Source organism: Hippopotamus amphibius, chromosome 11 (assembly GCF_030028045.1).
Source record: "Hippopotamus amphibius kiboko isolate mHipAmp2 chromosome 11, mHipAmp2.hap2, whole genome shotgun sequence".
Taxonomy (NCBI): Eukaryota; Metazoa; Chordata; class Mammalia; order Artiodactyla; family Hippopotamidae; genus Hippopotamus; species Hippopotamus amphibius.
In genome coordinates, this window is record NC_080196.1 from 59,906,487 (window position 1) to 59,978,575 (window position 72,089).

Consider the following 72,089-nt stretch of genomic DNA (forward strand, 5'->3'; position numbering starts at 1 on the left):
CTTCACCAGCCATGGCTGCAGCCACACTGGAAGCTAGTTTTCTTAGATCAAGGGTAGCTCACCTGAGTGTTCATTTTTTCCCACCAGAAGCATAAAATAATCCTATATATAAAATATATATCTCTTATTAACATGATTTAAATCCTACTCCTTGAAGAGTATTAAACCTGGCATCTTCCTGCTAAGGAGCATTTTGACTCTTATTAAGGCAAATTACACATCAAAGGTCATCAAATTAGACAAATGAACCTGGACCTGTTGGAGCCAGCTGGAATAACATGAGCTAATATCAAATATATTGCCCTTGACCTCCAAATCTCTCCTGAGATAGAAAAGAGTAAGAGGTGGGTCTCAGAATCAACTGCATTGGACTGGCTCAGGGGCAAAGCCCAAGGATACTTTAATGACCAATCAGCGACTCATTATGGTAATAGTCATTAAGTCCCCAGGAGATATCTGACCTGGGGATAGCTCTTGATATCTTCAGGAGATAAATGACCTGAAATAGAGGCAAAAGAAATCTTAAATATCTGAGTTCTTTCACTCCAAACAACTAGCTAGTCTCTTGGGATTGGACTAGACCATGTTAAGTCAAAAAACTCTTGCCTAAATGTAACATAGCTGCCCAATCTGTCTTTCCTCTGAGTCAGTGGTTCTCACCCTTAATTGTAAATTATATTTACTGACTGAAGGGTAGGGGGGATTATCTTGTAAAATATGTTTTCCAGGACTTCAAGCTCAGAAAAGCCAGTTCAGGAGGTATGAGATTGGTTTCAAGAACATGCAATTTAATCAATGCCCCAGGGTTCTCTGAGGTAGACAGTAGATTAGACTATAGACATCTAGAATTCAGCACTGCACTAGTTACAGAAAGAAAAACAAAAGAAAGAGCGTACTAATAGGAAAAAAATAATGGAAAAGAACACTTGTCCCAATGCCAGAGCAAAACCTACCTAATCAGCCTCCTCTCAGGAAGGAGGAAACCCCTGTCAGCTTCACTATTCCAGCTGGAAGTTCTCACCCTTCTCCCACCACCTGTGGTCTTTGAGCCCAAAAGTCTTTGTGAAAAGGAGTCTTGCGCTCCATCTCGTGGCCAAAAGGAAGCCTCCATTACTATTATGTTTACTTTTGCCAAAGGCCAACTGTTAAAAAAATGGAAACATATTTAATGAATCTTTTTTTGCTATTACAAAGAATATATATGAAAGCTTTTGTAGAATTCATTAGAAACAACAAAAAAGAGCTGTCAAAGATTCCTGAACCCTACCTTCCACTGAGATCCCTAACACACACTGGTATCGATTTACCTGAATTCCTTTTCCTATGCCTTTGTTTTATTTCTTCTTTTGAGAAGATTTGTGTTTCCTGTGGTTACACATCTTTGATTTCAAGAAGTACTGATTCTATTCAATTAAAATATAATAAGCAACCTAAATGCCCATCAACAAATGAATGGATACAGAAGATGTGGCATATATATACAATGGAATATTACTCAGCTATAAAAAGGGATGAGATGGAGCTATATGTAATCAGGTGGATAGAACTACAATCTGTCATACAGAGTGAAGTAAGTCAGAAAGAGAAGGACAAATATTGTATGCTAACTCACATATACGGAATCTAAAAATGGTACTGATGAACTCAGTGACAAGAACAAGGACGTAGATACAGAGAATGGACTGGAGAACTCGAGGTATGGGAAGGGGTGGGGGGTGAAGGGGAAACTGAGACTAAGCGAGAGAGTAGCACAGACATATATATACTACCAACTGTAAAATAGTCAGTGGGAAGTTGTTGTATAACAAAGGGAGTCCAACTCGAGGATGGAAGATGCCTTAGAGGACTGGGGTGGGGAGGGTGGGGGGGGACTCGAGGCGGGGGAGTCAAGGAAGGGAGGGAATACAGGGATATGTGTATAAAAACAGATGATTGAACCTGGTGTACCCCGAAAAAAAGATATAGAAGGAGACTAAATGTTTGAGACAAGAAAAGGCAAAGGCACACAAAAAAATAAATAAATAAAAAAAATAAAATATAATAAAATGTCCCTAATTCAATCCAAAGACATCAGTCTCAGATTGAGTAGGACTGAAACTCTGACCTTTGATTTGGCGATTTTTGTTTGTGTGTGTGTTGAGGGGAAGGTAATGATTGTGATTTGGTGATATTTTTGGGGGGTAATGACTGTGATTTGGTGATTTTTTTTTTTTAATGCTTACAGAGGATATGGCAATACCGTGGTATGGAAGTAGTCTGTCCATATTGGGGGAAAAATATTGAAGGGCTTTCTGTGGGATGACTTGCATTTAATAGTTTACTTCAACAAGATAATAACTTGTCTATTGAGTTAATTTTGTATGGTGATAGCAATATACAGGTAATTCATCATACATATGAGATTAGGAGAGCCTAATAGAGATCCATGCAAACGTTTTCATTCAGAGTTCAACCACAGTTTGGTGGTCGATTAGAGAACTAAATAGAAAATTTCACATATTCCCACTTTTACATGAAATTTCAAAGGGTTCAAAGACCTGTCAGAAAGGATATTTTAATTATTTTCTAGCAAGAAATACTAATATAAAATAATCTTTTCTCTAACCATGTCCACACAGAAAGAGACAAACAAGCATAACTGATCTCATCACATGTTTGACCTGGGTTCAATAAAAATGTTCCTATCTTACACTTGAGTCCTCAGTGTAAACATTCCTAGCTTGAAGAAAATAGATACACATTTTTGTCTCTCTTTCTTCACTTGTGCTGCAAGCTGGCCCAATTTATTAGCTTGGTTGCAGTTTATCACCAGGTTTACAAAAAAAAAAAAAAAAACCTTGAACTTTTTCAAATGTGTGCAGATGTTCTATTTTTTTCCCCAAAAATAAGTCCATCTCTTTCTGATAGATCCCTGATAGGCACTGCGTTTTTCACCCTTAAATCAATTTAGCCTTAAGCTCAATTTTCCTCAGTTGAATGCTCATCTTGATAAACTCCTTAGGGCTTGGTCTCTAGAGATTTTGTTAAACCTAATTTTATTAAAACTTAGGATATGAAAACCTTGTTTGCATAATTATCTATATTAAATATTTTTATCTGTTTCTTTGGAGACTTCACTGGTAATCTCTCCATTTTTTTTTTCAGGCTTTACCTTTTTTATAGGATTTAAAACTTGCTTTCAAAACAGGAAAGTCTATAAAAGGAAAATGTGGTATATTTTTTAAATGGAAATTAACCAAACTCTACATCCCATACATTGTGTTGGATAAAAAGCTAGGGTTGTTACTGTTGTCATACTGCGTGAAAGTTAGATTCTTTACTCTTTTTCTATGAAATTGGACTGATTCCTGTCCTATTATATTGCACACAGTTGTTGTGAATAATTTAAAAGGTGGTTGGACTTGAAAATTCTCCATGTATATAAAATATTACTATGTTGCCCTTCTTATACCAAGAAGTCATGCCAGCAGGGATTATTTTAGGGTCTTTTTCCCAGTCAGCTCATCAATAGGCATTTATTTCAAAGCTATCACGTGCCTACCACTGCACCGAGTCCTTTGAGATAATCTCAGCCTTCCCTAACAGTGAGCAAACTGATTTGTGGCTCAGTCCCTCCACCTGACCAACTTGAAACAAAAGATCCAGAAACTGAACTCTCAAGTAGAAGAAATATGAGCCACCTGCTCATCAATATCACTTCAAAGTCAAACTCTTATTCACAGTGTGGGTGTTCTCACTTTTTGGAAAACCAAGCAACTCTTCTACACAATGGAAATTTTAGAAGGTCTTAGAGGAAGGACAAGGAGCCATATGAATGAGTGAAGTCATTTCACATTGCAGAATTTCATCTAAAGGACAGATCCATATGAGGGGTCTGAGGAACTATGCACAGACTCTTCAGTGCTCTTCAGATGATATCAGATATATTCTCCTTCATGAAGGAGAAACAGAAATGAAAATATTGAGATATAAGGATGGTAGTGTTCTTCTCTCTACAAACTTGAGAATGATGCTGCCCCTTGATGTACATTATATTATAAAGTAATCAGAGCAGAAATATTCAAATCACCAAAGCCAGCAATAGTTGATCACAGAGCGATTGAAAATGTTATATCTTTAAAAGAAAAGCTAAGAGTAAAACTGGGTAACCAGAAATAAAAACACAATAAAAGGATAATGAAAGAGGCAATATTTAACAGTGTGGAGGGGAACCAAGTGTCCTATTCTCCTGAATGGTGCTGCCTTTTGTACAAGGATATAAGAATCCGATGTCATTGACTGTAAATTATTGGCAATCTGTCTTTTCTTGTTCTCACCAGACTATGATGACCAAATGAAATAACGTTAGTGGTATCAGGTTTTCAGGGTTCTCCACCATACCTACTAAGAAATCAGAACCTTGAATTCTTGAAAAGTACCACAGGTACTTCTGGAAGCTACCACAGTACTCACGTGCTCACAAACTGCTTCTCAACCACCACTGATTTTGTCTTCAAGTCCACACCACCGCTGCTGCCATTGCTTCCCGGTACTATGTGGCTCACAGAGGGACCACTGCAACTTCCATTATGCTCTCACGTGACCACTGGGTATCACCTTCCTTCTCCAAGCTCTGTGGATATTGCTGAGTAACATAAATTCCAGTGGTCACTGCCACATCTCCTGGACACAACACTTTTTGCCAGGCATAGCATTTTCTTCCTGGGAGCCACTGCCGATTTCCTAGATCCCAGCAGGTTATTGGGACAACACTTTTGTGTTACAGTCACAATTTACAATATGTACTTATGTTTAAGATAATTGTTTAATGAAATATGTATGGATTTTCCTTCAGAGCACATAGCTAATCACCCTTTACAAATTTTTCCAACATTTTTATGAAGGTTCAAATGATACAACCCCACCAGGGTCTGTTATTGCTCAGAATGTTTTCTTAAGCTTTACTTAAGTCTAGACAAGTTCATTTAGAATTCAAGCACTTCTTTTCTACAAAGATACAGTACAATAGTGTAGAAGCAGCACAAATATTGGAGTCAGTCTGCTTTGGGTTCAGATTCTGACTGAACACCTACACCACCTACTGTAGAAACTTGACCAAGGTCAGCCTCATTTTTTTTAACCTGTAAAATTGGCATAACATGTACTTTAAAAGGTCATTTTGAGAATTTAACAAGATAATATCTATTTAGGTATTATTACAGTGCTTGGGTAATTAGAAAAACTAAATCATTTGTAATTCTTCTTATTATTTGCTGCATTTCCCTGCAGCATCCTAAAAAACTTGTTTCTGTGTCAAAGTAGAACTCTCTGGGAGATTCTGATTATGAAGGGAAAAGATAGGACAAAGAAATTTACACTGATGCATTCGTGACCTAATGTGGCACTCTATGCAACAGGAAATAAGAAAGATTGGAGAGAGAAATTTTTTGCTCCCAAAATGAACATTAGTGGTAAAATCTGGAGCACTGATCTGGTCCTTATGGTGAGATTAGCTTTATTAACTCTGCTGAAGAGGTCCAATAGAAGATTTACCTGAGTGAGTTTGGCCTCGCAAATTCCATTATCCCTCCCCCAGCCCATCACACCAGCCAGCATGGAAACTTGCCGTCTTTCTTATAACCTAATTACTATTCACTTTTTATCAGCTAACAAATCGATTTGCACAGCACTTTTTAAAATTCAGGAACTGCTATATGAATTTGTTGGAACAAAGAGGGTCATTACCAAGTCCTATTCTCCATCCTGCTGGTTCTCTCCTGGGTTTTAATTATTCCAGCCACAAGTAGATATTGGATAGGAAGGCAGGTCACTGAGGTCCTGCCAGTTTGAGTCATGTGTGCTTGGTCTTCTTAAACCTGTCAGTCACATGGCCTTCCTTTCCTCTAAGACCCAGCAGTGATAGTCGATAATAGTGAGCAGCTTTGTCTCCTCCTCATCATCCTCAATTAATCACCGCTGAGCTCCCACCAATGCACACTGTCGTCCCTGGAGTTTGGACAAGTTTTAAAAGTTTAGAGTAAGGGAATGAGTGAGGAAATTAGTAAAGAAAACATGATAAGAATGAGATTACTAAATGAGCAAAGTAATTCTGTAGGGCTGCCCAAAGCCCTCCACGTATGCTCTAGACCCAGTTGCAATGGTTTTGTGATCGCCTAGGAAAGGAACTGCAAACTCTGGCCCTGTTTTGTGTCTCAGCAACCAAAGCTGTTAACAGTAGCTAACAGGGAGGGAGTAATTAAGGTGAATTCTGACTATAGAAAACGTCTTAGAAGCATTAGCATTCTTTACCTTCTGATATACTACATAACATATTTACTATGTTCCTTTGTTCAGCTTTATTGAGAAAATTGTAATATATATAAAGTATACAATGTGACGATTTGTATACATTGTGAATGGACTCCCACCACATCTATCACTTTACACATTTCCTTTTTCTTTTTCTTTTCTCTCTTTTTGATAAGAGCATTTAAGTTTTAGCAAATTTAAATTATACAACATGGTTTCAACTGTATCATATATATATTACAGTCACCATGTTATACATCAGACTTTACTCATCTTGTAAGGGAAAGAAGTTTGTACCCTTTTTACCAGCCTCTTCCTATTTCTGTCGCCCACACAATCCCAGGCAACCACTGTCTTGCTCTTGTTTAGACATTTTTGTTGCCAGTTTTAAATTCCACATATCAGTGATACTGTGCAGCAATCACCTTTCTTTGTCTGACTCATTTAACTTGGCATATTGCCTCCAGGGTGTGTCCATATTGTTGCAAATGGCAGGATTTCCTTTTGTAAGGCTGAATAATATTCAATTGTTTGTATATACTGCATTTTCTTTATCCATTCATCTGTCAGTGGAGATACTAAGGTGGTTTTCGTTCCTGGGTTATTGTGAATAATGAAGCAATGAACATGGAGTACAGATATCTCGTTGCGATAGTGATTTCCTTTGTATGTATACCCAGGAGGAGATTACTGGATCATGTGATAGTTCTATTTTTAATTTCTTAAGGAAAATCCATACTGTTTTCCACAGTGACTTACCAGTTTACATTTCCACCAACAGTGTATGAGGGTTTCCTTTTCTCCACATCTTTGCTATCATTTGTTATCTCATCTTTTTGATAATAGACATTCTAACTGGTATGAGGTGATATCTCATTGTGATTTAGATTTGCATTTCCCTGATGATAGTGATATGGGATATCATTTTATGTACCTGTTGGCCATTTGTATGGGGGTGAGTCAAAAATTATCTGCACTCTGGCTATAGATTTTTTTTTAATTCACTTTTAGAAAAGACAAATACATCATTTTTCAACATAATCTCCCTGCTTTTCAATACACGTTGTCCATCTATCAACAAGCTTTTGTATTCCCTCATTAAAAAATGTTTTAGGCTTAGCTGAGAGCCACAAATGCACCACTATCCTCACTTCTTCATGAGAAGTGAATCTTCATCCTCGTAGGGCTGCTTTCAGGGGACCAAACAGTGAAAGTCTGATGGAGCAAGATCAGGACTATAGGGAGGATGCTCTAACACCTCAGAACAAAGTTTTGCAGAGTGTCAACAGTGTGGGCAGCAGTGTGCAGATGTGCACACCCTCAGACCTCAAAAATCGAATCACTGCATGCTGCTTTTCTTTCATGCAAATCACAAGTGGGGGCCATCTTGAATTGAGATGTCCTGCACAGTGCTTCTGTACACAGTTTGCTGTGCCAAAGTGTCAGGAGCAGTCATTTGGCCCCAGGGAACTCTGGTCTGAAGAGTGTAAGATGCGAGGCTTCTGCACCTGGCACCCTATGCGCAAGTGAAACTAGACTCAGCACAAAGGAGAAAAAAAGACTTTGGACTCCTTGGAGAGAAAGCATCAAGTACAGTTCCTCCCATCCTGTTCTTGAACAATGGACATGTTGTTTCAAGGATGCTGATGATATCTTGATACTTCAGTGGCTGGCCAGATATGTAGTTGGATCACACCCTGAGGTTACCTTGTTGGGGCTTTCTGGACAGTTTGGAAGCTGAGATGTATCTTTTCACTGTGTCTGGAGAAACTGTCCAACTGCCAAGCAGACGGGTATCAACTGTGTGAGAATTTTCCAAACTTCTTCAAAGAAAAGAAAATGTGTAGGAGCCTATTCATATAACCAGTCAGTGCCAAGACGACTTGTTATGATTTCAAACCAAGTGTAGATACTCTGTATCCAGATTCTTTTAAAATCTGTTAAAAAAATTATTGGGCAGGAGAAAAAGATGGCGGTGAAGTAGAGGGATGTGGAATGCATCCCTCTCCACAGATGCATTGGGAATGCACCAAAAGATACAATAATTCCCACAGAGAACTAACTGAACACAAGCAGACGACCTCAGACACCAGAAAGAACCACAAGGATCCCGACATAACAGGTAGAGAGGCATCTACAACGGCTCAAAGAGGGTGAAACTGCAGAGCTGTGGCAGACGGGAGGGAGAAACACATAGAGGGTCTGTACCACAGCTCAGCGTTCCCAGACCAAGAGGTCGATTCACAACTGAACAGTGGGTCTGGGAGCGGGAACGTGGGAACCAAAGAGCTGGTTCAGGGTGAGAAAAATTGTTGCCAGAAAGGTGACTGACTGAGAGGACAGGAGGGAAGAGGTCCACGACGAGGAGTGCCTGCCCCTGAGAGCTGCCTGGCCATGATGGCGGCTGGATGCTGCAGGCTCACAGGCAGGGGGAAGGAGCCACAGGCATAGCCTCTATTTCTCTCTTTCAGCACCTGCAGCAGGCAGTGGAGGAACCCCTGTGGGCCACCTAAGGCACTCAGGGATAAAAAGTACCCTCAGACCCTTGGGCAGGGCTAGATTAAAACCCCTTGGAACACCGGCAGCAGGGAGGCTGCAGAGAAAGAAAAAACAAAAAATTCCCAAGAGAGATCCAACTCTGAGACTTTCTGTTTACACCTGAGCCACCAGTGTCCCTCTGCAACAGGCACCTCTAAGCCTGACTGAAACAACAGTGCGCCACTGCTCACTCACTCCCAGGGGAAGGAGCCACTATTGTACGCTCTCCATCCCCACACACCAACACTTACAGACAAACAATAAAGGAAGCTCTACTGGTCACAGAATAATATAAAAATTCCAAGGCGACTAGAAGGACACTTACAGCTGAGACTCTAAGGAAACAGAAATATTAGTATCAATTCTATTGAACTGGTCCATTCTGGGATCAGTTCTGGATTTTTTTTTCCTTTATTAATTACGATCTTAGTCCTAAGGGAGCTACAAGTTTTATAACATAATTTTTTAATGCTATTTTTTATTCTATTTTTATTTTTTTGCCTTTTTATATACTTCGATTTATAGCTAAGTTTTTGGTAGTACGGACAATATATCTCTCATATCTTCCTTTTATCCCTATCTTTTATACATTTCTATTCCTTTCCTTTTATTTGCATATTTCCAATCACACTATGCTCTTCTGCTCCCCTGTCTTCCATCCATTTTTAGTTTATTTTATCTTAACATACTTATAAGCAAACCTATCAATCTGCTCAGAATCCTTGCTCTATCTATTCTCCAGATGACACACCTCCTTGGTATTTAATATTAGGTTTTTGTCTTTATTTTAGTTCTTAGTACAACTGTCTAATTTCATTCTGAGAATCTCCATTCTGTCTGACGGTACTCTAGCTCTTTTCTATATTTGATTCTAGCTTACAAAATCTCCCTGGATTAGTGTTTGTATGTGTAAGGTGTTACTTGTTTGTGTGTTTTTGCTTTTGTTTCTGTTTTGTTCTGATTTGGTTGTCAATATCTGTTAGGTTTCTCTATGAATATCTGATAGCACACTGGGGTTCTTCTGTCAGGTCCTTCCAGAGTCTTATGTCCTAATGGATTCAGTAATTGTGTGTCTTATACATGTATGTGTTTCCTAGGCTTAGTATTTGTTTAACCCAACACTTGGACATTAGTCTGAGGCTTGGACAGTCTTCTATAAACACCTCTATCACCAAGACAAGCAACCCTAAAAGTTTGGACTACCATGAGGAAACAAAGAAACACCATGCAGGCAAAGGAGCAGGAAAAAAACCCCACAAGAACAAATAAATGAAGAGGAAATAGGAAAAATGCCTGAAAAAGAATTCAGAGTAATGATAGTAAAAATGATACAAAATCTCGATAACAAAATAGAGAAAGTACAAGAAACAGTTCATAATACCTCAGAAAAACAAACAGCAATGGTTAACAAAATAACTGAAATTAAAAATACTCTAGATGCTATAACCAGCAGAATGACTGAGACAGAAGAATGAAAAAGTGAGTTGGAAGATAGAATGGGGGAAATAACTGCCACAGAGTAGGGAAAAGAAAAAAGAATTAAAAGAATAGAAGACAGTCTCAGAGACCTCAGTGATAACATTAAGTGTACCAACATTCAAATTATAGGCATCCCAGAAGAAGAAGAACAAAAGAAAGGTCTGAGAAAATATTTGAAGAGATTAAAGTGGAAAACTTCACCAACATGGGAAAGGAAATAATTAAGCAAATGCAGGAAGCACAGAGAGTCCCATACAGAATAAACCCAAGGAGAAATAGTCCAAGGCACATATTAATCAAACTAATGTCAATTAAACACAAAGAAACAATATTAAAAGCAGCAAGAGAAAAGCAATAAATAACATACAAGGGAAAACCCATAAGGATAAGAGCTGACCTTTCTACAGAAACTCTGCAGGCCAGAAGGGAATGACAAGATATACTGAAAGTCCTGAAAGAGAGAAACCTACAACCAAGAATCCTCTACCCAGCAAGAATCTCATTCAGATTTGAGGGAGAAATCAAAAGCTTTCCAGACAAGCAAAAGGTAAGAGAATTCAGCACCACCAAACCAGCCTTACAACAAGTGCTAAAGGAACTTCTCTAAGTAGGACACACAAGAAAAGGAAAACACCTACAAATACAAACCCAAAACAATGAAGAAAATGGTAATTGGAACACACATGTCAATAATCACCTTAAATGTAAATGGATTAAATGCTGCAACCAACAGACACAGACTGGCTGAATGGATACAAAAATAAGACCCTTCTATATGCTGCCTACAAGAAACCCATTTCACACCAAGGGATACATATGGACTGAAAGTAAAGGGATGGAAAAAGATATTCCATGCAAATGGAAGTCAAAAGAAAGCTGTAGTAGCAATACTCATAGCAGACAAATTAGACTTGAAAGTAAAGACTATTAAAAGAGATGAGGAAGGATGCTACATAAAGATCAAGGGATCCATTCAAGAAGAACATATCACAATGGTAAATATCTACGCCCCCAATATAGGAGCACCTCAATACATAAGGCAAATGCTAACAGCCATAAAAGGGGACATCGACAGTAACACAATAATAGTGGGAGACTTGAACACCCCACTTACATCAACGGACAGATCATTCAAACAGAAAATAAATAAAGACACACAAGCTTTAAATGACACATTAGACCATCTCAACTTATTTGATATTTATAGGACATTCCATCCAAAAACGACAGACTACACTTTCTTCTCAAGTGCACACAGAGCATTTTCCAGGATAGATCACATCTTCGGTCACAAATCAAACCTCGGCAAATTCAAGAAAATTGAAAGCATATCAAGCATCTTCTCAGACTACAATGCCATAAGACTAGATATCAATTACAGGAAAAAATTGCAAAAAATACAATCACATGCGGGCTAAATAATTCACTATTAAACAACCAAGGAATCACTAAAGAAATCAAAGAGGAAATCAAAAAATATCTAGAAACAAATGACAATGAAAACACAACAACCCAAAACTGATGAGATGCAACAAAAGCAGTTCTAAGAGGGAAGTTTATAGCAATACAGTCCTACCTTAGGAAACAAGAAAAATATTGAATAAACAACCTAACCTTACACCTAAAACAACTAGAAAAAGAAGAACAAAGAAACCCCAAAGTGAGCAGAAGGAAAGAAATCATAAAGATCAGAGCAGAAATAAATGAAAAAGAAAGGAAGGAAGCCATAGCAAAAATAAATAAAACTAAAAGCTGGTTCTTTGAGAAGATTAACAACATTGATAAACCATTAGCCAGACTCATCAAGAAAAAAAGGGAGAAGATGCAAATCAACACAATTAGAAATGAAAAAGGAGAGGTAACAACAGACACCACAGAAATACAAAAGATCATAAGCGAATACTACAAGCAAGTATATGCCAATAAATTGGATAACCTGGAAGAAATGGATAAATTCTCAGAAAATACAATCTTCCAAGACTGAACCAGAAAGAAATAGAAACTATGAAAAGACCAATCACAAGTATGGAAACTGAGACAGTGATTAAAAATCTCCCAACAAACAAAAGCCCAGGACGAGATGGATTCACAGGTGAATTCTATCAAACATTTAGAGAAGAGCTAACACCTATCCTTCTCAAACTCTTCCAAAATATTGCAGAAGGAGGAACATTCCCAAACTCATTCTATGAGGCCACCATCATGCTGATACCAAAACCAGGCAAAGATGTCACAAAAAAAGAAAACTACAGACCAATATCACTGATGAATATAGATGCAAAAATCCTCAACAAAATACTAGCTAACAGACTCCAGCAGCACATTAAAGAAATCATACACCATGATCAAGTGGGGTTTATCCCTGGGATGCAAGGATTCTTCAATATACGCAAATCTATCAACGTGATACATCATATCAACAAATTGAAGGATAAAAACCATATGATCATCTCAATCGATGCAGAAAAAGCTTTTGACAAAGTTCAACATCCATTTATGATAAAAGATCTCCAGAAAATGGGCATAGGAGGAAATTACCTTAACATAATAAAAGCCATATATGAGAAAAGAAAAGCCAACATCGTTCTCAATGGGGAAAAACTGAAAGAATTCACTCTAAGAACAGGAGCAAGACAAGGATGTCCACTCTCACTATTATTATTCAACATAGTTTTGGAAGTTTAGCCACAGCAATCAGAGAAGAAAAAGAAATCAAAGGAATCCAAATTGGAAAAGAAGAAGTAAAATTGTCACTCTTTGCAGATGACATGATATTATACATAGAAAAGCCTAAAGACTCTACCAGAAAGCTGCTAGCACTCATTGATGAGTTTAGTAAAGTAGCAGGATACAAAATTAGTGCACAGAAATCTCTTGCATTCCTATACATTAACAATGGAAGAGCAGAAAGAGAAATTAAGGAAAATCTCCTATTTTCCATTGCAACGAAAAGAATAAAATACCTAGGAATAAACCTGCCTAAGGAGGCAAAAGATCTGTATGCAGAAAACTTTAAGACACTGATGAGAGAAACCAAAGACGACACAAACAGATGGAGGGACATTCCATGTTCCTGGATTGGAAGAATCAACATCGTGAAAATGACTGTACTACCCAAAGCAATTTACAGATTCAATGCAATCCTCATCAAATTACCAATGGCGTTTTTCACAGAACTAGAGCAAGAAATCTTACGATTTGTATGGAAATGCAAAAGACCCCGAATAGCCAAAGCCATCTTGAGAAGGAAAAATGGAGTTGGTGGTATCAGGCTTCCTGACTATACTATACTACAAGGCCACAGTGATCAAGACAGTATGGTGCTGGCACAAAAATAGAAAGGAAGATCAATGGAATAGAATAGAGAACTCAGAGGTAAGCCCAAACACATATGGGCACCTTATCTTTGACAAAGGAGGCAGGAATATACAATGGAAAAAAGACAGCCTCTTCAATAAGTGGTGCTGGGAAAATTGGACAGCTACATGTAAAAGAATGAAATTAGAACACTTCCTAACACCAGACACAAAAATAAACTCTAAATGGTTTCAAGACCTAAATGTAAGGTCAGACACTATAAAACTCCAAGAGGAAAACATAAGCAGAACACCCTATGACATACATCAAAGCAAGATCCTTTTGGACCCACCTCCTAGAATCATGGAAATCAAATCAAGAATAAACAAATGGGACCTCATGAAATTTAAAAGCTTTTGCACAGCGAAAGAAACCATAAACAAGACTAGAAGGAAACCCTCAGAATGGGAAAAAATAGTTGCTTATGAAACAACAGACAAAGGATTAACCTCCAAAATATACCAGTAGCTCATGCAGCTTAATACCAAAAAAGCAAATAACCCAATCCAGAAATGGGCGGAAGACCTAAATAGACATTTCTCCAAAGAAGACATACAGATGGCCAACAAACATATGAAAAGATGCTCAACATCACTAAACATCAGAGAACTGCAAGTCAAAGCCACAATGAGGTATCACCTCACACCAGTCAGAATGGCCATCATCACAAAATCTGGAAACAACAAATGCTGGAGAGGGTGTGGAGAAAATGTGGGAATGTAAGTTGGTACAGCCATTATGGAAAACGATTTGGAGGTTCCTTAAAAAACTACAAATAGAACTACCATATGATCCAGTAATCCCACTCCTGGACATATACCCAAAGAAAACCATAATCCGAAAAGAAACATGTGCCATAATGTTTATTGCAGCACTATTTGCAATAGCCAGGACATGGAAGCAACCTAAATGCCCATCAACAAATGAATGGATAAAGAAGATGTGGCATATATATACAATGGAATGCTACTCAGCTATAAAAAGGAATGAGATGGAGCTATATATAATGAGGTGGATAGACCTAGTGTCTGTCATACAGAGTGAAGTAAGTCAGAAAGAGAAAGACAAATATTGCATGCTAACTCACATATACGGAATCTAAAAATGGTAGTCATGAACTCAGTGACAAGACAAGAGCAAGGACGCAGATGCAGAGAATGGACTGGAGAACTCAAGGTTTGGGGGGTGGGGGGTGAAGGGGAAGCTGAGACAAAGTGAGAGAGTAGCATAGACATATATATATACTACCATCTGTAAAATAGATAGCCAGTGAGAAGTTGCTGTATAACAAAGGGAGTTCAACTCAAGGATGGATGATGCCTTAGAGGACCGGGACGGCAGGGGGAGAGTCGAGGGAGGGAGGGAATACGGGGATATGTGTATAAAAACAGATGATTGAACTTGGTGTACCCCCAAAAAATAATAAATAAATAAATAAAATAAATAAATTATCTGGAAAAAAAAATCACAAGTGGGGCATCCATTTTTGCTTGCACCACTGTTACAAATGAACTGATGTAACACATTCACACCTGCACTACTGGGGAGATGGTAGCCTTGAACAGAAAGCACTGATAAGACAGTGCAGCCAAGAGAAGTTTTAATATAACCAGTGTGCGGATAATTTTTGAGTCCCTCTTGTATATCTTCTTTGGAAAACGTGGGTTCAAGTCCTTTGTCCATTTTTAATTGGATTATTTGCTTTTTGGTTATAAATTTCTTCAATATGAGTTTCTTGTATAGTTTGATTATTAACCCCTTATCAAATATGTGATAGGCAACTGTTTTTTCTCATTCCATAAACTGTGTTTTTTTGATGGTTTTCTTTGCTGTGCTGAAGCTTTTTTATTGTATTATTAAAATAATTTTTATCGAGATATAATTGATATACAATAAACTGCATATATTTAAAGTGTACAATTTAATATTTTTTCTTATTAGTAATTTATATATGAAGATTTTAATTTGATGTAGGTCTACTTGTTTCTCTTGCTTTTGTTGCCTTTCCTTTTAGTGTCAAATCCAAAACAAAAAACAAACAAAAACAAACAAAAACATTGCCAAGACCAATCCAATGTCAAGAAACTTCTTTCCTATGTTTTCTTCTGGAGATTTATGGTTTCAGGTCTCAGAGTCAAACTTTTATTCCATTTTGAGTTTATCTTTGTGTCTAATGTAAGGTAGGAATAGAATTACTTTGCATACAGATATTCAGTTTTTCTAGCACCATTTATTGAAAACACCATTCTTTCATCATTATATAGTCTTGGTTTCTTTGTCAAAAATTAGTTGAACATATATGCATGGGTTTGTATTTATGCCCATATCCTACTGTTCTGATTACAGCAGCTTTGTAAAAGTTTTGCAGTCAGGAAGTGTGATAGCTCCAGATTTGTTCTTCTTTCCCAGTATTACCTTGACTATCTGGGCTCTTTTGAATTTCCATATATAGATTTTAAGATTGTTTTCTATTTCTGTAAAAAATAACACTGAAATTTTGATAGAGATTACATTGACTCTATAGATCACTTTGTTTTACAAACATTTTGACAATTACTTCTTCCAATCAATAAATACAGAATATCTTTCCATTTCTTTGTGCCTTCAATTTCTTTCATCAGTGCCTTATAGTTTTCAATGCACAGGTCTTCCAATTACCTAGAAGACTACCTAGGACATAGTAAGTGTTTAATAAATATTGGCTTAATAAACACATCTTATTCTTGTAAATAATGGAATGGATCATTTAGACAACTCATCTTTTCTCTATGTCATATCCAGGGTTTGTAATTTGAGTCTTTTATTGAAATGGTTATAAGAATCCCAGTTTTATGTTTGCTCTCAAAGTTTACTCCTAAATTGGGAGTCAAGTCAATTATCCTTTTCAATCCTTGACTAGAGTTAAGGGCTTTCTGAACTCATCTTAATATGTTTGACCCCTCTCTTAATTCTTTGTTTATATTTGTACTTTTTTCCATATCTCCAAATCCCTTTTATTTGCATTTCTTACATTTGGTTCAATATCCTATTGACTGACTGATTCTTTCCTTTGGGCACAGATGTCTAGTTTTCCTCTATATCAGTAGATAATTCTAAAAACAAATGTTTTTATTTGAGCATTAAGCACATTTTTGCATTGTGTATCCTGGGAGCCTATGCTGGGTACCTGATGGGGTGTACTAGGGAAATGTGGATCCTGCATGTTGATCTTTGTAGAAATCCCAAGAAACTCAGTTTGTTTTCTTTTCATTTTTCAAAGTACAGTGACTTCTCTATACCTTGTAGTATGTTTGGTATGAAAAGCATAAGCTTTATGTTAATCTAAGTCAGAGTTCAATTTTGTATAGCATCAATGACATGCTAAACTTTTATCTCCTGAGCTCTAATTCTGGATAGACCAGTGGCTCATTATTTTCCTAAATTTACATTTCTGATTACTTCAAATTAGATGATACTTTTCTACTTTAATGCTATCCCCTGAAACTAATAATTATTTAATGCATTTAATGTAAATCATATTTATTGATGCTCTCAAACCAAAAAGAGATTCATTCTTATCCCCATTCTAAGCTCACACATGCAAATCATAGAGTCAATCTGATTCTTTGTCCTAGCACTTGAGGTTGAATTTCTAAGATTAAATGAGCTTTCACAAACACGACACCACAACTCCGATGAAAAATAGCATTTTTCTTTATATAGTTCATTATTTTAATAATTTATATTTATAGTGAAAAGGTCTATTGGACCTCATTTTGTTTTACTTAGTTAATTTATTTTTACATAAAATATTTAAGTATCACTGTATTGTGGGGAAAGAACTATATTTTAAACATTTTATATTTTAAGAAATTTCAAAGGATATGTAAATTTTTGAAATGCCTTTATTTCTCTAAATAAAACAATAAAACAAGGTGAATGTTTTAAACGCTTAATTTATCAGCTTTCTCCTTTACATAACATTATAACAAGTAATTACATCTATTATGACAAAGGAAGGTCTTTGGTTCAAGGGGATAGATGTGAGTATATAAGTGATTAGAAATGCCTGGGAAATATGTGCTATGCTTGTGTTCTTGCCCTGACACCAATATTTTAATTTTGAGTAAGTGCTATTAGCTATCTGTGTCTTCACTGCGGCTGAATCTCACCATGCAAACCCTCATCAGGAGGTATGCGTGGGCAGAAGCTTTTCCATGTTTTATGTGTAGAGTATCCTAGCACATGAGAGAGAGGTCTCATTTATACTGACTGTGACAACTCTAACAACCTGGAGTGTCTCAGATGTCATCTCCCTAGTTTAACATCTCACTCAGTGTGCAAATGAAATGTAACTTAATGAGTTTGAAGTTTTGAATTAATGGAAGAGGAATGGGAAGTCTCATGGAAGCAAAACATTCATTCGATGTCTAGGTATACAAAGTTGTCTGGTGATGTCTGGAGTTCTCTTTTATCAGGGAAGAGGTGCAAGTGTTCTAAACTACATTTATCTTATGTCCCAATCTCCATGGTATCACACTTTTATTGTTGAACTAGTCCTCTGGTACAAATAAATTATAAATTCAATCTCATTTTCCCTTCCCAAATGTGTGAGGGATCAGACAAAATTTCATTTCTCCCTGAGGATTGTACTGATGTTTTTAGATATGGTGATCTGCTTGGCTTGTTTATTTTATTTTTTAGAAAATCCAGAAAAAGATATGTTTGTAATACATGCATGAGATACGACGGAGGAAGAAAGTAAGGGAGTACACGTTAAAATGCTGTGAGGGGAGGACTTTAAACCTGAGAATATCTTAAAGTATTTTATTGTTCTGTAATACAGAGCCCTTCTTTTCACTAGACTATAATTTCAATGAGAATACAAACTGTGATTATTTCAATCAACCCTACACTCTCAATGTCTAGAAGACTGTCTGGTACATAGGAAGAAGAAAAAACTGTCTTCAATGAATGAATTAATTGATTTCTTTATTTTTAATATTTTTTTAATACACAAGTTCTACCTACAGTTGAACTTGGACTAAGTAGGTATTCAGAAGAGAGAGCAATTATTTGGTATAGGTAAGAATAGTCTAAGAAACTTTTATAAAAGAGGTAAGACATCAAATAGATATTATAACACATAGAAGACACTCTCTGTATCAAAAATTCTATGGGTGATTTACAGCCTACCCTTAAAGGTCCTCATTCAGATTTTGGCATAATATTCATGTCTACTAAAAGGATAAAATACCTGATCAAGAACAACTTCCTTGGTTTCATTGTTGATGGAGAAACCATCATTTTGACCTTTGAGCTTTGTGTCTCTTGCCACATTTTCATAGACCCACAAGCAGAGCTGTTGGAGAGGGTGCTTAGTTAATATACAATATACACAACTCACATCAGACTTGAGACTTTTGGGAGCCAAATGTGACTCCATCATCTCAACCCTCACCAAAGCCAAAGCCCACAGATGGGAGGCACAGGTTCAGTCAAGGTCATAATCCTAAATGTGGGTTGAAAGTTTGAATGAAGTCAGTCTGAGCTTATGCAGTACTGGTTGCTGCAGCTATTACTAGAGAGAACCAACTGGCTCAGGATTCAGGACACTGGTGAGGCTAAAAGGCTTCAAGTTCATACCTAAGTGGGTACTGGAACAGCTGATCCATTGAAGGGCCCTGGATCAGATTTTCCAAATGGAATGCACAAAATACAAGGTCCAGGAGGACTCAGGTGGTAAAAAATAACTCTATGAAGGTAGAGAGACCATGATACAAAGGATCTAGGGATGTGCGAATCAGAGAAAAGGCAAGAGAAGAAACTGAAGTGTGTGAGACATATTGAACTATCTAAAGGAGGTCATTTGGGGAGAATAAGTGGAGTCCTCTGATACTGTGTATCATAGTAATGCTTGGCCACTTCTCAATGACTCCTTCAACCCAGTATCCGCCCAGGGGCCCAACATTCTCTTTAAACACATATAGCACTTAGGAAACATAAAGAGGATGAAGATTTTCCAGAATGGAAATAGGAAGAAAGGATGAAAGTAAATAAGAAAGAAAAAAGTAAGGAATGGCAGGCAGAAGGGAAGGAAGAATTTCAAGGTCAAGGAAAACTAAAGTCAAAGAGGTTCCCATTCTTTTGATGAATGTAACACTATTAAGACTTTTAACATTTAAAAGAGAAAAAATAGATTGTACTCTAAAAAATGAAATAAGCATGTTGTGCATGTAAAAGAATGGAAATAAATGTGGTAACTGAGAAACATTCTTTGAAATGTAGAAAAAAATTGCCATATGCTCCTATAGAGTATAATTGAAAAGCTGCACATTGGCTTAATTTCTGGAAAGTTGCTTTTCTTATTTATATTTAACACATTATCAGTAGATTTCTTCCTAGAGGTTATATTACATTTGATTAAGAGTACCCAAATTTTTGGAGAGTCAGCATAATTCATTCAGAAGGGTCCTAACGTTTCCTTTGGAGGTACAATTTTTAATTTCACAAATTCAGGCTGTTGAGAACTTGCTTGTCAGGTTTCACTTATATCCCTTATTGACTAAAGGTAAAATTCTGCCGAGCTGATACCATTTAACTTTTTAATCTATTTGCTCAACAAATATTTATTGAACCTTGTGTTAGGCCTTCTGCTGGGTGATAGGAATGCAACAGAGAACAAAGTATAGACCTTTCCCAACCTTATGGAGCTCACATGCCAGTGCGGAAGACATACAAATACAAATAAGATGAAATAATTTTTTAAAGTATAAATTTAATAAGTACAATGGAAAAAAGAAGCAAGGGACTGAAAGATCAAAAGTGGCCTTTCTGAAGACCAAACATACTTTCGGACATTAAGAATGAGTAAAGATGAGTACCTTTGTGAAGAACAAGAGAGAAAGTGTTTCAGCAGAAGAGGTAGTACACATTTTTGTTTCTTCCTTGAGAAAGGAAGAGCTTTAGGAGTAAAAAAAACTGAAAGAAGTTCAGCATGGTTGCAGCATAGACAGAACGAAGGAGTAGCTCATGACAAATTTGAAGAAATAGACAGAGGTCAAATCATGCACAGCTGGTCAGACCATGATAAGAAATTTGGGTTTTATTATAAGTGAAATGGGAAACTGCTTAAGTGTTTTGGGCAGGTTACTGGTTTGATTATAATTTAAGAAGATCACTCTGGTTGCTAAGTAGGAAATGGATTAAATGGAGCCAAGATGAATGCATGGAGACCAATTAGGAGGTTATTGGCATTAGTCAAGGAAAGTGATGGTGGCAGTTTGAACTGGACACCCTAGATTAGGAGATTAATACAATTTTCAAATAGTAATCAAATGATAGGAAGACGTGTGCTATAGATGTTCGTATGTAGTATAATGAGAGACTAGAGAACACTGAGATTATATTTGATTTACATGGAAAGATGGACATCACAGAAGATAATTTAAGAAGATAAGACGTTTGAGCTTCATCTTGTGGAAATGAAGACTGGGAAGAAGGACATTCAAGTAAAAGGAATGGTATATGCTGAATTTCAGAAGTAGGAAAGTGTCTAGCATTTGAAAGATCATGAAGCGATTCCACTTGAGGGGAGAGTGGGATGAAAGTGGTGTGATGGAGAATGGGTTGATGGAATAAGTGGAATAAGAGTATGAATTCAGCGCTGGGTGGGGGTGACAGGGTGTTGAACAGAGTGGCATCATGACCAGGATTGTGCTTTGGGAATGATGGAGGAGTGGGAGTACAGTCGAAGTAAATTCCATGGAGGAGAAGAGCACCTGTGAGGTGACTGAGGGGGGAGGCAGGAATACTGAGGACCTTGTCCCATGGATGGGAAGGGGGAGCATGTGGTTAGAAGATTTCCAAAAGAAAATGATTTAATGCCTTCTGATTTTTTGTGTGTCTTTTTAAATTACTTGGTCATGGGGCAGAAACATCACTTCAGACTTTAAAGGTTCAAAGCACCAGTCTAACATAATTTGGGAAGTATCATATTTCAATTGATTTTACACTTCAGGCACATAATTTCCTGCAACATAATAACCTTAAAAACTACAGCTACTAAATTAGTACCCATCATAAGAACTTATTTGTAATTTTCACTACTAAATTTGTGTGTATAATTAATATGCTTGGGTCTAGTGAACTTCTTCACTTACATACAAATCCTATTTTTTTTGTCAGTCTCATTGTCAAAAGCTATTTCTACATTCCCAATCCTATTGATAAGATTACAATTTAATAAAATAAAAACTAAAAAATGTTTTATTATCCTTTTAAAAATACTTAATGCCAATATCTGCATCCATATTTAGCCAGCTATCTATAAAAAATTATATATTAAAAGATCATTGAAGAATTACTTATGTACCAGTTTCTGTACTAGGTACATTATTTAAACTATATCTACTTTTATAAAAATTACTGGGTGGGCCAAAAAGTACCTTCAATTTTTTAAGTAAAAATAAAAGACACATTTTTTATTTTCATTAAGAGCTTTATTGAACATCATATTCATCCTTTTGTTCTATTACCTTCTGCCATTTTCCAGGCAACTTCATAATTCCATCTTCCCAAAACTTTTTATATTTTGAGCAAAGAACTGTTCCAGGTGCCTTTTATATTTTGAGCAAAGAACTGTTCCAGGTAATTGAAATTTTTTCTATTAACAGAATTTTGCCAAGACCAAAATAAATGGAAATCCGAAGGTGCAATGTGTGGTGAATATGGCAGATGAATCAGAACTTCCCAGCCAAACTGTAACAGTTTTTGCCTGGTCATCAAAGAAACATGTGATCTTCCATTATCCTGATGGAAGATTACACACTTTCTGTTGACTAATTCTGGACGTTTTTCGTTGAGTGCTGCTCTCAGTTGGTCTAACTGGAGTTAGTACTTGTTGGAATTAATTGCTTGGTTTTCTGGAAGGAGCTCATAATAGAGGACTCCATTCCAATTCCACCATATACACAACATCACCCTCTTTGGATGAAGACTGGCCTTTGGTGTGGTTGGTGGTGGTTCATTTCGCTTGCCCCACTATCTCTTCTGTTTCTTTCAATCAGTCACAGCACCTTTTCCGTACACCGCACAAATCTTTTTGTGCTTTTCAGTTGCATTTTTACCTTTCTTAAAATAATAAAGCATAATATGTCAAAAATGTTGCTTCTTTTCTTCCATCTTCAATATTAAAATGGCCACACAAAAATTCACAAATTTTAATGTCTTTTTTTAATGTATGCTGATATGATAGCTGTTATATACAAGCTAACAAAATTGTTTCAAATGAAGTTAAAGGCAGTTAAACTGAGCAAACATTTTGACCCACCCAATACATAAAGGCAATACTTTAAAACCCACTTTCCCACTAAGGAAACTGATGTTCTGTAAAGTTAAGCAGTCAAGGACCACACAAATAAGTGATAGAGTTTGTGTTTGCCCCCAGGTTTTTCTGATTCTGAAGCCTGTGCACTTTCCTTTCCATCAGAATGCCTTAACTGATCTAGAGCAGTTGTTCTTAAATATTTTGGTGTCTAGATACCTTTTACATTCTTAAAAAAATATTGAAGTCCTCAAAGAGCTTCTGTTAATATTGGTCACATCTATTGATACTTACTGTAATACAAATTAAAACTAAGAATTTTTAAAATCATTGATTTATGTATTTAAAAATAACAGGCCTTTATATAACCTAAATTCTTGTTTTGTGTAAAGAGTAAGTGTATTTTCTATAACAAGAAAAACTTAATGATAAGAATGGCATTATTTTACATTTTTGCAAATGTATTTACTGTCTGTCTATATATGACACCTGGGTTCTCCTCTCTGCTTCTATAATAGTGATATAGGGTATGTCTCTGTGATGAGGTATACTAACCAAACCCAGCCTCACTTCAAATATGTGTGAGGGTAAATAAATATGAGTTAGATAAGGAAGGATTGTTTTAATAGCCTTTTCTTTACAGTTGATGATTTTTTTTTGATAGTATACCAAAACTCAAAACATTGTTTCTTATAGGTTGGTTGCAATGTGGAACATAAAATCATACCAATAAGCTTTGCACACTGTTTTGTTAAATTATTTTATATATCTTGTTTTTTTGAATGACCCTTTTGTTTGTGCCTAATTTTATAACATTGTGCTTTAGTCATTTGGAAAATATCAGTTTATTGAGCTTTGCAGATTTTCCAAATGTTGATAAATTCATTAATTAATGTCACCATCAATCTTATTAGAAAATATAATTATTGGGAAGCTATTCATCCTAAGGTATCAGATACAAGTTTTTCAAAATTTTAATTTTTGGTTGAAAGCTCAGTGTTGAGCAGTGGAAAAAATGCTATCAATTGATTGTCTTGAAATGACAGGCTCAGGTAGTTCATTTTCAAGAAAATGTCTACTCAATACTCAAGTCTGAATAGCCAGTTGTTTTTAAATGTCTTTCAAAAATGACATTCCTTTTTTTTTTAAATGGCTAGTTCAGTTTACAACTAAAATGATAACACGCATGTAGTTTTTCTTGAGACAGCTATAGTGCTTGGTATGTAGCAGAAGTGCTGTGACTACATTTTGTATTTTCACACACAGAACAGTAAAAAGCTATATACTCAAGAATTTAAATTTAATAAAATTAGTATTTTAACTACTTATTTAAGGGCACTTTGAAATAAAATGCCTTTTGTGTTTCCTGAAAGTATGGGGCAGTGAATATACAATAACTACTACAGGGTACTGTTGCTGGATTTTTTTCCTGCTAAGGTGTTTTTCAGGTCTACTCACTATTCCTTTTGTACCATTGGTGCCATTGTCAACACAGTGAAAAAGATAAATATTATCTTTAAAATTATTTAAAAAATGGTTTTGATTCTTCACTCCCCCTGGAAATGGTCTTGGGTACCTCTAGGCATTCATGGTCTCAACTTTGAGAACCCCTGATCCAGAAGATCTCAGTGGTAGTCAGCTGTGCAGAATGCATAAACTTTTGCACTGTAATACTGTTGTATCTTCCATTTCAGCATTGTATAAACGATTCTTAAACTTGACTCATTTCTGATGGACTGTGAAATTACATAAAACAAATTCACATAGTATGGAGACATAAATGCTGCCCTAGCTGAGGTCTTTTAGCAATGTGAAAACTTCAGAGCTAGTTTTTCCTCTAAAACTACTTTTTTTATTTCTATTAAAAGTGCAGAAGCTTTTACCCACAAGCCCCCTCCCCCCAGAGTCCTTTCCTGCTTGCCCAGATGTCAAAAATACTTAACATTTCTAACTTTTGAAACAAGATTTTTCAAAACAACTGCTTAGCAAGAGCTTTACTAAATTTTTCTGATGACTGGTTTAACAATGTTTTGTTTTTACTTTTCTCTAAAATTTTTGAGAAACATAGAACCAGCCTAAAAATGAGCAGAACAAAAAGGCTGACTCATATGGTAGAATATATAGCTATAGCCTTTCTGCTGGCAGAGAAGGCATTTCACAAGATTATGTAGACAAGAAGAACCAGCATCCATAGAAGCCTCCAAAACTATTGTCAGAAGAGAAAAAAAAAAAAAAAAAAAGTAATGGGCGCCTCTATTTGCTGGTCATAACACAGGACCTTACATTCCCAAAGGAACTGTAATTCTGTGGTTAGACAAAATTTGGTCATTTTTCTTATCCTCTAGGCACTCCAACTCAAAATTAGTCTAAGGTATTTAAACTTCATTCACCCTAAATTCTTCTTTTTCCCCTCATCTCCTAAATACAAGTAATTAACAAAGAGTATTTCATGTCCTTCCTACACATCTCTCCTCTCCATCCTTTTGTTTCTGTCTTGATTCCAGTCTGCAAACCAACTCCAAAGCGTGTGCTCCCTATTAAAGATAACCAGATGAAGTTCTTCCAGTTCTCCTGGCTTCACACTCGACATCATTCTCTTCCTTTCTCTCCTCTGTCCTCTCCATCTTTCCCTCCCTCTCTCCTTATTCCCTTTCTCTGTATTTATTTCCAAATTATTTTTTAGCACTTCTGTTTCCATTGTAAAATTGAAGCTTGTCTCTTTATTGTGAAAAATAAAGTTCTTTGAAATTCTTCCATAGGATAGCAGAAGACACACAATGGACTTACACCTTCGGATTAGTTTTGTATCAGTGGTGAGTGGAAATACTAATTATTTTTACTGGTTTAAGGAAACAATGTAACCCAGGAGCTCATGCCATGTGTATGAAGCTGCTTCATCTTCACACACAGAGTCAACATTTACTTTTCTGCATGATTTTCCTACTAACACAGAACAATTGTTTGTTTATTTTAATACTATTTAAACACTGTTGCATTTAGCATCTGAGTCTGTATCAGTCAAAGTATCCATTAGGGCAAACACCCCAATTCATACATATATGTATGTGTATGTATGTGTATATACATATGTACATATGTATGAATAGTAAATTATATGTAGTCTTGGATATAATGATATATGCTAATATTTCACATGGACTTTCTCTTTCCCACTTTTAACTCAAATCTTTCTATATATGACAAACTTCTTTTATGCATATTCAGATATTATAGCTGTTATAAAACCTCTCCCAAACCCTACCCTGGGAAGATCACTTATCCTCTGTGATGACAGAATTACAAATTATACACTTATACCTTTTCAATTTATATGTCCTTATGGACATACAAAAATATACACTATTTGCTTATCTATTTTGGACAAAGCGTTTGGGGAAAAAAAATCAGCATATATCTCTAAGGATATGAATAATTGCATATACATTTTATACACACAATAAAAGTATACAAATTTGTGTGTACATAAAAACAAACAATACTTTTCACTTGTCACTAAAATAGTCATTACTCATATTACATATCAATCTTTATAATATATAAACCCTGATTGTAAGTTCCTTGATGTGAAATAAAATGGTTTATTTCTGTAGCCCCAGTTCCTAGAATAGTTTCCCAAACTAAATAGGTATCAAAAATGTGTACTGCATGAAGTTGCTGACTTTATTTTGCAAATCAAACACCTCTCTCTCTCTCATCCTTCTAGAAAGACCATTTAATTCTCAAACCTGAAATTTGGTGCTAAGTCTATCACAGCCAGTATATCTCTATAGTGGTATGTATGCCTAATTCTGTGTATAGTATTCATCTATTTCCTCTTTTATTAAGTTCAGTTTAGTTCTTCTATATTGATATATGAGTAAACATAAAAGAAATTTTATTTCTCTGAATCTAGTTGGCTTGACTCTACATGTCCAGATGAATATGTCTCCTATTCTGATGTAATTTGGGGATATCTAGTGTCTTCTTGGCCCAATGAAGTGCCTGAACATGTAACACTGTTCAGTTTCCAGACTCATAGTTAGTCTCTCTATTTCTGTATATTTCTTATTTGTTCTTTCACAAGCACCTCTGTCTTTACCCAACCCTTAAATGTCAGTCACACCAAGTACTCTAATTGTTCTTCTCATATCCTTCCATAAATTCATCAATTCCCAGTAAACCAGTTATTCCAAGGTCTTTGTGTTACAGAAACTCCTTCAACAGCATCTGCTTCCATTTCATTAGCCGCAAATAAGTCATATTGCCACCACTGTCTGTAAATGGGGGACTGGGAAATGTTACATTTTACCTGGGTATACTTGCTATCCCCAACAGATTTGGAAATATCTTAAAAAGAAAGGAGAGATTTTTGTCTTGTAGAACTGAAAATCATAGCCACAGAAAGATAGAGAAAATGAAAAAGCAGAGGACTTTGTACCAGATGAAGGGACAGGATAAAAACCCAGAAAAACAACTAAATGAAGAGGAGATAGGCACCCTTCCAGAAAAAGAATTCAGAATAATGATGGTGAGGATGATCCAGGACTTTGAAAAAAGACTGGATGCCAAGGTCAAAAAGTTTACCAAAGACCTAGAAGAATTAAAGAACAAACAGAGATATGCAACACAATAACGGAAATGAAAAATACACTAGAAGGAACCAATAGCAGCTTAACTGAGGCAGAAGAGCAAATGAGTGACTTCGAAGGCAGAATGGTGAAAATCACTGATGCAGAAAATAATAAAGAAAAAAGAATGAAAAGAACTGAAGACAGCCTAAGAGACCTCTGGGACAATGTTAAACGCACCAACATTTGCATTATAGGGGTCCCAGAAGGAGAAGAGAGAGAAAGAGGACCCGAGAAAATATTGGAAGAGATTATAGTTGAAAACTTCCCTAACAGGGGAAAGGAAATAGCTACCCAAGTCCAGGAAGTGCAGAGTCCCAGGCAGGATAAATCTAAGGAGAAACACACCAAGACATATAGTAGTCTAAGTGACAAAAATTAAAGACAGAGAAATGTTATTAAAAGCAACAAGGGGAAAATGACAAATAACATACAAGGCAACTCCCATAAGGGTAACAGCTGATTTCTCAGCAGAAACTCTGCAAGCCAGAAGAGAGTGGCACGATATATTTCAAGTGATGAAAGGGAAGAACCTACAACCAAGAATACTCTACCCAGCAAGGATCTCATTCAGATTTGATGGAGAAATCCAAATCTTTACAGACAAGCAACAGCTAAGAGAATTCAGCACCACAAACCAGCCTTACAACAAATGCTAAAGGAACTTCTCTAAACGGGAAACATAAGAGAAGAAAAGGGCCTACAGAGACAACAACAAAACAATTAAGAAAATGGTAATAGGAACATACATATCTATAATCACCTTGAATGCAAATGGACTAAATGCCCCAACCAAAAGACACCAACTGGCTGAATGGATACAAAAACAAGACCCATATATATGCTGTCTACAAGGGACCCATATCAGACCTAGGGACACATACAGACAGGAAGTGAGAAGATGGAAAAAGACATTCCATGCAAATGGAAATCAAAAGAAAGCTGGAGTAGCAATACTCATATCAGATAAAATAGACTTTAAAATAAAAAATGTTACAAGAGACAGGAAAGGACATTACATAAACATTAAGGGATCCATCCAAGAAGAGGAGATAACAATTATAAATATATATGCACCCAATATAGGAGCCCCTCGATACATAAGGCAAATGCTAACAACTATGAAAGAGGAAACACAAGGAAGAAATAGAAACACAGATGTAGAGAACAAACACATGGACACCAAGTAGGGAAAGCGGGGAGGGTTGTGGGGGGATGAATTGAAAAAAAAAAAAAGGAGAGAATGGATATTAGGTGCACAACTATAGTCACCATCTTTATCATGCAGAACAAACCCTCTTCTTCTTCACAGTCACCCTTGATGACTCCCTATTGCCAACTCCATCGAGTGCTGCTTCTGTGCCTTATGATTTAACCTGCTTCATTACGTGGCTGCATCTACAACATGAGACCTTTTTTTAATCACTACTCCTGGCACATTATAATAGCTCTGTGATTACATCTTTATTCAGGGCCCATATGTTGCCCAAAAACTGGGTTCACCTCTTTGTAGTGTCCAGCCAAATGACACAACCAAGCCAAAGAATGCAAAAAGGATTTTAATACTTGCAACAAGTAAGGAGAACGCTGGGGATATCTCCCAAAGCAGTGTCTTTCTAAATGTCAGGATTTGGAAGTTTTAAGTTAAGGGTATGTGCATATACATGAAGGAGGGGGGGAGTATCGTTTTCCAGGGAGAGGTGGAGTCCTAGGTGCACTTGCTTGATGGACAGGCAATTTCATCATAGAATTGTGAAAAAGGTCATTCTAGGTTGACAGAGTTCAGGCTCTAGTTGACTGAAGTCATGAGCTCCAGCAAGGGTCAGCATCATCAGTTCTCAGGCTTCAGTTAGACTGGTGGTTGAGTGCTCAATGGGTTGAGATCCTGTAAAACAGCTCAAGAATGTGTACCAGAGTAGTCTCTACCTTTGAAACAGGTCTGGGGGTGTTTACAACTGATTATTTGTGATATGGTTAAGTTATTTTCCTGGTCTGGTAATAGCAGTTTGTTCTTACATTATTTTGTTCCCTTAAAATCAGTATCTACTGAGACCTACCCTTTTGCAGGTCTAAGCATCACAATCAGGTTTAGATCACAGGGTAGCTTAGGGCCTAAAATGACTTCTTTTATGTCCAGAAGACTATGTCTTGTTCTATTTCTCCTCGGATCCCGGACCCTATCTGCCTACACATATATTCCTTCCTTTGCTCATGATACCTTTTCCCCTTCAAGAATGTCTTCTTTCTTCGTCTTTACTTAAGGAAACTTACTCAGGATCCAGCACTTAAAGGAAGATTTCCCATCTGAATTGATGTTTCTCTTAAGGAGGTTTATTAGATGTAGACCTCCCTCTTATTTTTTTTTTCTATTTCATGTCTTTTATTTTTACTTCAACAACTAGAAAGCTGCTAAGGGCAATGACAGTGTTTTATACTTCTTTGTGTCTGCTGTAATGCCAGTGAAGTTTTTAAAACAGCATAGGTGGTGCTTAAGAAATCTTTTGTGATTACTATACTGAAGAACTAACATGTAAATGTTGTGTATTTTTTAATGCTACAAATGACGATTTATGAGATTTTTTTCAGTATTTGGATATAACATTTTTCAGCATCTTTTCTATAAATGCCGGGACTGAGTTTCTGATATGCAGAAACTCATGGAAACTCAATGATAATAAGGTTTGAGTAGGAAGATTTACATAATATTAAATGTCATTGTGAATTTTTTTATTTATTCTGAATTTTCTAGGATAGACCTAGCTTGAAAATTCCCTTCCAACAGTCTTTATGATAAAAACAAAACACTCATTGAGAAATTATCAGACTATTGTTTTGGTGCATAGAAAATAAAAAGTAATAGGGGAATGGGTATCTTTTTTACTTATATCTTTACTTACATCTTTATAATATGAGAAATAATTTTAATTCAACATGATTCAGTAAATAGACCTTGAAAATCCTAATGGTATCTCAATTCTGTTCCTACTTGAGACAGAAAAGACTTGGTAAGTGATATTAAGACAATTTATACTGTGGTTGGGACATAAGATAAAAAGTAAAAAATAATAAAAGAATGATTATGGAATGCCAAAATATTTATCACATTAATAGCATTTTGGAAGTTTATAATAGACACCTTAATGTAGTTGAGAGTACTTAGAACCAAGTAATCTACCACAGGGCCTTGTACATATTAAGTGTGCAATCTGTAAGTTTTTAACAAATATATGAAAAGTAGTTTTAATTTTCTTTGTCTTTTTTTGTGAAGCATTTCCAATGTTATTTTGTGGTCAGAAAATTTGGTCTGATGTTAAACTTGGCAAACTTTGAGATTTCTTGTGTGTATTTTGTGTTAAACTCTTATTTAATGTATGTTTTAAATAAATATGTAGTTTTAATTTGATAAATGCTTCATCTTAAGTGAAAATTTTAGTTCATTCCTTTTTATTTCTGAGTAGTATCCCACCTTTTGCTTATCCATTCACCTGTTGATGGGCATTTGGTTTTTTTCTAGATAGTTCATTATTAAAACCAAGCTATTATGAACATTAATGTGCAAGTCTTGAATAAATGTATACTTTTATTTCTCTTGGGTAAATACAAAGGAGTGGAGTGGCAGGATCATAAAGAATGTGTGTGTGCAAATTTTTAAGAAATTGTCAAACAGTTTTCCAATGTGATTGTATCATTTTACATCCCCCACCCCCCAACAGTGTAAAAGAGCTCCAGGTGTTATACATACTTTCCCATTGATGCTATTGTCACTTTTTACAATGTTAGTCATTCTGGCGAATAGCATATTTCACTGTGGTTTTAATCTGTATTTCCTTAATGACTACTGATGTTGAATATTTTCTCATGCACTTCTTTGCAATGTGTATATTTTATTTGGTACACACTTACTTATTTTTTATTAGGTTTTTGTTTATTGATGTTTGACAGTTCTTTATGTATTATTTATACAAGAATTGTATACATATATGCTTTGCACATATCTTTCTTAGACTCTGGATTGCTTTATTTTTTAATCCTTTAGTGAATATCAAAGAGTATAATTTAATTTAGAAGAAGTCCAGTTTATCCATTTTTTTGCTTTACGATATCATATCCAAGCCACTTTTGCCTAACTCACGTTTACAAAAGTTGTCTATATGTTTTCTTCTGGATATTTAAATCATATATTTAGTTATAGGATCTAATTTGAATGAATTTTTATATATGATTGTGGTATGGATTTGAGTTCAATGTGTCTGTCAGCAGAAGAATGGACAAATATACACACACCCACAGTGGAATAATACTCAGCCATAAAAAAGAATAAATATTGCAACTTGAAGCAACATGGATAGAATTGTAGGGCATTATGCTGAGTGAAATAAATCAGGCAGAGAAAGACAAATGCCGTACGATATCACTTATATGTAGAATCTCAAAACAAAGTCGTGAATATAACAAAAAAGAAGAAGATTCATAGAGAGCAAACTAGTGGTAACCAGAGGGGAGGACTTAGGGAATAGGGTCAATACAGGGATAGGGGAATAAAATGCACAAACTATTAGGTATAAGTTAAGCTACAAAGATATATTGTACAACATGGGACATGTAGCCAATATTTTATAATAACTATAAATGCAGTATAACCTTTAAAAATTGACTCACTATGTTGTATACCTATAACTTATATAATAAAAAAAATTAAGTAGATATATCATATGGTCTGGCAATTCCAGTTCTGGGTATTTATCTGAAGAAAACGAAAACACTAATTTGGAATGTTCTTCCAGGGCCCCTGAAATTGTCCCAGAGTACAGTAATGCTTTGCTCAACTTTTAAATTTTCTTTTCTGTGTTTCATTTTGTTTCCAAATTCAAAGTCACTAATCTTTTCTTCTGCAATATCTACTCTGCTGTTAATCACATCAAGTGTATTTTTCATTTTACACGTTATAAATAAAGTCTCTAGAAGTTTAGTTTGAGTCTCCTTTTAAATGTCTTAACTTGTTCCATGTTAACAGTTTTAATGTCCTTGTCTATTAGTTCTAATACCTATAGCAGTTCTGGGTTGGTTTGATTGGTAAATTTTGTCCTTGTTATATGATATATTTCCTGCTTCTTTGCATATTTGGTACATTTTGAAAGGTTATAAGACATCATGAATTTTAGCTTATAGGTGCTAGGTACTCTATTGAGCTTTGATCTGGGACACATGTAACTTATTTGAAAATAGTTTGATATTTTTTAGCCTTGCTTTCAGTATTTAGGATCAGAGTAGTGCTTTGTCTAGGGCTAAGTATTTTCCATTACTTATGCAGACTCTTTCTGTGTACTCTATTCCTAGTCATAAGAATCAACAGTCTGGCTGTTGGGGACAGGTACCCTGGCTATATGTAAGTCCTGGTAAATCTATCCCTACACCAGGCTGGAGTAAGTGAACAATGGGGGAAGCATTAGAAAGTGAGTTCAGAAATATAATGAAGGGCAAGGTCAGGTAAGACTTTGTGGGTCATGTACAAAATAGGGATTTTATTTCAAGAGAAATAGGGAGACTAATACTATGGTGATAATCATTTGGAAATTATAAATATCAAATCAATATTGTATAATTTAAACTTATACAGTATTATGTATCAATTATATCTCAATAAAGCTGAAAAATACAGTAAGCTATTGAAAAGCTTTAAGCAAAAATGTGCATTATTTACCCTTTCTGTTTTACTGGACAACTCTGAATGATGTTATAAACAGTATATAGACAGCAAGATGAAAATAAGGAAAAAAATTATAGGGCTTTCAGCAGATGGCATTACATGTGGAACTGTAAAAAATTTTGGAACTGTTTACCCAGCAAAAGCTCTTCAAAAATTGAGATAATTTGGGACTTCTCTGGCATTCTAGCAGTTAAGACTCCTCATTCACTTTCACTGAGGGGCCATGGGTTTGGCCACAATCCCTGGTCAGAGATCTAAGGTCTTGCATTGAACATGGTGTGTCAAAAAAAAAAAAAAAAAAAAAAGAGAGAAAAGAGAGAGAAATAATTTGCACCTGTAGAATAAAAGTTTTTATTTCAGAAAACACGAGGAAGCTTAAATGATGTGTTCATACAAAAGAAGTAAACATCAATCTCTGCCTTCAAAAAGATTTATGATTTATCAGGGAAGATGCTGATTTATCAGGAAGAGATGTTATCTGGATAATGAAATCATTCAGTAGGTGACTTTTGGGATGAACATTAAACACTCCTGATATTTCTAGAAGAGTAAATGTGGTGAGAAGAGGGCATTGTCTGTAGAAATCTTAGTAAGAACAGGACCATGGACACCAAAAATTTCATGGTATGTTCAGAGGACATTAGGTAAATCACTTCCACTATAACATTGGATGCATTAACATAGAAGTTAAAAATAGAAAATGGAACATGGTGCCACACTGGGGATGACATTCAAGACTAAGTTAATAAACAATATGCTACTAAACAGCCAAGAAATCACTGAAGAAATCAAAGAGGAAATCAAAAAATACATAGAAAAAAATGACAATGAAAACATGAAGACCCAAAACCTCTGTGATACAGCAAAAGCAGTTCTAAGAGGGAATTTTATAGCAATACAATCCTACCTCAAGAAAAACCAAAAACCTCAAATAAGCAACCTAACCTTACACCTAAAATAATTACAGAAAGAAGAACAAAAAATCCCTAGAGTGAGCAGAAGGAAATAAATCAGAACGATCAGATCAGAAATAAATTAAAAAGAAATGAAGGAAACAATAGTAAAGATCAACAAAACTAAAAGCTGGTACTCTGATAAGATAAACAAAATTGATAAACCATTGGCCAGATTCATCAGGAAGCAAAGGGAGAACACACAAATCAACAGAATTAGAAATGAGAAAGGAGAAGGAAAAACTGACACTGTAGAAATACAAAAGTTCATGAGGGACTAAGACAAGCAACTACATGCCAATAAATTGGATAACCTGGAAGAAATGGATAAGTTCTTAGAAGAGTACAATCTTCCAAGACTGAACCAAGAAAAAATAAATAATATGAACAGACCAATCACAAGCACTGAAGTTGAGACTGTGATTAAAAATCTCCCAACAAACAAAACCTCAGGGCCAGATTGCTTCATAGGCGAATTCTATCAAACATTTAGGGAACAATGAACACCTATCCTTCTCAAACTCTTCTAAAATATAGCAGAAGGAAGAACACTCCCAAACTCATTCTATAAGGCCACCATCACCCTGATACCAAATACAGAAAAAGATGTCACACAAAAAAGAGAATTACAGGCCAATATCACTATGAATATAGGTGCAAAACTCCTCAACCAAATACTAGCTAAGATAATCCAAGAGCATATTTAAAAGATCATATACCATGATCAAGTGGGGTTTATCCTTGGAATTCAAGGAGTCTTCAATATATGTAAATCAATGTGATATACCATATTAACAAATTAAAGGATAAACACTATATGATCATCTCAATAGTTGCAGAAAAAGCTTTTGACAAAATTCAACATCCATTCATGATAAAATCTCTCCAGAAAATGGGCATATAAGGAAATTACCTCAACATAATAAAAGCCATATATGAGAAACCAAAAGCCAACATCGTTCTAAATGGGGAAACACTGAAAGAATTCCCTCTAAGAACAGGAACAAGAGAAGGGTGCCCACTCTCACCATTATTATTCAACATAGTTTTGGAAGTTTTAGCCACAGCAATCAGAGAAGAAAAAGAAATAAAAGGAATCCAAATTGGGAGAGAAGAAGTAAAGTTGTCACTCTTTGCAGATGACATGACATTACACTTAGAAAACCCTAAAGACTCTACCAGAAAACTGCTAGCACTAATCATTGAATTTAGTAAAGTAGCAGGATACAAAAGTAATGCACATAAATCTCTTGCATTCCTATATACTAACATCGAAAGAACAGGAAGATAAATTAAGGAAACATTCCCATTTACCAATGCAACAAAAAGAGTAAAATACCTAGGAATAAACCTGCATAAGAAGGCAAAAGACCTGTATGTAGAAAACTATAAGACACTGATAAAAGAAATCAAAGACGATACAAACAGATGGAGGGAACAGCCATGTTCTTGGATTGGAGGAATCAACATTGTGAAAATGACTATAATATCCAAAGCAATTTAGAGATTCAACTCAATCCCTATCAAATTACTAACAGCAATTTTCACAGAACTGGAACAAGAAATCTTACAATCTGTATGGAAATGCAAAAGACCCCAAACAGTCAAAGCAATCTTGAGAAGGAAAGGCAGAGCTGGAGGAATCAGGCTCCCTGATTTCAAAATATACTATAAGGCTACAGTGATTAAGGCAGTATAGTACTGGTACAAAAACAGAAATATAGATCAATGGAACAGAATAGAGAGTACAGAGATAAACCCATGCACACATGAGCACCTTATCTTTGATAAAGGAGGCAAGAATACACAATGGAGAAAAGAGAGCCTCTTCAATAAGCTGTGCTGGGAAAATTAGATAGCTACGTGTAAAAGAATGAAATTAGAACACTTCTTCATACCATACACAAAAAATAAACTCAAAATGGATTAAAGAGCTAAATGTAAGGGCAGACACTATAAAACTCTTAGAGGAAAACATAGGCAGAACACTCTATGACATAAATCAAAGCAAGATCCTTTTTGACCCACCTCCTAGAATAATGGGACCTAATGAAACTTAAAAGCTTTTGCACAGCAAAAGAAACCATAAACAAGACAAGAAGACAACCCCCAGAATGGGAGAAAATATTTGCCAACGAAGCAACTGACAAAGGATTAATCTCAAAAATATACAAGCAGCTCATGCAACTCAATATCATAAAAGCAACCAATCCAAAAATGGATGGAAGACCTAAATAGACATTTTTCCAAAGAAGACATGCAGATTGGTAACAAACACATGAAAAGATGCTCAACATCACTAATCATTAGAGAAATGCAAGTCAAAGCCACAGTCACCTCACACCAGTCAGAATGGCCATCATCAAAAAATCTAGAAACAATAAATGCTGGAGAGGGTGTGGAGAAAAGGGAACCCTCCTGCACTGTTGGTGGGAATGTAAATTGGTGCAGCCACTATGGAAACCAGTTTGGAGGTTCCTTTAAAAACTACAAATAGAACTACCATATGACCCAGCAATCCCGCTACTGGGCATATACCCTGAGAAAACTATAATCCAAAAAGAAACATGTACCACAATGTTCATTGTGGCACTATTTGCAATAGCCAGAACATGGAAGCAGCCTAAATGCCCAACAACAGATGAATGGGTAAAGAATATGTGGTACATATATACACAATGGAATATTATTCAGCCATAAAAAGGAATGAAAGTGAGTTACTTGTAGAGAGGTTGATGGACCTAGAGTATGTCATACAGAGCAAAGTAAGCCAGAAAGAGAGAAACAAATATCATATGCTCACTCCATAACTGTATGCTATACATGAATCTAAAAAAATGGTACTGATGAACACAGTGACAGGGCAAGAATAAAGATGGAGATGTAGAGAATGGACTAGAGGACATGGGATGGGGGCAAAGGGGAAGCTGGGGCAAAGTGAGAGAGCATCATTGACATATATACACTACCAAAGGTAAAATAGATATCTAGTGGGAAGCTGCTGCATATCACAAGGAGATCAACTCGATGACTGGTGATGATTTAGAGGGGAGGGAGAGGGAACAAAAGCAGTAGCAGGAGGGAGAGGATATGGGGATATATGTATAAATACAGCTGATTCACTATGTTGTACAGCAGAAACTGGCACAACAGTGTAAAGCAATTATACTCCAATAAGGAGCTTAAAAAGTAAAAGACTAAGCTAAGTTACTTAAACTTTATTCTATAAGCTGTGGAGAATTAATACAGGTTTTTAAATAAAGGGAGAGGGGGATTAGTGTAGGACATGATTTGAGCAGTACTTCAGGACAAAAACTCCAACCTACCAAGTTCAAGATGACAGAGAAATGGGATGATATAGGCATAGAGAGCAAGGGAATGGAAAGGCTATACATGAAAGAGGTCATTGTAATGTATTATGGGAAATGTAATGATAGCATGAACCAGAATTGGTGGTGGCGTGAATCAAAAAGATAAAATAATTTATTATGAATTTACTACGTCAGTCTCAATAAGTGCTTTCCATGTATTTTCTTAATTATTCCTCTCAGTTTCCTTTTGATACAGTCATCATTTTTCTGAACATTGGAAATAAGGTTATAAACATTACATGACTTGCTTAACACTCCAAAGCTAAAAAATGTCAAACTAGGATTTGACCCAGACCATCTTCCATATCCATGCTTCTAATATCTTTGTTTCACCAAATTTCAAGAAACAGAATCTATTAGAAGTGTTGCTTATCATAAGAAAGGGATATAGAAGGACTAGAAAAAAGAGATAAAGGGACTAGAAGAAAGGAGCTAACCTTAATCTAGCATTTGAACATGGGAGTACATTTGTTTAAAAGGTAGGAGTAGGGAAGGAAAGGTGTGGTAATGCTGAGAGGCAAGGAAGGTGAGAAAATAATGCTAACACTGATTGTTAAGGAGTTCTCTTCTTGAAAAGATACACTATGTATTCCTATTTTAATTTCATAAGCCATCCAATCCAAGATGTTGCATATTTGAGGGATACCACAAATAATTACAGTTTGCCACAGTTTTTCCTGTAGCCTGAACCTCAGAGAATTTACAAACTCTCCAAAACAATGCTTCCATACTTCCTACCACCTCATGGGACAGAACCTGGCAGCCACGTGGTCTTTGATAGACATTCTTTCATTATAGTTTAGAATACTTTATTCCTTGACTTGTGGTTTCTTCCACCATTGAATTTCTCTTTCTTTTCTTTAAAACAGAATTGAAATGTTCAAAATTCCCATCAGGCCATGAAGGATTCTATTTTTCAGCCAAACTCTCTCTCTCTCTTTTTTTTTTCCAGGCAGGACACATAAAATTTAATTTCCTGACCTCTTTTGCTGATGTATAGCAGTCATTTTTCCACAACATTAGACTAGGTAATCTATTCTTAGGGGAAACTCGTCAAGCCTGACTGATATTCTGCATTTTTCTTTCTTTTCCCTATTTTATATTTATTTTTTGCTCTTTCTCCCCCTTCATATTTTCTGCTGTGGAAATATGATAATAATAATAAAATATCTAGGGAAAGATAGAATGTATTTACCAATCCATGATGCTAAGATAAAGTGAGAGGTAGAAAGGTCATATTTTCCATTCCTGAAAATAAAATGAAATCATGAATTTGCATGTTGAGAAAAATCCATGAACTCAGCTAGAAATATCCCATTTGTAGATTATTTAGATACTGATTTCATATTGGAAGATGAATCTTAGTGTCAATGAAAAGTGCTGGTACAATGACAGCTGTGGAGACCAATATCCTCTATTAATGCAAAGCAGACACAGAAATACCATTGGGTTTTCTGCTATCCTGTCAGAATTAGTCACCACACTTGTTTTCAGGGGACTGTCAGCATGCCACCTTGTTTCCTTGACAAGGCAGAGCACAGGACCAAGCCCAGAGTGGGCACACTCTTGACTGTCATGATCATGTTAGGCTCTTCCTGTTTTCCTCTCTCTTTATCCTGTAGCCCATCAGAAAAAGGAACACAGTCCACATATTCTCATTTTTTTCTCTCCACAAACAAGACACTGGACAGCTGTCACATTGGAATAACTTCCTCTCACAATCAATTTGTATCTGATTCAAACAAGTGAGCCAGAAATGCAATGAGAAAGCCCATTTCCTTTGCCTAGAGGTTTAGGCCAGATCTGGCCAGAGTGTGGTGAGAAATGAACTGGTGCATTTGGTTGGTACAGACAGTCTATCCTGTAATGATAGGTTTAGAATACTTTATTCCTTGACTTGTGGTTTCTTCCACCATTGAAACTGAGCTTTTAAACCTCAGTTATCTGAATTTGAGATCCACCCTGTTGAATTTCATGCAAACATTTATTTTATTTGGCTCTGTGAGCCAGATGCTATATTGTATTTTTGTGTTTTTTTTTCTAAGAATATGTCTGAAAATTTGAACAAATATGCAAAGCTAAATATTCTGATTTTATGTACTTTTAAAAAGACATTTAATATTTCATTAAATAAAACAGAATTATAGCATTAAATAATATTAATGGAGATAAAGTGTACTGAAATATTTGTAGACCACTGGCAATATAGAAAAAGAATATTTCCAATGGTATAAATAGCTTTTGCTAAAGGGATTTAGGCCTTAGGGAAAACTTTAGCTATGCAATATATAAAAATTCCAATAATAAAATAATTAATAACAATATGTTTGGTATATCAAATAAATCTGACAGATCTTCACACTTCTGTTTTTAAGTTTCACCTACCTTTAACGTGGTTGTGATGCAGTGAAATTAATGTATTCTCATAGCAAATGATAATCCAAGATCACCCTCCACTTCTTTAATACGGTGTACTACTAGCAATAATAGTCATGTTAAATGAATTAGTCATCATATTTGTCTAAGTGTTTAAGTTTTAAAGACAATGCTTTATATCATTGAAATGGTTTTAATTTATTTTATTGAAAGTATAGTTGATTTACAATGTTGTCTTAATTTCTGCTGTACGGCAAAATGATTTAGTTTTATGTATATATTATATAATATATATCATATACATAATAACCATATATAATCATATATATATATATATACACACACATATATATATTCCACATTCTGATCTAGGCAATTCAAGGGTCCATTGTTGGATGGGGTAGTTTGAGAAATATTTAATTCAATACTGAAGAATATAAATTATTTTTCTTTGAGATAGGCTAATTTAACTATGATTGCTGCAGCAGCAAATGGGTACATGGTCTAAATACAAAGGGTAAAACAAGAATAAACAGTGCCCGGTATGTTGTAGACACTCAAACAATATTTGTTGAGTAGTTGAATGTATAAATAAAATTCATGGATAGTTGAATTTCAGTTAGTTTTCCCTGCTCCATGGGCCTAAATAACATCAGAGTTTTTCAACAGCAATGCTACTTCAGCATTTTTTATAACTTCAGTCAGTATCTGGGAGTTGCAAACTAATGCAGTCTCTAATGGGACAAATGGAAAAACTGAAGCTGAAAGACAAAATAGTTTGTTGATAATTACCTGTCTTTACTGACATAGAAAGAACATCACATCTCAATCGTGCCAAGCTCCCATCTACTGGATACACTAAACCAATCAAAGCAAAGAGCAGAATGGTCAGAATGATGTTCTGATAGGGAACAAGAAAGGTTTGCTTAAAAAAAGCCCATTTGTGGGACAAGATATTTTGTTCAGAAAGTGGAAAAGGAGAAATTGCCACATGAGAAGACTGAGTTTTGAGTTCAGATTTGAAAGTCCCCTTCCTTGGGAGTGCTGTGGACTTCAACTGGCAGTGCATTTCGAAGAGTTCTCTCCTGGCTTTGATGAATGTGTGCAGTTGTCTCCTTCTCTACTCATGACCACTTAAAAAAAGAGAGAGAGAGAGAACTGACAATCCCAGCAATAGTCTTTAGCTTCTGTTGTTTTCCATTAGCAACGGAACCATATTCTTTTAGTGAAATACAAAAGCTGGTATCCCAGGCTACCGCTGAGCTCTGCAGCATTCAGGGTGATTCACTCATTTGGAGAGACGCTCAGAAAGGTGGTTAGAGACTGTTTTAGCACTTTATTTGTCCCAATTATCTGCTCCTGCCTATTAGGGTGAATGGAACATCATGGCATTGTTTATCACGGGCTTTACATTTGCTAATAACACTGTTGTTTATTACTGCAAACATGCTGTATACAGTCAGCTCCGCTTCTGTTCATCCCCACTGCTCCAAGCTCTGGTTTTGCTTTTTTGTTGTGTTTTTTTTTCCTTTTTTTCTTTTCTTTTTCTTTTTTCTTTTTTTCTTTTTCCTACCTAAAACAATTTCAGATGAACTAACCAAATTTCTCACATTTTGTGACTGTAAAGGTGCCTTTTTCAATTAGGCTTCAGGTTGATTGGTTTCAGGCTGAAAACCCTAAAGAAAATAGCAGGGTAATACTTACATGCTGGATTGCTCTACAACCGTATTTCAATGGCAAGTGCCTGTTGAGGCTTTTCCTTCCAGGTGCTCACAGCCTGACTACACTAGTTTGGGCAACCATCAGAGGAAAGAATACAGTGAATTGTTGCCATTACATCATTTAATCTTCCCCAAAGTCCTTCTCTTCATACACTGTTTTATACAAACATATCTAGGGACTCTCCATGGTCTGAGGCCTGCTGAACATGCTTTAAAAAATGCCCCTTATTTGGTTCTATAGGAAAGATGGTATCAGTGTAGTCTATTATTCCCATGACCACACTGAATTGTGAGAACTCTGCAGTGTTTTCTCACTCTCTGCACATATGCTTGCCACATCCCCATACCTAGGGCCTTATTTAATAAACAATTAAGGTAGATGATCAATACTTAATCAGGAGGAAAGATTCCTTAACTATGCCCATAGTAAACTGCTCTTTCTCTCCCTCTTTCTTCCTCTTGGAGAGTGTTTGTAATCTGGACTACATGGAGATATGCCTGTCATCACTAGAATGTGGCAATGGGGAAGATAGATTTGTTCAAACTAGATAGATGGATTAGGAGGTGAGGCCAAATGAGCACCTTGATGAAAAGATATGTGCTAATTCACTGCTAATAATTAGGGATACTTAAGTTTCAGTGTCAGTTTTAGTATCAAACTGATACTATAACTCAGGTTTACATGATTGGGAAATACAGGTGTTTTTGGAAAGTAGCCACTGAAACAGATATACGTATAGTTTATAAAAGATGTGGAAAAAGCATGGTAATCGTGGAAAAAAGCTGCTTTTCAGATTCAGGCCCTCTGCCTGTGTCCTCTGAATGAGGACTTTTTCACTCTAAGACCTTCATTTATTTTGAGCTTTACGTTTTGAGCTTAGTTTCCTCATTGTAAAATTGAGACTACAGTCATTTCATAATCTTGTTTAATAATTAAAATATAAGTGTATATACCTGTTTTATAGTAGGAGTTCTCAATGGACTTCATGTTACATATTTGAAATGAAGATATGGAAACAGAAAATATTGCCACTAAACCAGTCATTCATTTTAACAGCAAGAGATAAGTCCAGTGTATTTAAATATAATCTGCTTTACCTGCCAGAGAAGGTGAAACAGCTAGAAGAATACCTTTTTTTTAATGTATTTTATTGACGTATAGTTGATTTACAATGTTGTGTTAGAAGAATACTTTTTAAAGGTCAGGTTTATGAAGGCTAAGGAAGTCTTAATAGATATGGGAAAATAACACAAGAAAGAAAGAAGAAAGTAAAATAAAATTCCAAAGATTGAGACACAAGACAATGAGAGTTTTAAAAGTTAGGGAGTGTTCCAACTTCAGATAATGATGGAATAACTTGGTCAGACAACCCTTCCACCCATAGATGACAACTATAAAATCTGAAAATAATATTTAAGAAAGCTGTTTGAATGCAGAAATGTGAGGTATCATCTACTCATGCAAAAGTGATTGCAGCACATTCAAAGTTGTGAATTTGCAGCACTAGGTAGGCCTGAGGACACTCCTCCGTCAGCAGGTACCTCATGCTACATCAAGCCATAGCCGGATGGACTGCAGGTATCAGAAGGCAGAGGTTGAGACTGGCAGAACACTCAGAAAGTTAGGAGTAGAATCCTTCACTCCGGGTAGCTGAAGAGATGAGTACCAAAATATGAGTATAAAAATCCATCCAAATCCTTGTTTGACCATTAAATTATACATGTAGTTGAGGAGGGGAATTTCCAGGGGGCTTAAGGATAAAGCAGAAGGTGAAGGGTAAGACAAGAAAGTACAGATTCAGGAGACAGAATTTGGAGTATAAATCTAGATAGATTAACTTTTCTCTAACACAGAAATCATTATTCAGAAGAACATTATAGAATTCAGAGCCTTTACATCCAGGATCCAATAAGAAAAACAAATAAACAATACACACCAAAAATTAGGCACAAAAGGAAAATAGGAAAATATGAACCATATTCAAGAAAAAAATGTTATTAATGGAAATTGAGTACAATAACCCTCAGATGGTAAAATTAACAGAAAAATTACATTAAGCCAGCTATCATAAATATGCTTAAAAGCTTAATAAAGTAAATGCATAATGAAAGAAAGAATGAAAAAAATCTCAGAATGGAAACACAAAGTACAAAAAAAAAGAATCAAATAGAAATTCTTGCATTGAAAATATAATAGCTAAAATATAAAATTAACTGGATAACATTAAGAGCAGATTTGAAATGAAAAAAGAAAAAATATATTTACTTGAAAATACATTATGAAAGTTCACATTTTTTAAAAAGAAAGAGAAACAAGATTTAAGGAAAAAATCAGATGTGCAGAAATTTGTGGAAGAAAAAAATTAAGTGGTCTAAAATATGTGCAGTTGAAGCCCTAAAAGAAAAGAGCCACAATAGGGCAGCAAAAATTTTAAAGAAATAATGACTAAAAACTTACCAGATCTGGTGAGATTTAGAAACTCCCAGATCTAAGAAGCTAAATAAATTCCTAGTAAGAGAACTACAAATATAGTCACACTTAGGTACATCAAAGTAAAATATGTGAAATCCAAAAATACAGAGAAAATCTGGAAATCAGTCATAGAAAATGAAGGAAATCACAGATAGCTTTAAAGTACTGTAGCAGAGGAAAGGGGAAAGCTGTCAGTCCACATATGCAGAGATAAATCAGCCTTCTAAAATTAGGGTGAAATAAAAACAGTTTCAAATAAAAATGGAACTAGCTCTGATAAACAAAAGTGAAATTAGGACCATTCTAAATAAACAAAAATTAAGAGAATTCTTTATCAGCTTCCGTGCACATACACACAGAAGAATGCTAAGGATAATTCTGTAAAATGGAGAAAAGTGGCACCAAGTTGAAAGTCAAATCTATAGGAGATAATAGTGATCACTAGAAACAATAAGTAAGGATTAAATGTAGTAGAATATTTTTCAAATATTTTTCTGAGTTATTTGAAAGAATATGACTACTTAAAGCAAAGAGTATATAGAGTTTTAAATAATTACACTTTAATGAGAGAGTTTCAAAAATGAATTATATATGATAACACCAACATAAAAAATAGAGGTGATAAATAGAACTTCATTGTTAAAGTTTCTTGCATATCACATGAAAAATATACTACCAATTCTGAATAGATTATCATAAAAGCAAAATGCATAACTTAATGTTTAGAACAACAACTTAGTAATGCAAAGCACTGAATAACTACAGCATAGCTAATACACACACACACACACACACACACACACACACACAGGGATAAAATTGGAAATTTAAAGAAAAAAGAATTTCAAAAAGGCAGAGAGAGAGATGGTTCAAGATGACAGAGTAGGAGGATGTGTGCTTTCTCCATCTTGCAAGAGCACCAGAATTACAACTAACTGCTGAACAAACATTGACAGAAAGACACTGGAACTCACCAAAAAAGACACCCCACATCCAGAGACAAAGGAGAAACTGCAAGTAGACAGCAGGAGAGGTGCAATCACGTTAAAATCAAATCCAACAAATGCTAGTAGGGTGACTCACAAACTGGAGAACAGTTATACTACAGAAGTCCACCCACTAAAGTTAGAGTTCTGAGCCCCACACTAGGCTTCCCAACTTGGGGATCTGGCAATGGGAGGAGGAGTCCCCAGAGAATTAGACTTTGAAAGTCAGTGGGATTTGATTGAAAGACCTCCACATGACTGGGGGAAACAGAGACTCCACTCTTGGAGGGCACACAAAAACGTGTGCTCACCAGGACCCAGGGGGAAGGAGCAGTGAACCCATAGGAGACTGAACCAGACCTACCTGCTGGTGTTGGAGCATTGCCTGTAGAGGTGGGGGGCAGCTGTGGCTCACGGAGGAGACAGGGGTACTGGTGGCAGGGGTTGTGGGAAGTGCTCATTGGTGTGAGCTGGCCCAGAGTCCTCTATTAGCCCCACCAAAGAGCCTGTAAGCTCCAGTGCTGGGTAGCCTCAGGCAAAACAACCAGCAAGGTGGGAACACAGCCACACCCACTGGCAGACAAGTAGATTAAAGTTTTACTGAGCACCCCTCACACAGCCCTACCCAGCATCAGTCACTCCCATCAGGAAGCACCCACAAGCATCCTAGATCGCTTCCTCCACAAGAGGGCAGACAGCAGTATCAAGCACTATCAGCAGTATTTCTTTCTGTGGAACTGAAAAACAAAGCCACAGAAAGATAGAGAAAATGAAAAGGCAAAAGATTTTGTACCAGATGAAGGGACAGGATAAAACCCCAGAAATACAGCTAAATGAAGAGGAGATAGGCACCCTTCCAGAAAAAAGAATTCAGAATAATGATGGTGAAGATGATCCAGGACTTTGAAAAAAGGCTGCATGCAAAGATCAAAAAGTTGCAAGAAAAGTTTACCAAAGACCTAGAAGAATTAAAGAACAAACAAACAGAGATATGCAACACAATAAATGAAATGAAAAAATACACTAGAAGGAACCAATGGCAGATTAATGGAGGCAGAATGGCGAATAAGAGACCTGGAAGACAGAATGATAATAATCACTGATGCAAAAAAGAGTAAAGAAAAAAGTATGAAAAGAACTGAAGACAGCCTAAGAGACAACTAGGACAATGTAAAATGCCCAACATTCACATTAGAGGGGTCCCAGAAGGAGAAGAGAGAGAAAGAGGACCTGAGAAGATATTGGAAGAGATTATAGTTGAAAACTTCCCTAACATGGGAAAGGAAATAGATGCCCAAGTCCAGGAAATGCAGAGAGTCCCAGGCAGGATAAACCCAAGGAGAAACATGCCAAGACATATAGTAGTCTAACTGACAAAAATTGAAGACAGAAAAAGCTATTAAAAAAACAAGGGAAAAATGACAAATAACATAAAAGGGAACTCCCATCAGGTTAACAGCTGATTTCTCAGCAGAAACTCTGCAAGCCAGGAGGGAGTGGCATGATATATTTCAAGTGATGAAAGGGAAGAACCTACAACCAAGAATACTCTACCCAGCAAGGATCTCATTCAGATTTGATGGAGAAATCAAAAGCTTTACAGACAAGCAACAGCTAAGAGAATTCAGCACCACCAAACCAGCCCTACAACAAATGCTAAAGGAACTTCTCTAAGCGGGAAAACATAAGAGAAGAAAAAGACCTACAAAAACATTAAAAAAAAAATTAGAAAATAGTAATAGGAACACACATATTGATAATTACCTTGAATGTAAATGGACTAAAGGCACCAACCAAAAGACACAGAGTGGCTGAATGGATACAAAAACAAGACCCATATATATGCTGTCTACAAGGGACCCACTTCAGACCTAGGGACACACACAGACTGAATGTGAGGGTATGGAAAAAGTTATTCCATGCAAATGGAAATCTAAAAAAGCTGGAGTAGCAATACTCATATCAGATAAAATAGACTTTAAAATAAAAAATGTTGCAAGATACAAGGAAGGACACTTCATAATGATCAAGGGATCAATCCAAGAAGAAGAGATAACAATTATAAATATATATGCACCCAATATAGGAACACCTCAATACATAAGCCAAATGTTAACAACTATGAAAGAGGAAATTGATAGTAACACAATCATAGTGGGGGACTTTATCACCCCACTTATACCAATGGATAGATCATCCAGACAGAAAATTAGTAAGTAAACACAAGCTTTAAATGACATAATAAATCAGCTTGATTTAATAGATATCTACAGGACTTTACATCCAAAAACAGCAGATTTCATGTTCTTCTCAAGTGCACATGGAACATTCTCCAGGACAGATCATATTTTGGGTCATAAATCAAGCCTTGGTAAATTCAAGAAAATTGAAATCATATCAAACATCTTTTCCGCACACAATGATATGAGATTAGAAATCAGTTACAGGAAAAAAAACTATAAAAAACAAAAACACATGAAGAGTGAAAATAAGCTACTAAATAAGCAAGAGATCACTGAAGAAATCAAAGAGGAAATCAAAAAATACCTAGAGAGAAATAACAATGAAAACACAATGATCCAAAACCTATGGGATGCAGCAAAGGCAGTTCTAAGAGGGAAGTTTATAGTGATACAATCCTACCTCAAGAAACAAGAAAAATCCCACATAAACAATCTAACCTTACACTTAAAGAAACTAGAGAAAGAAGAGCAAACAAAACCCAAAGTTAGTAGATGGGGAGAAATCATAAATATCAGAGCAGAAATAAATGAAATAGAAACAAAGAAAACAACAGCAAAAATCAATAAAACTAAGAGCTGGTTATTTGAGAAGATAAATAAAATTGATAAACCTCTAGCAAAAGTCATCAAGAAAAAGAGGGAGAGGACTCAAATCAATAAAATTAGAAAGGAAACAGGAGAAGTTACAACAGACACCTCAGAAATAAAAAGCACCGAAAGAGACTACTACAAGCAACTGTATGCCAATAAAATGGACAACCTGGATGAAGGGTATAACCTTCCAATACTGAATCAGGAAGAAATAGAAAATATGAACAGACCAATTACAAGTAATGAAATTGAAACTGTCATTAAAAATCTCCCAACAAAAACCCAGGGCCAGATGGATTCAGAGGTGAATTCTATCAAAAATTTAGAGAAAAGCTAACACCCATCCTTCTCAAACTCTTCCAAAACATTGCAGAGGAAGGAACACACCCAAACTCATTTTATGAGGCCACATCACCATGATACCAAAACCAGACAAAGATACTACAAAAAAAAAAAAAAGAAAATTACAGAGCAATATCACTGATGAATTTATATGCAAAAATCCCCAACAAAATACTAGCCAGCAGAATCCAACAACACATTAAGAGGATCATACACCATGATCAAGTGGAGTTTATCCCTGGAATGCAAGGATTTTTCAATATACACAAATAGAGCAATGTGATATATCAGATTAACAAATGGAAGGATAAAAACCACACGATCATCTCAATACATGCAGAAAAAGCTTTTGACAAAATTCAACACCCATTGATGATAAAAACTCTACAGAAGGTGGACATAGAGGGAACCTACCTCAACAGAATAAAGGTCATTTATGACAAACCCACAGCAAACCCCCAACGTTCTCAATGGTGAAACATTGAAAGCATTCCCTCTAAGATCAGGAACAAGACAGGATGCCCATTCTCTCCACTACTATTCAACAGAGAAGAAAAAGAAATAAAAGGAATCCAAATTGGAAAAGAAGTAAAACTGTCACTCTTTGCAGATAACATGATACTATTCATAGAAAATCCTAGAGATGCCACCAGAAAACTTGAGTGAAACAATGAATTTGGTAAAGTTGCAGGATACAAAATTAACACACAGAAATCTCTTGCATTTCTATACACCAACAATGAAAGATTAGAAAGAGAAATTAAGGAAACAATCCCATTCACCATTGCAACAAAAAGAATAAAATACCTAGGAATAAACCCAACCAAGGAGGTAAAAGACCTGTGCTCAGAAAACTATAAGACATTAATGAAAGAAATCAAAGATAACACAAATATATGGAGAGATATTCAATGGTCTTGGATTGGAAGAATCAACATTGTGAAAATTACTATACTACCCAAAGCAATTTACAGTTTCAATGCAATTCTTATCAAATTACCAATGGCATTTTTCACAGAACTAGAACAAGAAATTTTACAATTTGTATGGAAATGCAAAAGACCCTGAATAGCCAAAACAATCTTGAGAAGGAAAGATGGAGCTGGTGGAATCAGGCTTCCTGACTTCAGGCTATACTACAAGGCTATAGTGATCAAGACAGAATGGTACTGGCACAAAAACAGAAATATAGATGAATGGAACAGGATAGAAAACCCAGAGATAAACTATGGTCAACTAATCTATGACAAAGGAGGTAAAGATATACAATGCAGAAAAGATAGCCTCTTCAATAAGTTGTGCTGAAAAACTGGACAGCTACATGTAAAAGAATGAAATTAGAACACTCCCTAACACCATACACAAAAATAAACTCCAAATGGATTAGAGACCTAAATTTAAGGCCAGACAGTATAAAACTGCTAGAGGAAAACATAGGAAGAACACTCTTTGACATCAATCACAGCAAGATCTTTTTTGACCCACCTCCTGCATAATGGAAATAAAAACAAAAATAAATAAGTGGGACCTAATGAAACTTCAAAGCTTCTGCACAGCAAAGGAAACCATAAGAAAGAGGAAAAGACAACCCTCAGAAGGGTAGAAAATATTTGCAAACTAATCAACAAAGATTAATCTCAAAAATATATAAACAGTTCATGCAGTTCAATATTAAAAAAACAAACAACACAATCAAAAAATGGGCAGAAGACCTAAATAGGCATTTCTCCAAAGAAGACATACAGGTGGCCAAGAGGTGCATGAAAAGCTGCTCCACATCACTAATTATTAGAGAAATGGAAGTCAAAACTACAATGAGGTATCACCTCACACTGGTTAGAATGGGCATCTTCAGAAAATCTACAAACAGTAAATGCTGGAGAGGGTGTGGAGAAAAGGGAACGCTCTTGCATTGTTGGTGGGAATGTAAATTGATACAGCTACTATGGAGAACACTATGGAGGTTCCTTGCAAAACTAAGAATATTGTTACCATATGACCCAGCAATCCCACTGTTGGGCATATACCCAGAGAACACCATAATTCAGAAAGACACTTGCACTCCAATATTCATTGCAGCCCTATTTACAATAGCCAGGACATGGAAGCAACCTAAATGTTCATCAACAGATGAATGGATAAAAAAGATGTGGTACATATATACAATGGAATATTACTCAGCTGTAAAAAGCAAGGAAACTGGGACATTTTTAGAGACATGGATGGACCTAGAGACTGTCATACAGAGTGAAGTGAGTCAGAAAGAGAAAAACAAATATCGTATTTTAACACATGTATGCAGAATAACGAAAAATGGTACAAATCAACCGGTTTGCAAGGCAGAAATAGAGACACAGATGTAGAGAACAAAGATATGGATACCAAGTGGGGAAAGCAGGGAGGGTTGGGGAGAATGAATTGGGAGATTGGGATACCAAATAGTACACTCTAAATATATGCAGTTTATTGTATGATAAAAAAATAAAGAAATAGAGATTATTCATAATAAAACACACAGGGGGAAAAAGGTGAAAAAAAAGCAGTGGGACAATTTCAGGCAACATAATATGCATGCAATTGGATGCCCCAAAAGGAAGGGGAAGAAGTAAAATATTTAAAGAAATAAAAAAAAATTAAAAAAATAAACAAAAGGCAGAAAAACAGAGGAATTAATAAATGAGAGAAAAAATAAACATATTTTATAACACACTTATAGACATTATAAACATTAAAATATATTTAATAAACATAGCATATGAAAATAGCAAAGAAGTTTAAAAAAACAGAAAGGAGAAATGGAAATAAAATAATAACATGGCAAACTGTATCCAATAATATCCAGAATGTAGTACAAAGCTACAATAATCATAACAATTTGGTACTGGCACAAAAACAGAAGCATAGATCAGTGGAACAGAATAGAGAGCTCAAAAATAAACTCATACACTTAAGGTCAATTAAGTGTGGCAAATAAGGCAAGAATATACAATGGAGAAAAGACAGTCTTCTTCAATAAGTGGTAATGGGAAAACAGGACAGCTACATGTGAAAGAATGAAGTTAGAACATTCTCTAAAACCACATACAAAAATAAGCTCAAAATGGGTTAAAGGCATAAATGTAGGACTGGAAACCATAAAACTGCTAGAGGAAAATATAGGTAGAACACTCTTTGTCATAATTTGCAGCAATATTCTTTTGGATCTGACTCCTAAAGCAAAAGAAACAAAAGCAAAAACAAACAAATGGGACAAAATAAACTTAAAATCTTTTGCACAGTAAAGGTAACCACTGACAAAATGAAAAGACAACCTACTGAATGGGAGAAAATATTTGCATATGATATGACTGATAAGGGGTTAACATCCTAAATATATAAACAGCTTATATAACTCAACATCAAAGAAAAACAAACAACCCAATTAAAAAGTGGGCAGAAGATCTGAATAGACATTTTTCTAAAGAGTTCATGTAAGATGACCAACAGGTACATGAAAAGATGCTCAACATCACCAATCATCAGAGAAATGCAACTCAATATCATAATGAGATTTCACCTCACAGCTGTCAGAATGGCTATTATCATAAAGACCTAAATAAGAAATGTTGATGAGGATGCAGAGAAAAGGGAACCCTTGTACACTTTTGGTGGGAACATATATTGGTACAACCACTACGGAAAACAGTATGGACATTTTTCAAAAATCTAAAAGTAGAACTACTATATGACCTGACATTGCTGAGTCTATATCTGAAAAAAAACCCCACTAATTTGAAAAGATACATGCACCCCAATGTTCACAGCATCATTATTTACAATTGCCAAGATATGGAAGCAACCTAAGTGTTCATCAACAAAAAAATGGAGAAAGAAGGTGTGGTGTACGTATGCAATCAAATACTAATCAGTCAAAAGAAAGAATGAAATTTTGCCATTTATAACAACATGAATGGACTTGGAGGGTATTATGATGAGTGAAATAAGTTACACAGAGAAAGGCAAATACTGTATGATATCACTTATATGTGAAATCTAAAAAATAAAACAAACTAGTGAATATAAGAAAAAAGAAACAGACTCACAGATATAAAGAGCAAACTTGTGGTAACCAGTGGGGAGAGGGGAGTACAGAGGGGCAAGTTAGGGGTAGGGGATTAAGAGGTATAAACTATTATGTATAAAATAAATAAGCTACATGGATGTATTGTGTAACTCAGGGTATATAGACAGTATTCTGTGGTAACTATGAATGGAATATAACCTTTAAAATTGTGAATCACTATGTTGTACACTTGTAACTTATGTAATTTTTTTAATGCTTATTACCCGATTTATTAGAGAGATCTCTTCAATGTAAAAAGTGGGGGGGTCTGGGGCTGCATATGAGTGTTATGGGGCCGACAGTGGCCACGGTTACAGAGGCGCCCTCCGCTCTGGGTTTGAGCGGGACGGCGTCCTGTGCCCGAGGAGGCTGTGCCCAGGATTGTCACACACCAGACCACGGGGGGCTGAGCACAGGGAACCCCCGGTGAGAATTAAGACACCCAAGGTTTGCAGTTTCGTTGTGTTTGGAAATCAGTTCGGCCATAAAAACGGGGTTGGGGTGCGTGGGGACGGGCGATGCAACTGAACCACCAGAGAAGGTGGTCAAGGGTGCTCGTCCTGGGGTGGGGACCGAGGGGCTGCGGTGACAGTACCATGGCAGGGGACCCCACCAGGAGGGGAGTATTGCACTGATCCAGGTGGTGGAGGGAGGGGGCGAGAGGAGGCAGAGGACAGAGGCCAGCAGGGGACACATGGGAGGTTCCACCTTGTCAGTCTCAGAACACGCCCTTCGTTTGTACAAAACAGCGCGGCAGACGGCGCCCACGTTCTCAGTGACAGAAGACGTCAGGGACGAGCTGGGACGGTACCAGGGCATCGCCACTAAGGAGTTGACAGATTTCTATCCTGGGGGTGGGTCCAGGGCCCTCCCTGCCGGGGGTCTGGGGAAGGCCGTCATTCGCTACCCGTTATAAATGAGGTCTCGCCTTCCCACCCCTGCCCGGGCCATAAGCACACACCTCCCGCCCGCCCAGTCCGCGGACCACTTTGCATCCGTGTGACAGTTCTCTGCAAATGGGACAAACAATGCAACCAACACAAAGGAGGTTTCCGAACGGATGTTCATGACTTAGCACAAAAATGGAAATGTCTTGATCGCCAGGTTTGCAAATTTCTCCAAGTTAGCATCTGACCAATGCGTTTGTTCCGTGATTCACTCAGGAGAGCCTGGGGGCCCAGCTCCCGCAGCTGCAGGTGGCTGAGGGTGCCCTGGACGCAGGGACTGCCGCTGTCTTCCCCACGGGATGCACTGCGTCACTGCACCTGGCCTGTGGGGGGCCGGGCGGGGCCTCTGATGTCGGCTTTTGGGCGACACAGCAATCCCTGTTAGTCACCTTCAGACCTCTGCCCTCTCCGTCTGCCTCCCCTAGGGCGGGATGGGGCAGGCACTGCAGACGGGCGCCGGTGTGAAGTCCTGGCGAGGACGCTCCGGGGTCTGGACACACCTCCCGTGGGCAGGAGGGGAGGACACTGTTTTGCTTCTGGTCCAAGACACCCACAGGCTTGTTTCGACGGGTCCTCTTCCCAGAGCTTCGTGCTGCGATGTCCCTGGCGGCCCTGCGAGGGGAGAGCCCCGGGGCGCAGCCTGGTCCTCCAGGGAGGAGAGGTGTAGCCAGCCACCAGGTCCCGTCCAGGCGTGGGGAAGTGGGCTACGCCAGGGCGGCGAGGAGGGGCCCGGGGAGCAGGAGGACAGCAGTGTACATGGCTTGCAACCGACTCGAAAAATCGAATTCCTGGATCGACAGGCTCTCCAGCTGCCTCAGGCTCCACCAGGGAGGGAAGGTGGGGAGGAATTCTTCCAGAAAGTGCAACTTCCACTCCACACTGGCTCCCAGCTCCTCCCACACAGGGCCGAGAGGGCAGAGGGGGAAACCATTCCTGATATGTCCCCCTCCGGAGGCAGGAGAGACTGTGCAAAGCTGTCAGCTCCAGCAGCAACCCCTACCCACTGCGGACACAGCGGGGGTCCCTGGCGACCACCCTGTGGGGCTCTGGGCCAACAATGGTTGCGTTGCTGAAGACGACACCCTCCCCTGCCCCCCCAAAATTCTGTTTTTCACCAAGATTTTCTCCTCCTGTCCCTCAGTCGGCACAGGCATCTCCATCATTAAAAAGAGAGAGGATGTCCACCTCAGTACCCTTACTCGAGGGGGTCTGGTCTTCTAGGCCGGACAGGCTGACTGTGGGGCTGTGCTCCAGGACACAGCTCTCGGGAAGTCCCGTGGCCTGAGGGCCCGGCGCATCCTCTGGAGGAGAGGGAAACCCACAGCCCTGAGCTCCATTGAGGGGGCCGGCATGCATCCACACGGAGGTTGCAGTCACGCCTGGTGGTTCCTGCTCGTGGTCCCCAGGGAGGCGGGTGATGGGAAGCAGATGGTGAGAGATGGCAGGGGTGATTGGGGGGAGAGCTGTCCTCAGCCGCCACTCAACCACCCTCAAGGATGGTGTCCGGCTCTTGGCCAGAAAACCTGAGCCAAGAGCACCTGGCAGGCGCCGTGAGTGTTCTCCGGAGGCACCCTGGGGACCCGGTGGCCCTTCCATCCCAGGGGCCCGTCCGTCCTGGCCAGGACTTGGAGTGGATTCCACTGGGGCACAGGTCCCTGGAGCCTAGGGCCTGCTTCCCTCAGCAAGACACATGCAAGCACAGCGAAGAACCAAAAGTGCAGTGGAATGGAGTTTCTTCTTTTCCGTTGTGGAGTGGGGATTTTTTTTTTTTTTTTTGGCCTTTTTCTTTTTCTAAAACACACACACACACGCGTGTGCTGCCACGTTTGTGCAAAGAATAAGGGCCCCAAATAAATACATGATCGGAAACTCAGGAGTGTTCACATCATGAGGCGCAGGGAGCTGACGGGGCCGGGGCCAGGCGCATGCCGGGTCGAGTCGCTCTGCAGTCGAGTGGCGGCAACAGCGGCGTCGAGCAGAGGGCGAGGGCGAGGGCGAGGGCCGGTGGCCAGGCGGGCGTCTCCGAGCTCTGGGCCGAGCGGGGCGGGCGGCACCTCCAGGAAGCGGTCGGGGCAGCAGCCGGCGCTCGGCTCCGGGTCAGTGACCGCACAGGGATTATGAATATTGTACATCAACTGAACTTCAATTAAAAAATGAGAAATTAAATAATTAATCAATTAAAAAGACCCAACTGTATCCTGTCTGTAAAAGGAATGTTTTAAGGCCAAAGACAAAAATAAGGTGACAAGAAATGGATGGAAATGTGAAACAAACGCTCACCAAGAAAAACAAAAGAAAGAAGTTTTACATAGAGAGGGTTGTGCCATAATGAAAAATATCAGTTCATCAGAAAGTATAATGGTGCCAAATGTGTATGTACTCAATATCAGAACTTCATATTTCAATGAGAAATAATTGGCAATTCAAAAGGGAAAACAGACAAATCAACAGTCATAGCTGGAGATTTTAAAATTCAGTTCTCAATTATTGGTAGAACAACTAAACAAAAATCACTAAAGATCAACTTTCAACCAACCATTGATCAAGTCTACATTTATAGACCTCTACACTCAACAACACAGAATACAATTTTTATCCAAGAAGCAATGTGAAAGAAAATAAGGAAATATTTCTAACTTCAAAATAATGAAAATGTATGAAAATAATGAAATGTATGAGACACAAGTAAATTAGCAGATGAAAAATTATAGCTTTGAAAAAGTTCATTAGAAAGGAAAAAATTTAAAATCAAACCAAAATTTTCTCCTTAGGAAGCTAGAAGAAGACAAGTAAATTAAACTATAAGTTGAGACAGAAGATAATGAAGGTAAGTACATAAGTCACTGGAGGAAGAAAAAAATAGAGAAAATTAAGACAGCTAAAAGTTAATTATTGAAAATACTAATGCAAATAATAAATCACTAATAACACTGATTAGGACAAAAGGATATAAAAACAAATTATGAATGTGAAGACTGAAAAAGACTCCAAATGCCAAGGAGATCAGTGAGGGACCACTATGAACAATTTTATGCCATTAAATTCAATAATTTAGATAAAGTGAACAAATTTTATGGTTATAATGTCTTTTTCTGTTCTTGGTATTATAGTAGTGCTGGTCTCATAGAGTGAGACAGTATTCACTCTGCCTCTAGTTGCCTTAAGATAGTATAAGAATTGGTATCATATCTTCCTCAGATATTTCATGGAATTCACCAGTGAGACCATCTGCACCTGATTTCTTTTGTATTAGATTATTGGTATTAATTCAATTTCTGTATTAGGTATGGGCCTATTCATGTTATATATTTCTCCTTGTGTAAATTTTAGGTATTGTCTAAAGGAATTGATCTATGTCATATAAACTACTAAATTTGTGAGTATAGAATTGTTCGTAATATTTCTTTACTATTCTTTAAATGCCCATGAGATCAGTAGTGATAGTCCTATTTTTATTTCTGATATTAGTAAATAGTGTGTTCTCTCTTTTTCTACTGGCTAGCCTGCCTAGAGGTTTATCAATTTTATTGATCTTCACAAATGATTAGATTTTGGTTTCATTCATTTTTATCTGTTGATTTCATATTTTTAATTCCAGTGATATTTCCTCTAATTCTTAATTTTTTTCCTGCTTATTTTACACTTAAGTTGTCCTTCATTCTTTAGTTTCCTAAGATGGAATCATATATCACTGAATTTAGATCTCTTTCTGATACATGAATCCAATGCCATAAATTTGCCTCTATAAATTCTATGTTGCAACTCATAAATTTTGATGTTTTCATTTTGCTAACATAATTTTTATTGAAGTATAGTTGATTGACAATATTATATTTGTTTCAGATGTACAACAAAACGATCCAATATTTTTACAGATTTTACTTTGTTTAAAGTTATTATAATGTATTGGATATATTCCCTGTGCTACGGAATTTTTCCTTGTAGCTTATTTATTTTATGCACGCGAGTTTGTACCTCGTACTCCTTTACCCCTATGTGGCCCTTCCCCTCTTTGCTCTCCCCAATGATAACAACTAGTTTGTTCTCTATATCTGTAAAAATCTGATTGTTTTGTTATATTCTTTACTTTGTTTTAGTTTTTAGATTCCACATATAAGGGTTAATATATAGTATTTGTCCTCCGTCAAATTTACTTCAGTAAGCATAATACCCTCCAAGTCCATCCATGTTGTAAATGCCAAAATTTCCTTTTTTATGACAGAGTAACATTCTATTGTCTCTGCATGTATGAACGTGTGTATACACATATATATCTCACATTTTTTACATCTTCTTTATTCATTCACCTCTTGATGGACTCAGGTTGCTCACATATCTTGGCTAGAGCAAATAATGCCACTATGAAAATTGGGGTGCATGTATCTTTTCAAATTAGTATTTTTGTTTTCTTTGGATATATATCCAGCAGTGGAATTGGATCATATAGTTCTACTTTTAGTTTCTTGAGAAATTTCTACTTTGAGTTTTTTAAGAAACTTCCATAATGTTTCTCATAGCAGCTACAACAGTTTCCATTCCCACCAACATTATACAAATGTTCCCTTTTCTCTGCATCCTCACTAACACTTGTTATTCATGGTCTGTTTTGATGATAGCCATTCTGACAGGTGTGAGGTAATATCTCATTATGGTTTTGATTTGAATTTCTCTGATGATTAGCAATGTTGAGCAACCTTTTCATGTCCCTGTTAGCCATTGTTATGTCTTCTTTGGAAAAACGTTTATTCAGGTCTTCTGCCTAGTTTTTAATTTTTCTGTTTGTTTTTTTTTTGGATATTGAGTTGTATAAGCTGTTTGTATATTTTAGATATTAAACCCTTATTGGTCATATCATTTGTGAATTCTTTCTCCCATTCAGTTGGTTGCCTTTTTGTTTTGTCAATGGTTTCCTTTGCTGTGTAAAAGCTTTTATATTTAATGTTTGTTTATTTATATTTTTATTTCTTTTGCCTTAGGAGACAGATCCAATAAAATATTGTGACAATTTATGTCAAAGAGTGTTGTGTCTATGTTCTCTTCTGGGATTTTTATGGTTTCTAATCTTACATTTAGGTCTTTAATTCATTTTGAGTTTATTTTTGTGTATGGTGTGGTAAAGTGTTCTAGTTTCATTATTTTTCATGTAGCTATCCACTTTCTCAACACCACTTATTGAAGAAAACTGGCTGTTCTCCATTGTATATTCTTGCCTCCTTTGCTGTAGATTAATTGACCATAAGTGTGTGAGTTTATTTGGGGGCCCTCTATTCTGTTCCATTAATTTATTTGTCTGTTTTTGTGCCAGGACCATCCTGTTTTGATTACTGTAGCTTTGAATTATAGTCTGAAATCAGAGAGCATGATGCCGTCAGCTTTGTTCTTTTATCTCAAAATTGCTTTGGCAATTTGGGGTCTTTTGTGGTTCCACGTATATTTTAGGATAATTTGTCTAGTTCTTTGAAAATGTTATGGGTATTTTGATAGGGCTTGCATTAAATCTTTAGGTTTCTTTGGATAATATGGACAATTTAACAATAGCAATTTTTTTCAATTAATGAACACAGATATATTTCCATTTGTTTGTATAATCTTCAGTTTCCTTAATCAGTATTTCATAGTTTTCAAAATATAGATTTTTCACTTCTTTGGTTAAGTTTATTCCTGGGTATTTTATTCTTTTTTGATGTAATTTTAAATGGGATTGTTTTCTTGTTTTGTCTTTCTTATATATTATTATTATTGTATAGAAAAACAACAGGTATTATATATCAACCTCATATCCTGCAACTTTACTGAATTCATTTATTAATTCTAATAGTTTTTTGATGGGGACTTTGTGGTTTTCTATATGTAATGTTTGTGTCATCTGCAAATAAGTGTAGTTTTATTTCTTCCTTTATAATTTGGATACCTTTTATTTCTTTTTCTTGTCTGATTGTTGTGGCCAAAACTTCTAATACTATGCTAACCAGAAGTTGTGAGAATGAGCATCCTTGTCATTTTCCTGATTTTAGAGGAAAACTTTTCAATTTTCCACCATTGAGTATGATGTTAGCTGTGGGTTTGTCATAAATGGCTTTTTTAAGGTTAAGTTCCGTCTATAACAACTTTGATGACAGTTTTTATCACGAATGGATGCTGAATTTTGTCAGATGCCTTTTCTGCATCTATTGAGATGATCACGTGATTTTAATCATTTTTTTTTGTTAATATGGTATATCATATTGATTTACTTTCTGATATTGAACCATCATTGTACCCCTGGAGCAAATCTCACTTGAACATGATGTGTGATCATTTCCATACATTGTTGAATTCAGTTTGCTAATATTTTGTTGAGGATTTCTGCCTATATATTCATTAGAAATATTGATCTGTACTTTTTGGTATTGTCTTTTGTGGTTTTGGTATCAGGGTAGTGTGGCCTCAAAGATTAAATTTAAATGTTTTTCTCCTCTTCAGTGTTGGGATAGTTTGCAAAGCATAGGTTTTCACTCTTCTTTATATGTTTGGTAGAATTCCCCTGTGAAACCATCTGACCCTGGACTTTTAATTTTTTGATTACTGCTTCAATTTCACTCCTAGTGACTCATCTGTTCAGATTGTCTATTTTTTCCTGATTCAGTTTTAGAATATTTGTAGAAATTTCTTCATTTCTTCTTAAATTTGAATAAATTTATTCATTTCTTCTAGGTTATGAAATTGGCATAAAATTGTTCATAGTATTGTCTTAAGATGTTTGTGTGTGTGCCTCTATGATATTAGTTGTAATTTCTCCTCTTTCAGTTTTTATTTTATTTGTTTTCTCTCCCATTTTAAAAACAGTGTGTCTGGCTAATGACATAATTTTTTGTTTATCTTTTCAAAAAATCAGCACTTGTTTTCATTGATCTTTTTTTTTTGGGGGGGGTCTTTATTTACTCATTTCCTTTCTGAGCTTTGTTATTTCCTTCCTTCTGCTGCCTTGGGGCTTTATTGGTTCTTTTTCTAATTACTTTAGATGATAGGTTAAGTTGTTTATTTGAGATTTTTCTTGTTTGTTGAGGAAGACCTCTTTTATTATAAGCCACTCTTGGAACTATTGTTGCTGCATTCCATAGATTTTGGAAATTTGTGTTTTTATTTTCATTTGTCAACAGGTTTTTTCTGATTTTCTCTTTGATTTCTTCAATAACCCGTTGGTTTTTAGTAGCCTGTCATTTGGCCTCTACATGTGTATGTTTTTCCACTTTTCTTCCTCTAATTGATTTCTAGTTTTATATTGTCATGCCTGGAAAAAAATGCTTGATATCATTTCTATTCTCTTAAGTTTGTTGAGACTTTCTGTGGCCTATTATGTGATCCATTCTGCACAATGTTCCATATACACTCAAGAAGAATGTGTACTCTGCTGTTTTTGGCTGGAATTTCTGAGAAATACCTAACAAGTCTAGTTTGTGTAATGTGTTGTTTAAGATCACAGTTTCCTTATTGATTTTCTGTCTGGATGATGTGTCCATTGATTCCATTGATGTAAGTAGAGAATAAAATTCTTCTAATATTATTGAGTTATTGTCAAATTCTCCCTCTTGAAATACTTGCTTTGCATATTTAGGTGCTTCTATATTAGGTGCATATATATTAACAAATGTTATATCTTATTCTTGTGTAGATCCCTTTATCTTTATATAATGCCCTTGTTTTACTATTGTTATAAACTTTGTTTTAAAGTCTACTTTGCCTGCTATGTGTGTCGATACCCCAGCTTTCTTTTCTTTGCCATTTGCATAAAACATATTTTCTATTCTCTCACTTTCAGTCTCTTTGTGTCTTTAGGTCTAAAGCAAGTCTTTTGAAAGCAACATATAGATCCTTCTCTTGTGGTTTGTTTGTTTGTTTTTGCTTTTTTTGGTGGTATGCTTGTGTTCATATCTACTTATTAGGTTTTTGATTTGTGGTTACCATGGTTGTTCATATATGGTGACCTATAGCTATATCTACTTGTTTTAAACTGATAGTCATTCAAGTTTAAGCACATTCTAAAAGCTTTACATTTTTTACCTCCCTTCCCCACATTTTGTGTTTTTGATGTCATATTTCACAGCTTCACATTTATCCCTTCACTGTTTATTGTAACTATAGTTCATTTCACATTTTTTTGTCTTTTGATTATCATGCTAGATTATTTAAGTGGCTGATTCACAGCCTTTACAATATATTTGCCTTTATTAGTGGGATTCATTTCCTATATATACTTATTTCTTTTTATAGCCTTTTATTTTCCACATAGAGAAGGATCTTTTTAGGGTAAGTTTAGTACCAATGAACTCAGAGTTTTTACTTAAGAGAAGTTGTTTGTCTCTCCTTCAATTCTGAACGATAACCTTGTTGGTTATAATATATTCACTTTTAGAGTTTTCTCTTTCAGCACTTTAAATATATCACACCACTCCTTTATGGTCTGCAAAGTTTCTACTGAAAAAATTAGCTGATAGCCTTTTGGGGATTCCCTTATATCTGATTGTTTTTCTTTTCCTGCCTTTGTCTCTTTAATTTTTATCATTTTAATTATGATATATCTTGGTGTGGGTCTCTTGTTTGGGACTCTGATTCCTGCACCTAGGTATCTGTTTCCTTCTTCAAGTTCAGGAAATTTTCTGCCATAGTTTCATCAAATACATTTTTGACTCTTTTCTCTCTCTCTTCTTTTTTTGGCACATCTATAGTGTGATTGTTAATACACTTGATGTTGCCCCAGAGGTCTCTTAAACTGTTCTCAATTTTCAATTTATTTTTTATTTTCTCTGTTCCAATTGCATATTTTCATTATTCTGTCTTCCAGATAACTTATGTGCTCTTCTGTATTCCCTAGAGTGCTGTTAATTCTTTCTAGTGTGTTTTTCATTTCAATTATTGTAATCTTCAGCTCTGACTGGTTCTTTTTGATATTTTCTAGTTCCCTGTTAAGATTCTCACTGTGTTCATCTAGTCTTTTCCCAAGTTCAGTCAGTTAACATTCTTATTACTAACGCTTTGAACTATTTCTCTGGAAAATTATTTTTCTCTGTTTCTTTATTTCCCCCACCCCCAGTTTTTTTTTTCCCTTGTTCTCTCATTTGAAACAAATTACTCTGTCTTTTCATTTTAACTTTCTCTGTTTCTATGAAATAAGGTGAAACAGTTACCTATGTTGGTCCTGAAAGTGTGTCCTTGTGTGGGAGTATCTCTATGCAGTATGCATGTGCCTAGCAGCTTTGATGGGAGGGCTGGATCTGAATTGAGCATAGGTCACATCTTCCTCCAGTGTGTACTAGCAGTTATCACCTTGGTGTGAGGTAAATTTGGAGATACAGTGGCTAGAGCCAGAGACAGATGTGAGCTAGGACTTCTCCTATGCTCAGTAGCCATCAGCCCCCTATTTGGGCTGGGTTTAGGTACCACGGTGCTAAAACAGAAGCCTTGAGTGCCAGATCTGAGCTGGTTTTGTTCCCTCTAAATATGTGCTCTACCCCCTCTTGGCAAAGGCACCTTTGCCCCAGAGGGCAACACATTTTGCTAAACAAAATTTAAATTTTATTTTTTCTTGAGGCTTATATGAGATGAATTATACTGATATTTCCCTTAATCACAACTGTTCAGTTAAAAATTTGTGTAAACAAAAAAAATTGTGTAAACATACCTAAATTTTACCTAAAAACAACTTAAAAATTAATAATAATAAAGGGAGAACATAGGGTACTTTTTATACTTTCCAAAAATTAAAGATTAAAAAAAATGTTTTCATGAACAAATATCATACATGAAAAAGATAAGAATAAGAAAATAGTATCAAAACCGATAGATATCTATAATTGAAATAAGCCTTTTCTGAAAGAAGGTTAAACTGTAGTAACATCTTACATTCTATTGTACAATAAAGATAATGCATGCTTTTGAAAGATTTAAAAGAAATTTTTATAGGTTCTCAGGAAATGAGTAACTAATTTTGCATACATAGTGTTAAAATAAATGAGTTCCCCGCCCCCCCCCCAAAATATTTTTTCAGATGATAAATAAAGTGGAGGGTGGAGTGGCTTTCAAAGGATGGAGAATTATGTTTCCCAGTGTTATGAAAGAAATTTGGAATCAGGCTTTAATTGTCTCCCAGTGACTGTGGTATGTTTCTTCATTTACCTTAACCTCCCTTATTTCATGTACAAAAGAGATGATATTTCTAGCTTACAGGGTGGTTAGTAGGAACAGTGTATGTGAAAACAACTAGTTTAAGGTCCAGCAGCAGGGGAGAGCTCAAGATTTTATATATCAGGTTCTATTGAAGTATGAAGAAGTGAAAAAAGAATGAAAAAAATCTTAGTTAAAGCTATAAAAGTACTTGTATATTTTGTTAGTTTAGTCTCCAGAGAGAAATAATTTAAGAAAAGTATGGGATGGGGGGAAATCATAGAAATGGAATTGGTCATTCATTAATTTTATTATTTGTTAGGAATCTGTTATATACTAAACAGTATTCTAGGTTCTGCAATTTTAATGATGAACAAAAAAAAAAAAATCCTGAATTCATGGAACTTGTACTCTATTGGATAAAACATAGTACTCAAACCTTCAGATAGTTCTGCACTAATATTCAATATATAGATAATATGCAAAGCATATGTTTGTTTGTTTGTTTGTTTTCAAAAGAGGAGGGAGTAACCATGGCAACTGTTATACTATTCTTGGTTTTTACACTGATGAAATGGAAGTGTTATTTCCTATTATCCTTCCAATACCCAACACAATTTCTATTCAATAAACATTAGTTTAATGAAAGACTCAGGAAAATAGCTCCTTAGATTTCCATGCAACTAAGAAGGGAGAGATTTTACATAGTTGAATGAACATGTTTGCACTGGAGAGATATATTCCAAATGTCCACCTCTTCCCATGTCAGTTCTTCTAGGCTAGAATGATTGAGTCCAGCTGAAAACAATTAGGCTTGCTATGGCTCTGGGACATGCCCCAGTCAAATACTGCCTTTCATTCTCTGTGTGTTTTGATCCAGGCTGAAATATTAGACTTCTGCCTCAGTTATGTCTCACGTTCTATTTCCTTTTCTCACTCTAAGCTTTGCTTGAATCCCAGATTGCTCATCTAAGTCTTGAAAATCTTGAGGGTTTGTTTTACCCAGAAGTACCCATCTCTGGCTGGTCCAACTATGTTGTGAGATCTGATTCTGGTCTGAATTGAATGCTCAGATTCTAGACAGTAACCCACATATCATCGAGGGTTACCATTAGAGACTTCTGTATAAGCCTCCAGAACATAGCACTTTCTGGTCATGGTTAAACATTTTCTGTTTGACTCTACAATTCTTTTCATCTGTAAACACTGTTATATGACCTGCTTCCCCCTCCACCCACCCACCCATAGTGCCCTCAGTATTTCATACTGAAGCTCCTTAGCTCTGGTTCTCAACAGTCAAACTTCACTCTCTCTTTATGCTGAACTACAGGGATTCCACCATCTGTGACAGGTAGGCTTCCACCCCAAAAAAGCATGGGTGATCTTCTTTAAAAGTTATGGTCAAAGCAAGTCACATGCCTCTATCTGATTGCAAGGGAGCTGAAGAAAGAGAACTGAACATATTTAGTGATCAGAGATAATGAGTACCAGAATGTAAAGGTGTTCATCATCTGTAAAGTAAAAGATGCACAACCATTTTTTCTTAATGACAAACAAACAAATAAATAACAAAAAAACAAAAAAACGAAACCAAGTAATTTTGACTCTGGTAAGATGCCACAGTGTAGACCAGGTTTGAAACAATCTGAGGAAAAGTAGGGATGATTTATTTTTCATCCTGCCTATTATTTGTGCTCTAAATTTTGTATAATAAATGCCTTTTGTGTAAAGTATTATTTTTAATAAGAAACACACATATTTTCCTCTCCTTTCATAAAAGCTGTAATGGAGACATACTATATTTTTTAAGTGTATTACTTTGGAATAGTTACTTAGATATGAAGGAAGATCCCAACACAAGATTAATATAAAATGATAGAAGCTTATTCCTTTAATGGAATAACCAAAAAGAGTAAAATAATGCTTACAATAAAGCCTTATTAGGAAACATAAAGACCTTTTATAGTTGTGCATGGAAAGGTTAATTTAATATTAGGAGAAAACGGCATTATAGAAAGCTAGTCACATTCTATATTGCTTCATTCTTTTCAATTAAGGATAATTATTTTTAAACAGGCGAAGACAAAACCTATTTGCAAGAAAATCTTAAAACCGAAAAAAAATTCCAAATTTGTCAAAGTATCTTAAACCTTTTGGTCATTAATTATTGCTCTTCAGAGTATTGAGAGACTTTTCAGATAAGGCTATAGAATCAATATTGGTCATCTATGAAAAGTTTTGGCGAATGGAAGAGGAACAGAGGAATTAAGGTGATCACATCAATCTAATTTTCACAGAAGGAAACAAGCAACATGACTAAGGTGGTTTGTGGGTGCGGCAAAGTATCACAAAGCAATGGTGGATCTCATAATATTTATTGATTTTTCGTTTGTTTCTCTAAATTTTTAGAAATAGTTTATGATTTCAAAACTGGCTAGGTCAATTCCATGTGCTATAATGTTTCATGTTCCATTATCATTGTGTGCATCTTTGGGATATCAAGATCTTAAAACTGGACATGAGGGGAGTAAGACTCATGCCTATTTGTTCATCTTCCCCAGACAACATTATAATCACAAAGAAGATTTTGAATTTACAAGCTATAAATGAATTTGGTGTTGATCTCAATTAACATTTATCATCATCATATTTGTAATTGTTAGCTGCACTTATTAAAATAATTCATTGAGCTTAATAAAAGACAACTAGTTACAGATTTGCTCTGTTTCCTTAAATGCTACTTTTACTTGATGAACAGTTCAGGCAAATGGTAGATGACTTTTCTGTATACTTTAACACTCTATTTATCAGCTCCAGACCCCAAATGACATCATTTTAGACAAATATAAAGGTGTGAATTGGATTATTTTGAAACTGAATTATAACTGGCTGACTGCATGTTAATTAAAGTGGTAATTTCAACTTGGGAGAGAATGTTTCCCAGTGTATTCTAGATCTCAATGCTTGATCTTAGCCTTTTGTGTATTTATATTAATGTACTGAAAAAGGCCAGTTCACAGGTAGCTAAAAGCTTAAAACAGGTAGAAAATGTTGCATGGCAAAATCCAATCCAAATCTTATTGGTAGGATTTGATTAGGTATATTTAATGAAAATAAATGTGTCTTTATGGTCAAATCCCATGCCATATGCATCCTTAGCACTATCTTGAAACCTGTACAGTTTTGAAAAGGTCATAACATTTTAATGGAAGTCAAATATGAGGTAGCGACATAGCATATGGTGACTTAAAAAAATTAGTGTTGTAATTTCCTAGAAACGATCACTTAGTTCATACTTTAATTATTGTTATTGGTCAACTGGAACCAGAATATTCTGTTTTTGAGTACTACACTGCTGAGTATGTATGACTAAATATTGCAAAGATGGGGAGTATCTCAGCATTGTATCCTATGATAATGCATTAAAGGAAGGAGTGGTACTTACATTGGAGAATCAGACTTTCTAATGAGAGTACAGCAATGGTGATCTGAAATTATTTGAAGAAACATAATGTGCATGAAGTGTAGCTTCTACAGGCATATCTAAGATCAACAAGTTAGAGTTACAAGAGGAATATGATTCTGTTTCAAGAAAAGGAGAAAGATTCAATAATTAATGTCTAAAATGGAATCCGCTTTCTTAAAAGAGAATACTATTGGCTTGGCCAAAAGTTTTGTCTGATTTTTTTTTCTGTAAGATAGCTCTAGTAGCACTTAATTGTCTTTAACTTCATTTGAAACAATTTGTTAGATTGTATATAACAGCTGTCATATCAGTGCCCATTTAAAAGAAGACATCAGAATTGGTGAAATTTTGTGTAGCCATTTTAACACTGAAGATGGAAGAAAAAAAGCAACATTTTTGGCATGTTAAGCTTTATTATTTTAAGAAAAGTAAAAACGAAACTGAAACTTAAAAAAGGATTTGTGCAGTGCATGGAGAAGGTAGTGTGACATCAAACGTGTCAAAAGTGGTTTGTGAAGTTTCGTGCTGTAGATTGCTCACTGCACACTGTTCCACGGTCGGGTAGACCAATTGAAGTTGATAACAATGAAATGGAGACATGCATTGAGAACAATCAATGTTATACCAGGTGGGAGATAGCCAAGATACTCAAAATATACAAATCAGGTGTTGAAACCCATTTGCACTAGCTTCATTATGTTCATTGTTTTAGTGCTTGGGTTCCCTGTAAATTAAGCAAAAAAAAAAATCCTTCTTGACCATATTTCCACATGTGATTTTCAGCTTAAATGTAATGAAAATGTTCTATTTTAAAAACAAATTGTGATGGGCCTTGAAAAGTGGATTCTGTACACAATGTGGAATGGAAGAGATCATGGGGAAGCTAAATGAACCACCACCAACCACACCAAAGGCCAGTCTTCATCCAAAGAAGGTGATGTGTATATGGTGGGATTGGAAGGGAGTCCTTTATTATGAGCTCCTTCTAGAAAACCAAATTCCAATAAGTACCATTCCAAATTAGTCAACAGAAAATGCATAATCTTCCATCAGGATAATGTGAGACCACATGTTTCTTTGATGACCAGGCAAAAACTGTTTTTTCTTGGCCAACCCAATATTTTTAATCTCTTCATGTTATATGAAGTCTGAATGCAGTTTGTCAATGATGTTGAAGAGGAACTTACATTACTAGGGTTGTAATGTACAATGTGTTGGCTATAGTTAATAATACTATGTTGCATATTTGAAAATTGCTAACAGAGCAGATCTTAAAAGTTCTCATCACAAGAAAAAAAATTATAACTCTGTATGTGGATGGATGTTACCTAGACTTATTGTGTGTGATCATTTCACAATATAACAGAGTCTAGTCACTATGTTGTACACCTGAAACCAATATAATGTTACACATCAGTTATATCTCCATAAATAATAATCAAATTTTAAAAAAGAGCATTTTTCTTGAAGACCTACTACCACAGAGTGCAGGTTATCCATAATAAAACAAGGAATGTGATAGGAAAAAAAAAAAAAAACCTCTTGATAAAACTAACTTCTAGGAAATAAAGCAAGTTTCGTTCCTCTGGCTTATTTTATTTTTGTCATGTTCTTTACATTGTTTGTTTAATTTATTGCTTTCTATATTGCTCAAGTAATACATGATTATAATTGTACTTTAAAAGTAAAATAATGAAAAGGGAAAAACTTAAACATTAATATGGTGGAAGCAGTAGGGTAGGGACATAACTTGGTACAGATAACTTCTGAAATATCTCCCAATCTTGTGATACTCTTATTAGAAATTTTATAGCTTTTCTCCCAAGGAGCTCAATTAGCAAAATTTGAGAAGAGGTGTAGAGTCCTAGTATTATTGTTTCATAACCGTAATAAGAGAATTCTGAAGAATGGGTAATAGATAGCAAATGACAGATTATGCAAGTGTAAGACAAAAATTAGATTTGATGCCTTTGAATAACCAATTGTTAACTTAAGGAATATAACGGTGACTTGGACTCTATAAAGGAAACTTTCTGAACTGCTTAACCAATGCATCTGATTTGTCTTTGAAATATAGATTTTTTTTCCCTATAAAGTTTAATACACTGGGAAGTAAATAGTGACTATCAAATTGGACTATAATTCTCCAAGTAGTCTTATAGGTTGGTGGGGTTTTCTATATATGTGAATTCTATTTCCAATAAAACAATTTTCTCTATAAAATAACTGGAAACTTGTCAGAGTTCTAGAGTTAGTGCAACTTCTGAATATGAAATTATAAAATTATATGGATACAAACAGGGACAATCTAGCCTGGAGCAAAACCTGCAGCAGTTTAGCCATCTGGAGAAGTTCATTCTTGCCTTCAGCCAATCACAAACAAGTTGAAGTCTCATGAAAAATAATGTGTCGTTTTCAAATTCCTTCATCAACATATTATAGTTTTCAGAGTATAGGTCTCACCTCCTTGATTAAGTTTATTCCTAGGTATTTGGTTCTTTCTGATGCAACTTCAATTGTTTTCTTGCTTTCTCTTCTGACATGGAACCACAAAAGATCTTGAATTGACAAAGCAATCTTGAGAAAAAAAAATCTGAAGGCAACATGCTCCCTGACTTCATAATATACTACAAAGCTATAGTAATCAAGACAGCATGGTACTGACACAAAAACAGATATATTGATTGATAGAATTGTATAGAGAGCCCAGAAATGAATCCTTACACCTATGTTCAATTTATCTATGACAAAGTAGGCAAGAACATACAATTAAGAAAAGACAGCCTCTTCAATATTTAGTGCTAGGAAAACTGGACAGCTACATGTAAAAGAATGAAGTTAGAACATTCTCTAATACCACATTCAAAAATAAGCACAAAATGGATTAAGGACTTAAATATAAGATCTGAAACCATAAAATTCCTATAAGAGAACATAGGCAGAATAGAATGCTCTTTGACATAAATTGCAGGAATATTTTTTTTGGATCTGTCCAGGCAAAAGAAATAAAAGCAAAAATAAACAAATGGGACCTAATTAAACTTGAGATTTTGTACAGCAAAGGAAACTATCAAACAACAAAAACAACAACAACAACAAAAGATAACCTACTGAATGGGAGAAAATATTTTCAAATAATATTACTGATAAGGGATTATTTTCCAAAATATATAAACAGCTTATACAACTCAATATCAAAAACAAACAACCTCATTAAAAATGGACTGAAGACCTGAATAAACGCTTTTCCAAAGAAGATATATGGATGGCTAACAGACACATGGAAAGATGCTCAATATCACTAATCATCAAAGAAATGAAAATCAGGACTGTAGTGTGATCTTATTTCACACCTGTCAGAATGGCTATCATCAAAAAGATCACAAATAACAAATGTTGGCCAGGATGCAGAGAAAAGGCATCCCTTGTACACTGTTGGTGGGAATGTAAATTGGTGTAGCCACTGTGGAAAACAGATTTCTTTAAAAAAAAAACTAAAAATAGGACTGCCATATGATCCAACAGTTCCACTCCTGGGTATTTACCCAAAGAAAACAAAACCTCTAATTTAAAAAAAATACAAACACCATAATGTTCATAACATCATTATTTACAATAGCCAAGATATGGAGGCAACCTAAGTGGCCATCAACAGATGAATGTATAAAGAAGATATAGTATATATTTATACAATGGAGTATTACTCAGCTATAAAAAGGAATGAAATTCTGCTATTTGCAACAACATGGATGGACCTACAGTGTGTTATGCTTAGTTAAATAAGTCAAAGACAAATACTGTATGTTATGACTTACATGTGGAATCTAAAAAATAAAACAAATGAATGTATATAACAGGAAAGAAGCAGAGTCACAGAAAGAAAAAAACTAGTGGTTACCAGAGGGGAGAAGAAGTGGGGAGGGGCAAAATAGGGGTATGGGATTAAGAGAAACAAAGTACTGTGTATGAAATAGGTAAGCAACAAGGATTTATTGTTCAGCACATGGAACTATGGGCATTATTTTGAAATAGCTTTAAATGAAGTATAATGTATAAAATATTGAAGGACTATGTCACATACCTGAAATTAATATAACATTGTAAATCATCTATACCTCAATTGAGAAAAAGAGAAATCATGTGACTTTTATAAGGATATGGGACTATAATAATCAATAAGAGTCTGCCAGCTCTAATACTGTATTGTTTTGCACAAAATTTTTGACTATCAGAGTCTGAGACAAAAATCACAAATAGCCTGTGGAAGAGATGTTCTTCACAGATGAGCTTTCTTTGCCCTTTCACCCCCTACACCATTTTCAAGCAACTTGAATTATTTGACAACAATGACAAAATCAACAAATTAGGACTATCCTATGAACTTTTTGATATAACTTCATCAAAGAAGTGGCTCTCCCATCATATTCATAAGCCACACCACAATCAATTGAAGGGGATTTTATGAGACATCTATACCAGGGCATGAAATCTAGAAGCTACCGTAGCATGGAAAAGAACATTTAATTTTGAGGATTTGGAAGATATTTCACTGTTTCAATTCCTGTTCTTTCTCCAAGAGTCGGTTTCATCTGTAAAATGGAGATGCAGGATCAAGTCTTACAGCTTAGGAAGAGAGAGCAAGAAAGCACCCACTTCAGAAATAAGTTCTGCTAAAATTCTTGCAACAGTTGCTATTATGTGTGCTTTGGATTATTAGAGGTTGACTATCAGGCCTTTTCACTCTAAAACTGTAAAAGACAATCTCATATTAAACCTTTTCTAAGATGGAAGCCAGGAAATTTAGGTTCCTGTTCTGACTGCCATGAAATAGGTTGTCTTTGAGACTTATTTGCAGAAGTGGCCCCACAAGTTTGCTGAAGAGTAAAATAAGGTAACTGATGGAGGTATCTTAGCATGCTATGGTTATATATACATGAATTTCCTGAACCTAATTAAATACATATATACACACATACATGTATATGTCTTTATATACATAAGAGGATGAGTCAAAAATTATCTGCACTCTGGCTGTAGAATTTATTTTAATTAACTTTTAGAAAAGACAAATACATCA